The sequence below is a fragment of the Spinacia oleracea genome, chromosome 5, assembly GCF_020520425.1.
Source record: "Spinacia oleracea cultivar Varoflay chromosome 5, BTI_SOV_V1, whole genome shotgun sequence".
In the NCBI taxonomy this organism is placed as follows: domain Eukaryota; kingdom Viridiplantae; phylum Streptophyta; class Magnoliopsida; order Caryophyllales; family Amaranthaceae; genus Spinacia; species Spinacia oleracea.
Window position 1 is genome coordinate 95,225,248 of NC_079491.1, and position 60,948 is coordinate 95,286,195.

At 37.5% G+C, this 60,948-nt stretch overlaps 1 protein-coding gene and 1 long non-coding RNA gene across 4 annotated transcripts; both read left to right on the forward strand.

The window, feature by feature from the left end:
- The first annotated feature begins 44,379 nt into the window (after positions 1-44,379).
- Positions 44,380-44,826, forward strand: LOC110791887 (uncharacterized). Its single transcript, XM_021996658.2, has one exon. The coding sequence runs from the start codon at positions 44,380-44,382 to the stop codon at positions 44,824-44,826; it is 447 nt and encodes a 148-aa protein (XP_021852350.2).
- Positions 44,827-49,216: 4,390 nt separating this feature from the next.
- Positions 49,217-53,109, forward strand: LOC110791653 (uncharacterized). Of its 3 annotated transcripts, none has more exons than XR_008921076.1 (7): positions 49,217-49,486; positions 49,897-50,108; positions 51,128-51,214; positions 51,942-52,037; positions 52,200-52,524; positions 52,633-52,706; positions 52,792-53,099. It is a non-coding gene; the product is annotated as an uncharacterized lncRNA (long non-coding RNA). The 3 variants fall into 3 exon arrangements; XR_008921077.1 differs by having other exon boundaries at positions 49,897-50,052; XR_008921075.1 differs by having other exon boundaries at positions 49,897-51,214; positions 52,792-53,109.
- The last annotated feature ends 7,839 nt before the right edge of the window (positions 53,110-60,948 follow it).

The following is a 60,948-nucleotide window of genomic DNA, read 5'->3' on the forward strand; positions in this document are numbered from 1 at the left end:
GACCAGGCCCAGCGCAAAAGCTAGGCCCAGCCGAAGCTTGGGCGCGCGCGCGGGGCTGCGACGAGTGGGCTGGCGCTGTGCGTGGGCCGCAAGGCCTGCGTGCGGTGGTAGCGTATTACTCGAAGTGTGTTACTCGAATCCTAAAGCGTATAGAATTCGTTTAATGATTAAATTCCTAATCCTAAAAGATAAATTAATTAAATAAGAGTTCCACTAGGATTCTAATATAATTAATTCGTGTCCTAGTAGGATTCCAATTCTCTTTCCATACCCCTATAAATATGTAGCCTGGGTTCACAATTTATAACGAGTTTTCAAGTATTCAAAGTGAGTTTTTGAGAGAAAAATTCAGTCACATACCTTGCCTAAAAGTGCCGAAATTATTAGTACCTTAAGGGCGATTCTAGTTGGTCAATCTTAAGGCGGATCCGGACGTGCTGTGGACTATCTACGGAGGGACGACACTTGGAGTCCTAAAGACTTGCTCTTGTTCGGTTCGGGCGCAGCTAGGGAAGGCACGCAACAAAGAGTATGCTTCTAGACTATGCTATATGATTATGTGTAAATAATATGTATTCCTGGCTTAATGGTTGTTTCCGCATGATTTATTAATTGTCATATGTATCATAACCTAACAGTGGTATCAGAGCCTCTTATTATTTTCATAATCTAAATTGCATGAACATGGTTAAATATTACAAATTTGCAAGAATTAAAAGGGGTGATTAATTTTCGCAATCGTTAATTAATTGCAAATTGCGTTTATTTAATTATACGTACGCAGTTTTTCGGCAGTTTCTTCGTTACTCATCCAAATCGAGTGATTTTTGTGTCAATTCCCCATGTAAAAGGCATTCTAAAATTTTGACAAAAATAGTTATTTTTCGGCCGAACCCAGAATTCTCAAATTCGAAGCCTAACTATGACTTTTCGGAGGTTTTAGTTTTTCGAATGCAAAATTTCGTAAATTTAAGATGTTAAATTAAATATTTGCGATTCTTGTTGATAAATCTTGAATTTTTGATTGACCTACTGTATATGTTTAACAAGTTTGAATGCCTAGCCTTGTTAATTATGCAATCTAATTTGTAATTATGATTAATTTGTTGAAAATTGGAATAATTTAGAATTAATTTGATTTTCATAATTAGTTATAATTTAATTAGATACCTATGATTAAAAACCACCATAAAAATTGTAAATTTATGTTAAATTTTAAATTTTTATGACCTAGGCTTGAATCCATGATAATCGGAAATCAATTGAATAATAAATTTTCGATTTTTCGCCCTAAAATTATGAAATTAATATTATTTATTAATTTGTCATTAATTTTAAATATAAATTTTTTAATTTTATGCGATTCGTTCATATAACTTGCACGCACAAAGCAATGGACGCTACGTGTTACCCTTAAGAGGTGTTGTATAGTGCGGGCATGCGACGACGAGCAAGGGAGCTCGTCGCCCATGCGGCACGAATGCAATGAGCAAGGCCATGGTGCACGAGCACAAGGCAGCAGCCCTGCCTTGTGTCATGGGCTATGAGCAATGGACGAATGGGCGAGGGCGAATGCAAGGCACAGTAGTCGCGTGTGGGCAGCAAGCGAGCTGCGCCACAGCGCGCACTGCCTCGCGCAAGCGCGCGGAGCCTCGCGCGCATCGAGCGCAAGCTCGCGTGCCACGAGTGCTACGCCCAGCGTCGCGCGCAGCGAGCGCTGGCTCGCGCAAAGCGAGCGCTGGCAAGCGCGCGCAGCGAGCGCTGGCGAGCGAACGCAGCGAGCGATGGCTCGCGTGCATCGAGCGCTGGCAAGCGCGCGCAGCGAGCGCTGGCGAGCGAACGCAGCGAGCGATGGCTCGCGTGCATCGAGCGCTGGCGCGCGCGCAGCGAGCACCAGCTCACGCGATGGCTTGCGAAGGGTAGAAGCAGCAGCTATGCGACGCAGCGCATGGGCTGCGCGCACATGGCCAGCGATGGTTGTGTGCGTGTGGCCCATGGGCGTGTGATGCGTGAGGTGTTTGCGTTGCGATTAGATCGTTTTGAAATTTTAATTTGAAATTTTAGTTTACGTAATTTTAATTAGTTTTAAAATTAATAATTTAAATTATTTTCTTGGATTTTAATTTTGAATATTGTAATTATAATAAATTTTATTTATTCTAATTATTTTACTAAAATTAAAATCATGAATTAATTTAAATACGACTGAAATTAAATTAAACTTTTTGGATTCAATTATAAATTTATATGAGCTTTAAATTTTAATTAAATTTGTATGTTTCCGGTTAGACTAGAAATACATTTTAATGTTTAAAATTAGTAAAGCATATGAATTTATTGGTTTAAGTGGGACCCCTTTTTAGTCATAAACTCTTGATTAGGTCTACAAATCCTTAAGGTTAAAACAACTTGATTAGAATTAATAAGGACTGAATAATTTGTAGATTATTGGTGCCCTTGATTAATTGCTGCAAATGTTTATATGATGCATAATGTGTTTTACTAACCAGCTATGTGGGCCATTCATGATAATGAATGGGTGAATGGTATATATTGTATATGTACTGTTTTGCAGGTTATGGAGTGACTAGTATGGCCCAAATAGAATAGAAAATATGGTCTGCGTACCATTAATTTGAATGTAATTGGTCTAAAGTACCAAAGTTGTTTTTCAATTCAAATATGGTCTGCGTACCATCAAATAGTTGTAATTAGTTTTAATTATAGCTTATCCTATTTGAAGAAAATGGTGCCTCCCACGGAGATTTTCAAGACGGACTTTGAAGTTAAAGCTTCAAGATGAAGTCGGGCCATACTAGATCACATTTATCTTATGCATGTTTTAAGTTATTTATTGCTTTTAAATATGTCTTAAAATGCATGAGATCAAAAGCTTGATTATGTTGCATGATTAAGGATTTTAGTTCACTTAAAATCTAACCAACATAGTAAGAGCCTTAAGTTCCAAACTTAAAAATTGAGTTATAAGGTGCCATGCCAAAATATACACTTTCTTGGATATCCTTTACATCAATCTAGTAATAGTTTTCGCTTAGCGAGGTGTTACTTATTGGTCCTAAAGGGGCAAGGTACACAAATAATTGTGAGTACATGTTAGTTTTGGTGAAACTCAACGATATAAGTAGGGAGTCCTTTTATGTCGTGGCAAAATCGATAGGTTTACCTAATAAGTTCTTAGACGTACCTATCAACCAAGAATAGTTTCTAGACTATTAGCAAAAGGCTTTTGCTTACCTAAGATGTTTTAGGATTAAGTCGACAAACTGTGCTTAGTTCTTCAATGATTTTAGGATCTTGGAATCATTTTATTCACACCTGCCGGAACAATAAACTCGAATAAAATGCTAATGACTTGTTTAAATTGCATGATTGCTTTCATTTTCAAGTTATTATTCATGATAAATGTTTAGACTTTGCATGCTTCAATGTATGTTTTAATTATTGTTTATAATTAAATATCTTGCACTGCAATAAATCCTTTTAGAAAGGTAACAGTAAATTTCCTCGATTGGTAGTGAATCCAAGAACGATTCACGGAAATGAGAGAAAGTGAGCAATTTAAAATGTACGTTTCTTATAGCGACTTTTATGGTTGTTTTCGAATATCAAAGTCGAATGGCAAACCAATTGGTGCTTGTGAATTCAAAATACACTGTAGTTTTGAGATCATAAAGCATTGAGTTTAATACGCTCAGCTTTACCAATGGTTAACAACCTAATATCTTTCTCCATTTAATTCTCGAATGAGTCTAGTCCCTAGACATTCGAATAGATCGATGCTTAGAGAACTTTAGAAGCTTCTGGTAAGATCATCTAGTTGAAACTTAATATTCAACATAAATTAAATGGTAAGAACCTTGTTGGGGTGACATTAGACATGTCTAATAAATTATAAAAGTCAACACTAAAGAATTCAATTCTTAAGACTATAAGAAAGGGTACAAGAAATAGGAAAACGAGGAACAAATGAAAGGAATTTACGATTCCGTTTCTACCTATAAGTTTATGTTTAAAGAGAAGTGACCTAGCAATCAAACTTCCTTGGTATCATATACCGATTGAGGTTCTTACTTCGGTAATAACTCAAACAATGGAAGCTAGGATACACTAATGACCTACAAGTTGGAAATGAAGCATGGCAATGCTACATTAGTTGTAGGGTCATCTAGTTTGTTTTAAGTCCTTTCAAAGGCTGGAACTTAATGGCTATTTTGTTCCATAATCAACATACCTAAATTTCTGTTTTCAAACACAGAAAGACTCACATTCAAGAAAAACAAAAACAATGTTTGTTTGTTTATTTGAATGAAATGGTCAATTACAGGTTGAGTCAATATGCTTGATTAAAACAAACAACTCTCTAAAGAACTTTACTAGGTTCAAATCAACCCCTTGATTTGAGTTCCACTAATCTTTGGCATTGTTGCTTAGACCATATCAACAAATTAACATTCAAATTAAAAGCTCTATTTTGATGGACTTTTGAAAGTTCATTGATTTCTAGATCAATTTAAGACGACTAGTCTTACTTGTTGAAAGTAACAAAAGATATGAACTATTGTTAGAACGCCTAGACAATAGAGTTCAAAGCTAAAGAAAGGTTTTATGACTTTATTATTTCACACAGATTTGAGTGAATATAGGTTTATTTACTCAATGTGATATAAGTTTGAATCTGTTTGGCTAGTTCAAAGATTCAGAAGTATAAATCCCACTTGGTAAGAAATCATAAAGATCTAGGTTAGATCATGTTGATGATTACTTAAATCAAGAATGATCATCAATGATTGTGTAGTAAAATTCACAATCTAGCTCCATAAGATATGGCATATCTAAGTTGGAATGATCGAAGTCGATTAGTACTTGATTCGATCAATGATGGATCATAAAGACTTTTCCTTTAATTTCTAAAGCAAAATGCTCAACTACGACCAAACTAAACTAAATTCGTCAAAGCTATAGAAAGAAATTTCAGAATATCTTTTCGATAATATATATCTAGAGAGTTGCTAAACTCAGTGGGAGCTTAGTGTTTGTTATTCAACAAACTAAGGCCCAAGTATAGATATATGTTTCATTGTGATTTATTCAAATAAGACACAAGGGTATTATTTCTACCACGAACTTTTGAGAACATAATGTTTGTTTGCTCGAAATGATGTCCTTTTGGAGATTCGTTTCCAAAATGACAAGTGGGAGAAAATAGACCTCGAAAGTCTTCGAGGCAAACAACAAACATAAACGGACATTCCGGAGGCTTTTCGAAGTGCTTCAGAAAAACCGAACTTATTCTTTAAGGACTTTAGAAGTGGCTTTAAAGAATAGACATCTCTTAGAAGACTTTACAAGTGCTTCAAAGAGAATAGAATATTTAAAGGACTCTCAAAGTGCCTGTTGATATTCTATTGTTTGATGTTCTATACCCAAGTAGGCATAGAGTTCAAGTCAATGGAACTATGAGATTCTTCTATTAGATAGTAAAGAAACATATAGTTCTGGTCAATAAAACTATGAGATTCTTCTATTAGATAGTGAAGAAACCTACAACTTGCAGTCAAACTATTATCATGTAGATTAATGAGTTTGTGACTTGTAAGAAAGCTATGACGAAACCCAGATTCCCTAAAATGGTTAGAGGCCATATATAGACTCAAATGTTTTAAATGGTTAGAGGCCATAAAACATACTCAATGTTTTGATGACAAAATTGAAATTTTGTTGATTTGCAAGAATAGTTTCACACCTATTGGTTGCAAAAGTTTGTTTTAAGGATAAAAACCATCAAACATGAAATTGTGTTCACACACAAAGCTAGATTAGTTGCTAAAGGTTACAAGCAAATTCACGATGTGGATTGTGTTGAAACCTCATGCAAAATCGTAATGCTTAAGTCTATAATTCAAGCAATGATTGCATATTGGTACATATGGCAATTGGATGACAAAACATCTTCCTCAGTCAAATGTTGGAAGAAACTATGTACATGGTATGTCATAGGATTTGTGGATCCAAATAAATGCTTGAAAAGAAAAGCTGGTTTATAAAATCTAAGTACAGATTTAAAGCAAGCAATTGGGAATTAGAAATGTATTTTAGTGAAGCTAATAAGTATTTTAGTTTCATAAAATGTACATGATTCTTATAGATATATAAGAAGTTTAGTGGGAGTACATAAAACTTAATTGGTCCTATGTGTATCACACACATATCTCTCTATTGTGAAATAACATTCAAATGCTAATGACTTAGATTTGAAATTATTCATCAATGATGGACCAAGGCGAAACTTAGTACATATTGGGTATTAAGATCTATTTACAAAGATCTTATGATATTGTTTTGGATTAAGTAATGGCATTTACTAAATCAAACACGAAAGTCTCCATTGGAGATATTCGACCCATGTGAATAAATCTAAGTAAAGGATGTTTGAACTATGTATAAGCATTTACTAAGTTAAACATCAAAGAGTCTAAATGAGATTCATAACCTATATTATATGTCAAAGAATTTAGCCGAATTTAGTATCTACTGAAACTAGATAAGCTAAAGTTACATGAATAGAATTCAATTGGGAATTATTCTGCAAAAGAATTTATCATGTATGATATAATATGAGGATCGCCAAAAACGTATCGTATGACTTTAGGCATGACGAACATATACCAATCTCTATTGATCTAAGTGAAGATCAACTAGATTGAGATCAAGAATACTTATGGTACTTGAAAAGGTACATAGGAATAGTTCTTGATTCAAGGAAATAAAGATATGCTAAATATTGATGCTACACGCATAAACACTGGCAAAGGATCAAGCAAGACCCTTTGGAGTTAACCATTGATAAGGACGAGCTATAGAGCATCGTGTTTTGAAATGGCAACATGGATTGGAGACCATGAGTTGTTGCGTGGGAAATTAAAATATTAATTTCTATGTTCTAAGATACAGCTGGAAAGTCTTCCACATGTCTGTGAACTGCTTGGATAAGTAAATCCAAACAAAGCATCACTAGCAACCTAAACAGTTGAAGTAAAAGTACTTATTGCCTAAGAAGCAATAAAACAGAGTTGTTTATATTAATGAGTTCTTCATTGAACTTGGGTGGATCACATGTCTGCTAACTTGATGGCTCTTCATTGCAAAATGCGTAGAACCACTATCGAAGTAAGAAAGACTAGATCACATAATAAACAAACTCAAAAGATCTTATCATCCTATCTCGAATATCATTCGATGAAAAGGATATTAAGATTGGCAAAGCATGATAACTAAAGCTATGCAACAAGTGAGAAGCAACACTCACATTGTAGCACTGGAAATCAAGCATAGCTTTGAATTCCATGAACTGTTTTAAAGATGGGTTTGAGGCCCATGGTTGTAAAACAATGGGGTTAATATTTTTATCATATATGAAATGTATTTTCATATTCCATTTAATCTTGGTTTAGTATTAAATGATGAGTCCCTTCAATTTGACAATATATTCAAGATAGACTGTCAGGACCAGTCCTGTGACTAAGAAATGTCTATCAAGTGAACTTGAATGTCAAAGGTTGAAAATGGTCCCTAGTCGGAGTTTTCTATGAAATTGGACGCATAGAAAACGGTAGACGACTAGAATGCAAGATGACTTGTAGTTCTGTTTCTTGAACTATGTGGACATGGCAATGTCATAATCATTTGCATAGATACTTACTTTGGGAAGACTAGTATCGGACAAGACCTATGAAACTTTACTGTAAGAGATGAAAATCTGTCATAAGTAAATTTCATTAAAATTATTAGACACTAAATCCTCAATACCTGAGTGATTTGAGATTACTTGTTTGAGAACTGGTTGCTTTTACGTTGACCAACCGTCGCACCGTAAAAGGAGGCTATAAAGGCAACGCTCAGGTAATCACCTATCAAACGAAGTCTAATCTCAAGATCGCAAGATTGGGATTGTCCTCCCATAAATCGGGATGAGATGCTTAAAAGTTGTACAAGGCCACTCGGAGAGCTAGAAACTGTGAAATGCATGGCCGTGCTCGGATGAATCATAGGCTATGATTATCTGTTTATTTGATCAGTTGAACTCTGAAACCGAGGAACACCTCTGGACATAATAAGGATGACAACTCTTACCTTATGTTCAAGAGCAAGCATCGAGCGACAAAGGAATTAGGAAATGCACACTTGTCCCTAAGGACAAGTGGGAGACTGAAGGAAATAATGCCCTTGGTCCAAGTATGCATTCAATGTTAAGTCTAATAAATGCGGTTCAGTATTAATTAACAAGTTAATAATTCAGTGAGATCAAGTGAGCTGAATGCCTAGCTAGACCGCTTCAGTTCAAGTGGAATTAATGATATTAATCCACAGCTTACTCTTGACTGAACCCGTAGGGTCACACAAATAGTACGTAAACGGATCAAGTATTTAATGGCATTAAATACTCCATCTATGGATATTCGGAATCGACGGATCTTGGTTTCAGTGGGAGCTGAGATCGTCACAGGCAAGAAATGAATACTCCGGAAACGATGATATTGCCGGAAACGGAAATATGGACCCCGTATCGGAAATATAAATATTATCCAAGTCGTAGATGTTGCCGGAAACGGAAACATGGTACGTATCGGAAAATATTATCGGAAATAGAAATATTGCCGGAATCGGAAATATTGCCGGAAACGAAAATATTTTCTGAATCGGAAATATTATCGTAATCGGAAAATAATTCCGGAAACAGAAATATTAAATATTTGTTCGAAACGGAAATTAATTCCGGAATCGGAAATATTAAATATTGTTCGTATCGGAAATGAATTCCGGAATCGAGAATTTAATCGGAAGCGCATCGTACGAATTAGCATCGGACGAGGCCTGCCAGACGAAGGCCCAGCACGAAGCCGGGCCATCGCCCAGCAAGCCAAGCGCAACAACCACATGCCAAGCATACGACCAGGCCCAGCGCAAAAGCTAGGCCCAGCCGAAGCTTGGGCGCGCGCGCGGGGCTGCGACGAGTGGGCTGGCGCTGTGCGTGGGCCGCAAGGCCTGCGTGCGGTGGTAGCGTATTACTCGAAGTGTGTTACTCGAATCCTAAAGCGTATAGAATTCGTTTAATGATTAAATTCCTAATCCTAAAAGATAAATTAATTAAATAAGAGTTCCACTAGGATTCTAATTTAATTAATTCGTGTCCTAGTAGGATTCCAATTCTCTTTCCATACCCCTATAAATATGTGGCCTGGGTTCACAATTTATAACGAGTTTTCAAGTATTCAAAGTGAGTTTTTGAGAGAAAAATTCAGTCACATACCTTGCCTAAAAGTGCCGAAATTATTAGTACCTTAAGGGCGATTCTAGTTGGTCAATCTTAAGGCGGATCCGGACGTGCTGTGGACTATCTACGGAGGGACGACACTTGGAGTCCTAAAGACTTGTTCTTGTTCGGTTCGGGCGCAGCTAGGGAAGGCACGCAACAAAGAGTATGCTTCTAGACTATGCTATATGATTATGTGTAAATAATATGTATTCCTGGCTTAATGGTTGTTTCCGCATGATTTATGAATTGTCATATGTATCATAACCTAACAATTTCAGGTATGGGCCATATAGTTCTTAAAATCAAATAAAATGAACCCCTTAAACAAATGAAAACAGAACACGAAACAAACGTGATGATGTTGTTAAAGTTGCAATCTTGTTCGAGGTTTTTCAGCAAGTGCAATGGAGGATATTCGGCATCTACAAATTTGCAAATAAAGAGAAGGCTAGAGTTGCATAGAGAATGTTCTGTGTAGAATTATACCTGCCAAATCGTCTCAGGTTCGTCCACCATCTCCTACGTTTCTCGTTGCTTTTTTTTTTATCTTCTTTTTTTTGCTTTAATCTAATAATTTTATTTTTTATTAAATTCTTCATCCTTCTCATTGTCCTCGCAAGTCACAGTGGCAGAGAAGACCATTAGCGATTCTTCATTCCAGGTTCAATTTTGCGCCTGTGTGTTGTAATTTCCGAGGTACCCCATAAACGACTATTACATGTTCTGTTCTCCATCGAATTTCCTTTTTTTTTCAATTGTCTTTGATATTTTCAGTTTGATTGCTATTTGATTATGTAGAAACCTATGAATTGCAAACATTATTATGTTAATTTTTATTAAACCCTCTAGTTGATTTGGGAATGACATGGTATTGTCTTATGAATGTTTAGCATTTAAATTTATTGATAAAATCAGTTTTTAAGGAATTAGTTTGTTTATGCATAAACCAATCCAAAAAGAAATCAAATTGCTATAACAACAATCTGATTGCCAATTTTGCTTGAAAGAATAAGTTATGTTGTGTTGTTGCTGCAAGGGGGTATTAGGTCCTGATGTTGCAGGGTGTGTCCTTGATGTTGTAGTATTCTGTTCTACATGATTGGGCAAAGGACGGGTCTGTAGGTTCGGTTGCAGTAGGTTCATTGTGTATTTATTTTTGTTGTTGTGTGTTGCTGCTGGTCTTTGTGTTTTTGTTTTTGTGTGCTGTGAGTTCCATTCAGTTAGGAAATGGTGGTGCAGTTGCTACCTTTCTCTTTATTTAACATTTCGGGGCTGGGTGGGGTGCCCTGCTGATCAACTGGATATGGTATGGACTATTATTATCCATTTGTTACTCAAGGATTGGCTATTGCTAGTTTTAGAAAATCTCATTCTTTAATCAGGAAGTTATCTTCAGCTATTTCCTTCATTCTTTCGGATATGTGTCCTTAATTGAGAACGATTCTTACCCTAATGTGTCTCATATACTCTATGTCCCACCCTCTTGAATTACCCTAATTGCTGATTGAGGAACATTTTCTGAATAACACAGAATACCAGGTAAAGATGCAGCTACTAGTCATAAATATTTTGTATTAACAATAACTTGCAGTGAACTATACCCCGACTTGGACTAGCAACTTTTTTAGGTAGTGACCTTGTCTAAATAGCTTTTTTTTAAAACCATTTTGGTCTTCAGTTTGATTTCCATTGGCTTTGGCCCGACTGTTTTAGGTCAGAATTTATGTGAACTAGCAATAACATTCTTCTCTACAAAGTGAATATGCAGATAATATGTTTCAATGACATTAGGAGCTAGGAGCTCAGATATTTATTGATTGCTATAATAAGCAGGCTTATAATGAGAAAGTGGTAAATTTGTTCCTATTTGTCTAGATAGGGCTTAAGATTTAGGACTGTGGAATTAGTTTGGGAAGGTATTAAGGTATCGATCGTCTGAATTTCTATCTAAGTTTCAAATCTTAACCTAGATGTGAATAATTAATCTCAATTACGAACATGATAAAATTGATATTGGGCGTTAGAAAATGAATGACAGGTTTGTGAAACAAATCGTAACCTAGCTATGAATTAGTATTCTCAATTATGAACATGGTTAACTCATGGCAAAGCAGTATATATGTTTGAACTTGAAAGTTTGGCTTAATATACCATTACCTTAAATCACTCTGAAGAAGCGTAACTTTCAGTTGGGTGATATTATAGACTGTGAACTGAAGGCAGAGGATGGGGGTGAGTGGGGAGGTGATGAAACATTCAAACAGACACGTTTCTATTGTAGTTGCATAGAAAAAGTTCAGTGTATGCCCTGGAGGCCTTGATTTGGCAACTTAGAGCATTAGGTTTATGTGGTTGATACCAGAAATATGTGAGTTAACTAATTATAGCAGAATAGCAAAGAGCAGCAGAATAGCACATAAATAAACCGAACAACAAACAGAACAAAAAAACCAACAACAGTAAGGCGTATAGCAATAGTATAGAACAGAGCAAGAACTAAAACTCAACATCATCACCGAACAACCAACTGATCCAAACTAAATAAATAAGCCGAAATAACCCATTCAAATCAACAAATAAACGCATGAATAAAATCAACCAAATTCCACAATCAACCAAATTTCCCAATTAACCAAATTCCCTAATTAAGAACCCTAATTTCGAACTCAAAACAACACAAAAAAGATTCCATTATAATCGGTTTAAATCATAAACAGCAAAATTATGAAATTTAAAACCAAATTGGAAGAGATACATACAAACTAACGTGGTTCTTCTCGCCAATTCAGAACTGGATTTCTCCACTTTCTATATCTCCAATCTAGAGCCGCAATATGTTGCTTCAAGGAACGATGATGGAAGATGACAACCGACGAGGAGAAGGAGGGCTAAAGAAGAACGCAGAGGGAGGGCTAAAGAGAAAAAGGAACGCAGAGCCCTAATCAAACTCGTGAAAAGCAGTGAGGAGGGAAACCAAAAACAAAACGCGCCCTGCTGAAATTTTTTTAATGAAACATTTCTTATTTTATTTTATTTTTAATTTTTAACATGTTTTAGATGTTTGTAAAAAAAACCGTTGCAATATCTCATTAAAATATTAAAAGACTAAAAACTGTTGCAATAAAATAGTCATAAAATATAAGTGTTGCAATAGTTTTTCTATAGCAACGTTTTTCTAAAATCAAAATCTACTAAAATTAATAATTATTTAACTGTTGCAATAGCTATGATATAGCAACGCCACGAAAACTGTTATCTAAAAAGGCGTTGCTATAGCCCTATTTTGTAGTAGTGATGCCAAAATAACACTTACTTGGATAAACCTTTACATCAATCTTAGTAATAGTTTTCCGCCTAAGCGAGGTGTTACTTATTGATCCTAAAGGGGTAAGGTACACAAATAATTGTGAGTACATGTTAGTTTTGGTGAAACTCAACGATATAAGTAAGGAGTCCTTCTATGCCGTGGCAAATTAGATAGGTTTACCTAATAAGTTCTTAGACGTACCTATCAACCAAGAGTAGTTTCTAGACTATTAGCAAAGGCATTGCTTACCTAAAATATTTTAGAATTGAGTCTAAATACATAATGTGCTTAATTCTTCAATGATTTAAGGATCTTGGAATCATTTTATTCACACCTGCCGGAACACATAACTTGAATAAAATGCTTAATAAATGATAAATTATGCATGTTTGCTAGAATTTAAAGTTTATTAAGAGAAACTGTGAATGGTTATTTATTTGTTTATTCTTTTTCAATTGTAGTTTTTACTATGGCAAACAACAATTCATTCAACATCCGATCAATTCTCGAAAAGGATAAGTTGAACGGGAAAAACTTCCTTGACTGGCAAAGGAACTTGCAAATAGTTCTTATGCAGGAAGAAAAGGAGTATGTCCTGGAAGAGGCGATGCCCAAAGCCGCTGGCGACGGGGTCACTCAGGCAGCCCTCAATCGTTGGATTGATGCCAACAAGGATGTGAAATGTCTAATGCTTGCAGCCATGAGTGCAAATCTACAGAAAACGTTCATCAACTCAGATGCTTTCACGATCATCAGTGAGTTAAAGAACATGTTCCAAGATCTGGCTCGAGTCGAAAGATTCGAGACTCATAGGCAAATTCTTGAGACTAAGCTTAAGAAAGGCGAGCCCGTAAGTCCACATGTTCTCAAAATGATTGGACTCATTGAGAATATGAGTCGGTTGGATCAACAATTCTCTCAGGAAATCGCTGTAGACACCATCCTCCATTCTCTTCATAACGGGTATGATCAGTTCAAGCTGAACTACAGTATGAATAGTCTGGACAAAACGCTCACTGAGCTTCACGGTATGCTGAAGACCATTGAAAAGACGCTCAAAAGTGATAAGCAAGATGTGCTAGTGCGTGGGGGCAAGTTCAAGAAATCTGGCAAGAAGAGGACTGCTAAGAAAGGTGGCAAGAAGGCCAGCCCGACTAAGCAACCTGGCAGCACCAAGTCTGAAAAGAAGAAGGCGAGCCAACCCACTTCTGAATCTGAATGCTTCTACTGCAAGAAGAAGGGGCATTGGAAGAGACATTGCTTGAAGCTTAAGGAAGATCAGAAGATCGGAATAGTCGTTCCATCTTCAGGTATTTTCGTTATAGACTGTATACTTGCTAATTCAACTTCTTGGGTGTTAGATACAGGTTGTGGTTCACACTTATGTTCCAATTCGCAGGGACTAAGAAGAAGTAGACCTACGAGTGGGAAATGGAGCACGGATTGCTGCATTAGCTGTAGGAACTTATTATTTGTCGTTGCCCTCTAGGCTAGTTTTGGAACTGGAAGATTGTTTCCATGTTCCAAGTCTTACTAAAACCATCATTTCTGTTTCTTGCTTAGATGCTAAGGGATTTTCCTTTTTAATAAAAGACAATAGTTGTTCGTTTTATTTTAAAGAGATGTTTATGGATCTGCTAGATTAGTCAATGGACTTTATTTATTAGATCACGACAAACAAATATATAACATAAATATCAAAAAGGCCAGAAAGAATGATTCAGATCTCACCTATCTGTGGCATTGTCGATTAGGCCATATTAACTTGAAACGCATAGAAAGACTTCAAAAAGATGGAATTCTAGAACCATTTGAGTTAGAGGATTATGGTAAGTGTGAATCATGTTTACTTGGCAAATTGAGAAATCAACCTTTCTCTAAAGTTGGAGAAAGAGCAACTGAACTATTGGGTTTAATCCATACAGATGTATGTGGACCAATGAGTAATAATGCTAGAGGTGGTTTCAGCTACTTTATCACTTTCACTGATGACTTCAGTAGATAAGGTTATGTCTACCTAATGAAGCATAAGTCTGAATCCTTTGACAAATTCAAGGAATTGTAGAGTAAAGTAGAGAATCAATTAGGCAAGAAGATTAAGGCACTGCGGTCTGACAGAGGCGGTGAATATCTGAGCTATGAATTTGATGACCATTTGAAAGAATGTGGAATTCTATCAGAATTGACTCCTCCTGGAACACCTCAATGGAACAGTGTGTCGGAACGGAGGAATAGAACCTTGCTAGACATGGTTAGATCAATGATGGGTCAGGCCGAACTTCCAATAGAATTTTGGGGACTGGCACTAAATACAGCTGCACTCACTATAAATAGAGCTTCGTCTAAAGTTGTTGAAAAGACTCCATATGAGTTATGGTTTGGAAAGCCTCCAAAAGTGTCTTTTCTTAAGATTTGGGGATGTGAAGTATATGGTAAACGATTAATTTCAGACAAACTTCATCCAAAATCTAACAAATGTATCCTTGTGGGCTATCCAAAGGAAACAAAGGGGTATTATTTCTACAATACATCTGAGAACAAGGTGTTTGTTGCTCGAGATGGTATCTTTTTGTGTTGTGGGATCTTTTACGGTGCTGACGTGGCACGCGTTCCTCGGAGGTATCAAGTATGACCTGGCACGAACTCCTGGCAACCTGCAAAACAAGAATATTCCCGTAGGAATATTCCCTCCGATGCTTAAGTAAGTATAAGCTAGAGAGATAAGTAATTTTTAGAGAGAAGGCAGAGCAAAGATAATTTTAGGTTGGTAGGAATGAATTGATTGCCTTTTACCTAGGGATCTGCACTATTTATAGTGCTAGGGTTTCTTGGGAATTGATCCTGCATGATTGGAAGTTATGCAAGATCAGGACACGTGTCCTGCTAAGTTTTGGAGGCTTGGTTTAGACCAAGTGGGCCTCTTAAGCGTTTGGGCCTTTCTCTTTGGGAAATAGCAGAATGGGCTCCTTCCTGAGCAAGCGGGTCCCATGACCCACTGATGGGTCTTGGCCCTGCGTGTGCATGTGGGTTTGAGATTTGCCTTCTGATGGGCTTTTGGGCCTTCTTTCTGGGCTTTAATGGTACAGCCAGGTGGCGTTCTTTTAGGCCACATCATTTGCCCCTCAAGGAGGATGCCCCTTGCCCCTGTGGGGTAGGCTGCTTGATCGGAGGGAGTGCCACGTGTGAGGGCTTTTCAGAGCTTAGGTTTTCCTTTAAAACCTTCAGAACTTCTTTCATTTTTCTTTTGTTACCTCAGAGCAATTTTCTTAGAGAGAGAAAGCGAATTTCATTTTGCCAAAGATCTGCTTGTGTTTGCGTTTGAGTGTTCTTGGATTCTTTGTTCAGTGTTCTTGAGGAATTAGAAGATTTGTCAAGACTTTCTCATCAGTTTGATCATTCTCTGGTAAGTTCTCTATCAAAACTCTTGTTTTCTGCATGCTTATGGGCCCCCTCTTTTTTATCGTTTATAGTGTTCTGTGGAGGCGTCCTGGGGGTTATGACGCCCATCTCTTTCTTTCTTTCTTTTGCTAAAGTCAGACGTCCTGTTCCTTATGCAGGACGACATGGCTCGAATTAGACAAACAGCCAACGTGCGTGCATGGGCTGCACCGCGAGAGGGGGACGATAGGGTTCCTTTTTCGAACCCGTCCCAAGGAAGTATGAGTGGAGTCCGTTCCTCTCATAATGCAGGAGACGGGGCCATAAGAATGGCACATTCTTCTTGAAGAAGGAAGAATGTGGCTTGTCGTCCCCGTGTTCCACGCGAGGATTTTGAAGATGACTCCTCTAGCTCTTCATACAAGGAGTTTGGAAAAAACCTTCCTCCTATGGTCCGGGGTAAGGAGGATGTCAATTTGTTTCCTTCTGACATCTTTCCCAGCATGAAATGGCTGAGTTACCTGAGGGAGCAGGGACGTGACTTTGAGCGTTTTCTGCTTCTGCCCCCAGGTTTGAGTCTTAGGAGCCCTCGACCCCATGATTTCGTGAACCAACTCTCTCAGGGAGAGGTAGCTGTCTATACTGCTGCCTTTAGATTGGGTCTTAGATTTCCTTTGCATCCCTTTGTGATGGACGTCTTGGAGGGGTATGATATTGGCCTTGCTCAATTGACGTTTTTGGATTTATTGCCAAATGCCCTTTGAGCGGCATCACCCCTTCCTTTCCTGCTTTCCTTCGTCTTGTAGTTATTGCCCCTTCCTCTCGTTCTCCCCAGGAATGGTTTACCCTTTACAGCCGTCGGGGATATAAGACGGTGGTGGGTAAGACTTCTAGTTGGGTTTGGTGGAGGAAGAAGTGGTCTATTGTTCGAATGGAAGACCTCTCTCTTTCAAGACATCTAACTAGGTGGAACCGTCGGCCCCGCTATTTATCTAAAGATGACGCCTTCCCTCGCCTTTCGTCAAGGGAATGGGGACTAGTAAAGCCCCTGTTCCAGGCCGAGATGTATCGGTTGTCGTCTAAGAGCCATGCCTGGGTGCCTAATGCTTGGCTTCCCCATGTAGGCCAGTTCACCAATATAGTCTTTCTTTAGGCCGTTGGTCTTTGTTCCTATTTGAGTAGAGCTAGTTTTCCATAGATTTTCACTCAACATCGTCGCTCTCAATTTTTTTTTAACTAACCCTTGGCTTTGTAGATTCTGCCATGGATCGCCTATCCTCCGAAGACAAGGGCGTAGTGGACGTACCCGCCTGGCTGTCCGAGGTATACACTGAGGACATTCTCAAGGCCGTGGAGGCCAAGAAAAAGGACTCCTCCAAGAAGTCCGGCGAGGGTGCCTCTGGTGACGTCGCCAAGGTAATTTTTATTTATTATTTTTTCTTTGCCTCTGTATTCTTTTCTGATTACGATTTGGTCGTTCACTTCCTACATTTTTTAGGAGCCCACTTCGTCAACTACGAAGAAGCGTCCTGCATCTTCGACGGAGGCTCCTAAGCCAAAACGGCCCTTCTTTAAGAAGATGGGTATGGCCGATGCTGCAGCAAAGTCGTCGGTACCAAAACCGTCTACTCCCCTAGATGGGGGAGAGGTTCTTCTTAACCAGGCGTCCATTCCTCCATCTGAGCAAAAGGAGGTCCCTCCCCAGGTGGACACCGAAGGGGACTTTGCTGCCGGAGCGGCTGTTGACGAAGTAGCAGCTGAACAGGCTGAGGCTGCTGACGCCACCACCTCGTCCAAGGAGGACAAGGGTAAAGGCAAGGAAGCTGAAGCTCCTTCTACTGATAATGCCTCCATGCCTCCTGCAGCTTCGCCAATTGGTTAGTGTTTCTATACTTTAAATCTGTTGTGTCAAGTCGGTATTTGCATGATGTTTGATAACTTGACGTTTGGTTCAGTTGAGATGTTCAAGCGGATGCGGCGGGCCGAGGTTGCAAGCATCCCCCCTTCTGACGGTTTTAGCTCAGAGGTGAAGGATAAGATCCTTGCGGACGTGTATGCGGCCATTCCTGAGGAGTATGTGAGGTCACTCCCCGGGATCGACTTGGGGTTTTTTGGGTCCATTCAATCCCTCGTCCTTGATGTGAGACACTTACTCCTGGATCTCTGTATTTATTATTATATTATACTTTTTTTAACTTTATTTTGTCTTCGGCATCTTTTCATCCGCTGTGCCGAGAGTAGGAACTACCGCTTTGATATGCATAATGAGATGCTCAAGCACAAGGACCAGATTGAGAACCATGAGCAGTATGCTGAGAAGACAGCCAGATTGATCAACTTGGACGCGGACAAGAAGATTAAGTCCGAAACGGAAGCTCTGAGGAAGGCTGAGGAGGACGCCGAGAAATTTAAAGAGAAATTGCTGGAGCATGAGGAGAGGCTGGCCGTGCTGAGAAAGGAGTACTCCTCCGTCTCGGAGCGGGTGACTAATTTCTCTTCCAAGGTGAACGTCCTTGAGGGTCAGCTCAAGGCCATGCAGGGAAAGATTGAGGCCGTGCGCAAGGAGGCTGCGAGCTCTTTCAAGTTGGGCAAGGAGTCCATTTTGGAGAGTGCCCAAAAGGCGTGGGATCAGTCTATGGGCGGGAAAGACTTTTCCTGGTTCAAACGTCGTATCTCCTACCAGATGGTCGTTTCGACGGCTAGACGCCTAGGCTTAGATCCCCCTGAGTTCGTTAGTGACGGGGAGGAGGACATGGAGGAGGACGAGGTGAACTCCCTGAAGGCCAAGACGTCCAGGATGGGAGTTCTATTGCCCCTCATCCTTGAGCAACTTTTCTCGTGGTTGGTTTGAATGACGCCGTGAGCGTTTGTAATAACTTTGGTGCCTTTTGGCATTTATTTGATTTGGTTTGTTTTCGCCTTGAGCGCTATGTATAAACATTTTGTGCCTTTGTGCACTTTATTTTATTTTAATTCCGTTTCAGTTCGTTACTGATTTCTTGGGAATTCTTTTTGGGTCCATTTGTTGGAAGGGAACCTCAGTGTTTTAGGTGATCAGCCTAATTTGAGGCGCTAATCTAGGCCACTTCTCAGGCCGTCAAACGATTATTCTTTTTAGACGCCAACCAAGGAGGAGGTCTTATGTCTGAATGTTTGCTCTTGTTGAGTCTTCTTTCTCTCTTTTTTGGGCGCTTTCCGAAGAGAAGGCGTCATGTTGGACGTCTGAACCCTTTGTGTTTATTAGCACTGGGTATTGTTTATTTAGTAGATATTGACGCCACTATTTATGGATTGTTTTCTGGTGAAGTTCTTCACCCCTTAACTGAGACTTGTGTTCGTCAGATAAGAAAATATTCATTTACTAAATTGCACGCTAAATTCACCGCGTCTTAGGCGGTCATTTACAGGCCGTTTTGTGGGCTCTGAGTACAATAGTTAACCTAATGATATTCTAATTTTAGCCACTTTCTTCAATCTTGACCGCTTCTATTTGGACGGGTTTAGTTTCTTTGGCGACTTGAGGTTCATCTTCATGCTTTCGTTTACCTCTGACTTCGGTAGAATCTTGCTTCCATGCTGACGGGTTGAGGGTCGTCAGATAACAGTCCCTAGCCTGTTGTTGATCTCCATGTATGGTGCCTATCACTCCATCATTGCAGACAAACTTCAAAAGCATCAGATGGGTGACGACTACAACTTTAATCTTGTTTAAGGTGGGTCGTCCCAAGATGACATTGTATGCAGTCAAGTCTTTAACAATTAGGAAGTCCACCTCCATCTTTTGTCCATTTTTCCTATCCCCAATTCGAACCGGCAGATTGATGACGCCCACAGGGTGAATGATGCTCCCTCTGAAACCAATGATGGGATAGTGAATTCTTTCGATGGTTTTGGGGTCAGTGCTAGGCGATTGAGGCATTCTAGACTCATTATGTCGGACGAGCTTCCCGTGTCTATTAGTATGCATTTAACCTTCATGTTAGATATCTTGAATTCGACCACAAGGGGATCATCATGCGGAGTGGCTATCCGTCCACCATCTAACTCGCATATCTTTATCCTTGGGAATGGATCAATGGGTGCTTTTGCTGACAGCAGCACTTGTCCTAGGCGGCGAGCATAATCTTTCTGTCCTCTCATGGTGGGTCCTCCAGCGGCCGGTCCTCCAGATATGACGGCTTCAAATCCTCCGTCGTTGTGCTGTCCCTTGGTAGGTGAGGCAGGTGACTTGTTCTTTTTGTATTGGTTTTTTCCAAAGCCATGAGCATTCTTCTGTAAGTAGTTCTTGAGGTGTCCTTTGGAGGCTAGGCCATCTAAAGCCCTTTTCAAGCTTCTACAATTCTTAGTTTCATGTCCTATGTCCTCATGGAACTGGCAATATAATTTGGGATCTCGACTCTCAGCAGGAGATTTCATGGGGAAAGGTCGATCAAGGTCATACCTTGTCCCAACGTCTTTTAGTATGGTGAGGAGATCTGTGTTATACTCAAAATATTCCCTTTCCTGTGGTCGTTCTCTCTTGTTCCCAGGAGAGTTGGTATCATGCTCTTTTGAGAGGGCCCATGTGCCATTAACTCGTGGGGCTTTTCGGTCCACTTTATCCTTCTTTCCGGAGGAGTCTGCTGTTTCTCCAATGCTTCCTTCCTTTGACGCGCTGCATATTTCTGTTGCATGGATAAATGCTTCATCCTCGTCCAGGACTTCGGCCATAGTCCTTACACTCTTCTTAACCAGATCAAACTTGAAGGATCCCTTCTTCAATCCCCTGATAAAATTATCAAAGGAGACGCCATCGGGCAAGTCTGGGATCTGTCCGGCCTCTAGGTTGAAACGCTTCACGTAGCTTCTTAGGGACTCGTCTTTCCCCTGTTGTTGTTTTCCTTTCTTCCTTGTGTGCCATGAACCTTGTAAAGAACAAAGTTTGTAGTTCGTTGAAAGAGGCAATTGATCCTGGGGGTAGCCGTTCAAACCATTTAGACGCTACTCCTTTGAGCGTGGCTGGGAAGTATTTGCACCAAGTGGCTTCCATTGGTTCCTTGAACATACATGTGATGGCGGTATGCGACAAGGTGCATATCAGGATCGGTGGTCCCGTCATAAGCTTCAATTGTAGGAGTTTTGACCTTGGGTTCCTTCGGGGCGTTCATGATCTCGTCAGAGAAAGGGGTACTCATGTGCCTTAGCGTCAGATTGTTAAACCCTTGCAGATATGATAAGTTGGTTCACGGCGGTTGGATAGCAGGCGGGGGCGCATGCTTACTTTGTTGGACGTCATCTGGGTCTGTCCACGTGTAGTGGGGTAAAATGGCGGATCTTCCATCACAGGAGTGGACCCGGTGTCTGATAGTTCAGATTCAGCTTCATAATGTTCTTGACGCCTTGAGGCAGGCCGTAAGACGGCTGGTGGGCTTCCCCTAGACGATGGTCGTGTGACCGGGTCCCTTCGAGGTAAGAAAGTGGGGGGGTCACGGCCGTTTCTCGAGTGCTCAGGCACAGGGCTGACTCCCCTGCTTGCTTGTGGACGAGAACCTTCTCCAGCCCTCCATACGTTGGATCTGAGTGGCATTCTGCTTATCCGATTGACGCCTAGGCTGAGGGGTCTCTGTCGAGCCGTCCTCTCAGCGCTGTAGATTAGCATATTTTTCTGAATTTCATCTTGCAATGTAGTGCTCATCTGTTGTCGAAAGGTCTGATTCATTTGTTGTTGGAATCCTGCTAAGATCTCGCGTAGGGAGCCTACCGAGACTGGTAAATCTAGATTCTCATCTAGCACGGCGTCTCGGACGCTGGGACTCAGATGGCCGCCTGGCGGAGACGCCTCGGTCATTGGTTCTTCTTCTACAACCACCTCAACTTCCTGCACCCGTCGCGGTGTGTTTCCTGCATTTGCGATTCGATTGGCTTCTTCTATGTGCCCTTGGCTTCTTTCGAGGGGCCGTCTCTCTTCTCCTTCACCAGTGTACTCTCTGTCAGAGTGTAGTTCGGCCATGACACTGTACCTCCCCACAGACGGGGCCAAATGTTGTGGGAACTTTTACGGTACTGACGTGGCACGCGTTCCTCGGAGGTATCAAGTATGACCTGGCACGAACTCCTGGCAACCTGCAAAACAAGAATATTCCCGTAGGAATATTCCCTCCGATGCTTAAGTAAGTATAAGCTAGAGAGATAAGTAATTTTTAGAGAGAAGGCGGAGCAAAGATAGTTTTAGGTTGGTAGGAATGAATTGATTGCCTTTTACCTAGGGATCTGCACTATTTATAGTTCTAGGGTTTCTTGGGAATTGATCTTGCATGATTGGATGTTATGCAAGATCAGGACACGTGTCCTGCTAAGTTTTGGAGGCTTGGTTTAGACCAAGTGGGCCTCTTAAGCGTTTGGGCCTTTCTCTTTGGGAAATAGCAGAATGGGCTCCTTCCTGAGCAAGCGGGTCCCATGACCCACTGATGGGTCTTGGCCTGCGTGTGCATGTGGGTTTGAGATTTGCTTGCTGATGGGCTTTTGGGCCTTCTTTCTGGGCTTTAATGGTACAGCCAGGTGGCGTTCTTTTAGGCCACATCATTTTGGAAAGAGATCACATTTCCAAAATGACAAGTGGGAGAAAAGTAGACCTCGAAGAAATTCGAGTCGAACAACAAACTCTAGAGAATGCTCAAGATGACATTCAGAATGAAACTCAGAGATCATTAGAAGTATCTTGTGAGAATCAAGGACCATCTAGAAATGTAACCATGCGTAGATCGCAAAGATATAGATCTCAACCGGAAAGGTACTTAGGTATTTTGACGAACGAGAGCTATGAAGTTCTATTACTTGAAAGTGATGAATCTGCGACTTACAAACAAGCTATGACGAGCCCTAGCTCCAAGCAATGGCAAGAAGCCATGAAATCTGAATTAGACTCCATGTCTGAAAACAAAGTTTGGGATTTGGTCGATTTGCCAGATGGCTACCAAGCCATAGGAAGCAAATGGATTTTCAAACTGAAAAAGGACAAGGATGGGAAACTTGAAGTTTTCAAAGCTAGATTGGTTGCAAAAGGTTACAGGCAAGTCCACGGTGTGGATTACGATGAAACCTTTTCACCAATTGCAATGCTAAAGTCTTTTCCGATAATGTTAGCAATCGCTGCATTTTACGATTATGAAATATGGCAGATGGATGTCAAAACCGCTTTCTTAAACGGCATTTTAACATAAACTGTGTTTATGACACAACCTGGGGGTTTTGAGGATCCAAAGAATGCTAAAAAGGTATGCAAGTTAAAGAAATCAATCTACGGATTGAAGCAAGCATCAAGGAGCTGGAATATACGTTTTGATGAAGCAGTCAGTGACTTTGGTTTCATCAAGAACGCAGACGAATCTTGTGTATACAAGAAGGTCAGTGGGAGCAAAATTTCTTTTCTAGTATTATATGTCAACGACATATTACTTATCGGAAATGACATTCCTATGTTGAACTCTGTCAAGATTTGGCTTGGGAAATGTTTTTCGATGAAGGATCTAGGAGAAGCACAGTACATACTTGGCATCAAGATTTATAGAGATAGATCTAAGAAGATGATTGGACTTAGTCAAAGAACTTATATCAAAAAGGTGCTTGAAAGGTTCAATATGGAAGACTCCAAGCGAGGCTACCTACCCATGTCTCAAGGAATGACTCTAAGCAATACTCAGTGCCCAAAAACACTTGATGAGCGTAGACGAATGAATGGGATTCCATATGCATCATTGATTGGTTTAATAATGTATTCTATGATATGTACACGCCAGGATGTTGCGTATGCACTCAGTGCTACCAGCAGATACCAGTCAGACCCAGGAGAGGCACATTGGACTGCTGCCAAGAACATTCTGAAGTACCTGAAAAGGCACAAAGATGATTTCCTAGTCTATGGTGGAGATGATGAATTAATTGTTAAAGGCTATACGGATGCAAGTATCCAAACCGACAAAGATGATTTCAGATCACAGTCTGGGTTTGTCTTCTGCCTCAACGGAGGTGCAGTATGCTGGAAAAGTGCTAAGCAAAGCACCATTGCGGATTCTACAACTGAAGCGGAGTACATTGCTGCACATGAAGCAGCAAAGGAAGCTATATGGCTAAGGAAATTCATAGGTGAACTTGGTGTAGTCCCCTCCATTAAAGGACCAATAACTCTATATTGTGATAATAATGGAGCTATTGCACAGGCAAAGGAGCCTAGACACCACCAGAGAGTCAAGCATGTACTTCGTAGATTTCACCTTCTACGAGAGTTCGTTGGAAGAAAAGAAGTCGAGATAAGCAAGATTGGAACTGATGACAACATCTCAGATCCATTAACTAAACCTCTGCCGCAGGCGAAGCACAACTCACACACTGCAGCTATGGGAATCTAGCATGTTGGAGAATGGCTTCGATGTCCTTATTTAATGTTTTAAAGTTTTAGAGTTTAATACTTTGTAAAACATTATTGGTTAACCATTCACATTAATGAATAGAAATTCATTTTTCCATTTAATTTGTGGTTTATTAAATGATGAGTCCCTTCAATTTGACGAAACATTCAAGATAGACTGTCAGGACCAGTCCTGTGACGAAGAAATGTCTATCAAGTAAACTTGAATGTCAAAAGTTGAAAATGGTCCCTGGTCGGAGTTTTCTATAAAGATGGACGCATAGAAAACGTTAGACGACTAGAATGCAAGATAACTAGTAGTTCTGGTTCTTGAACTATGTGGACATGGCAATGTCGCAATCATTTGCATAGATACTAACTTTGGGAAGACTAGTATCGGACAGACCTATGAAACTTTACTGTAAGAGATGAAAATCTGTCATAAGTAAATTTCATTAAAATTATTAGACACTAATCCTCAATACCTGAGTGATTTGAGATTACTTGTTTGAGAACTGCTTACTTTGACGTTGTCAACCGTCGCACCATAAAAGGAGGCTATAAAGGCAATGCTCGGGTAATCACCTATCAAACGAAGTCTAATCTCAAGATCGCAAGATTGGGATTGTCCTCCCATAAATCAGGATGAGATGCTGAAAGTTGTACAAGGCCACTCGGAGAGCTAGAAACTGTAAAATGCATGGCCGTGCTCAGATGAATCATAGGATATGATTATCTATTTATTTGATCAGTTGAACTCTGAAACCGAGAAACACCTCTGTACATAATAAGGATGACAACTCTTACCTTATGTTCAAGAGCAAGCATCGAGTGACAAAGGAATTAGGAAATGCACACTTGTCCTTAAGGACAAGTGGGAGACTGAAGGAAATAATGCCCTTGGTCCAAGTATGCATTTAATGATAAGTCCAATAAATGCGGTTCAATATTAATTATACAAGTTAATAATTCAGTGAGATCAAGTGAACTGTATGCCTAGCTAGAGGCCGCTTCAGTTCAAGTGGATTAATGATATTAATCCACAACTTACTCTTGACTGAACCCGTAGGGTCACACAAATAGTACGTAAACTGATCAAGTATTTAATGGCATTAAATACTCCATCTCTGGATATTCGGAATCGACGGATCTTGGTTTCAGTGGGAGATGAGATCGTCAAAGGCAAATAATGAATACTCCGGAAACGATGATATTGCTGGAAACGGAAATATGGATCGTATCGGAAATATAAATATTATCCAAGTCGTAGATGTTGCCGGAAACGGAAACATGGTACGTATCGGAAAATATTATCGGAAATGGAAACATTGCCGGAATCTGAAATATTGCCGGAAACGGAAATAGTCGGAATCGAAAATATTATCGGAGTCGGAAAATAATTCCGGAAACGGAAATATTAAATATTCGTTCGAAACGGAAATTAATTCCGGAATCGGAAATGTTAAATATTGTTCGTATCGGAAATGAATTCCGGAATCCGGAAATTAATCGGAAGCGCGTCGTACGAATTAGCATCGGTCGAGCTTGCTAGACGAAGGCCCAACGCGAAGCCAGGCCCACGTCCAGCAAGCCTAGCGCGCCTCACAAACAGCCCAAGGCCACGCCAGGCCCAGGGCAAGGCCAGGCCCAGCGCACGCCTAGGCTGCGAGCACAATGGCAGCTTCGTGGGCTTTGTGTATGCGCGGGCATGGCCTGCGCGCATGCGGGTCATGCTCGTGTGTGTTTGTGCTTACGTACGAAACCTAAAACATGTAGGATTCGTTTAAAGATTAATTTCCTATATCTACTAGAAAAATTAATTAATAGAGGTTTAATTAAATTCAGATTAATTAATTCGTTTCCTAGTAGGATTCCAATACCTTTTCCATACCCTATAAATAAATGATCAATGCTCACAATTAATAACGAGTTTTCCAAGTATTCAAGAGAGTTTTAGGCATAAAATTCAGTCACTTATTTGCTTCATAATAACCGATAATACATAGTACCTTTGGGGCAATTCTAGTTAATTAAACCTAAGGCGGATCCGGACGTGCTGTGGACTTTCTACGGAGGGACGACACTTGGAGGCCTAAAGACTTGTTCTTGTTCGGTTCGGGCACAGCAAGGGAGGGCACGCTACAAAGAGTATGCATCCTAAATTATGCTAATTGTTATGTGGCAATTAATTTGGATTCCTGGCTTTAATGGTTTTTCCGCATGATTTATATTCAGTTATATGTATCATAACCTAACATGGGTGAAGGCGGAAGACGTACCCCTTAACAAGAGGACGAAGTCTATGGCGGTGTCAATGGCGTCGAGCATGGGAAGGTTTGTTGAGTTCGACGAGTCAGACCCGATAGGCTGGAGTAAATACATGCGAATCAGGGTGGACTTGAAGCTTGATAAACCATTGCGTAGAGGTATGCGAATTGGGTTGGGGAATGGAAGTAAATGGGTGAAGTTTAAATATGAGAAGTTGATGGATTCCTGTTGCTTGGGGGCTACTTGGATGTGGCTTTCAGCAGTGCCTAGTGTATGATGGCATGACTCCGGTAGAAGAGCTCCCTTATGGCAAGGGCTTAAGGGGTCTCCCACAAAAAAGAGGAGAGTTATGGACACAAAGAGAAAAGAGGAGAATGAAGTGTGCCAAACGTTTAAGGGCAGCCTGCGAGAGTCAAAGGTTAAGACAAAGCTTAGTTATGTAAAGGGGGGCAGGGATTAGAGGTTAGTTGTGGAGAGATAGTTAGTAGGAGGACAATGATGGTAAATGAAAACCCCATTGTGGGTGAAATGTCGGAGCCAGGTGGTGTAATCCAAGGAGCCGAATTAGACAAAGGGGGGAGAACATGGAACGTTTTTTGAAGAGGGGAAGGATTCACCTACTCGTACGAAAACGTCTATTATCAATAGGGACAAGGGGCCACTCTATGACACTATTGTGCTTGATACTCATGACAACACAAATCTCACTACTATTTCTGCTATGATTGGTGGTGAAACGAGAATGTTACTAAATCTAATGCTTCATCGGCAGAGATTGGTAAAGACTAGTCCTGGCGGTCACAATGAATATTTTAAGCTACAACTGTCGGGGGCTTGGCAATCACCGAGTAGTTGGTAGGCTAAACAAGTTGCTAAGGAAGGAGGGTTTGGAGTTGGTCTTTTTGATGGAGACAAAGAGGAGTGTTGTTGAGATGGTGAGTGTGAACACAAAACTTCAATTTCCCAATACGTACTTTGTTGACTCTGTAGGTCATGCTGGGGGACTAGGGTTATTGTGGTCGGATATTGTAGAAGTTATAATAATGTCTGCGTCTGTTCATTACATTGATTGTTCAGTGAAGGGTTTGTTTGGTGATGATGAGTGGCGTTTTACGGGGTTTTATGTTTCTTAGAGATTTGAAGGGAAGGGCTAATCTCCCGTGGTTGGTTCTCGGGGACTTTAACAAGATTTTGTTTGATTGTAAGAAGAAAGGTGGACCTGCTAGGTTGCAACGGGAGATGAATGACTTCGGAGAAGCCCTCAATGACTTGGGGTATGGGGGTGAACCATGGTGGAACAAACAAGTTGTGCGAGACGATGTGATGGGGCGACTGGATAGGGGTGTGGCAAATTTGTAGTGGATAGATTTGTTCCCATATTTGACAGTTCATCACCTTAATAGGGATAAATCTGATCATGTCCCGTTGAAGGTGGGTGTTGCACCCAGGAGCCATAGCACTAGGAAGAAGAAGAAGAAGAAAATGTTTTGTTTTGAGGTTGTGTGGTTGACCTCCTCGGAGTGTGCAAATCTGGTAAGAGATGCTTGGGTTGATGGGAGTTCTACAGGTAGTACAGGGGGTGTGCTTGATAAAATAAAAAATGTAGTGTGGCCCTTGGAAAATGGAACAGGAAGGAGTTTGGCAATATTAACTTCAAAGTTAAAGAAGCGCGTCGTCGATTAGAAGTTCTAGACATGAGTTGTCCTATTGAAGAGATGGTGAGGGACAGGAAAAGTGCATGTAATGAGCTAGATGATTTGTTACTCAAGTAGGAAACTACGTGGAGGCAACGGTCTAGAGTAGCCAGTTTGAGTGAAGGGGACCATAACACTAAACTTTTCCATATGAACGCCACTAGTAGGAGGAGAAGGAACTTTATTAGGGGTGTAAGTAAGGAAGATGATGAGTGGGTGAGTGAGCACAAGGCTATTTTGGAGGCGGAAGTAGACTACTTCCAACATCTATTTACCTCTATAAGCCCACACCAAATAAATGTTGCACTTTTCGGGCTTGAAGCCAGAGTTTTTGAAGCTATGAATATGGAGTTAATACGTCCCTTTGACCCGGGTGAGGTACAAGCTGCCATTTTTCAAATGAACCCAAGCAAGGGTCCAGGGCCAGACGGAATGAATGAAATTTTTTATCAGAAACACTAGCATATTATAGGGAAAGACATATTTGAATATGTTATCTCCGTAGTAAATAGTGTTCGGGAAATAGCTGAGATTGATTCCACTCACATTGTATTAATACCCAAAGTTAAAAACCCGACCTCTATGACATAATATAGGCCGATCAGTTTGTGCAATGTGATTTATAAAATCATCTCTACGACGTTGGCGAATATACTCAAGGGGATCCTGCCTGATACTATCACGTTGAGTTAGAGAGCTTTCACCCCGGGAAGATTGATTGCAGATAATAACATTGTTGCGTACGAAACTTTTCATTATATGAACATCAGTTGTGCAGGAAGGAATAGTTTTATGGCGGTAAAGCTAGATATGAGCAAGGCATGCGAAAGGGTGGAATGGGTTTTTCTTGAGAAGGTGATGCGTAAGATGATATTTGTGGATAAATGGATTTAAATGGTGATGAAAGGTGTTACGTTGGTATCTCATGATGTGGTGATAAATGGGGAACCCTCGGATTTCTTCTCACCGGGTAGGGGCCTCAGACAAGGCGACCCTATGTCATCGTATCATTTTATAATATGTGTGGAGGTGTTCTCTAATATAATTTAAATGGAGGTGAACAGGAGATCATTGCAGGATGTACGAGTGTGTAGGCGAGCCCCAAAAATCTGTCATTTACTCTTTGCAGACGATAGTATTATCTTCTGTAGGGCAGATGCAAGGGATGTTTGTGATATAAAGAGAGTACTCCAACTGTACGGGGGGGGGGGGGGGGTCGGGGCAGGAGATAAAATTTAGTAAGTTTGATGTATCCTTGAGTTCAAATGTGCCGCGAGAAAAGAAGGTGGAATTGGCTAGTTTGTCAGGTATAAACTTGGTTGAGCTTCATGGGAAATGTCTTGGCATGCCCACATGGGTTAGAAAATCAAAATCCCAAGCCTTTGCTTCTTTGAAGGAACGGGTATGGAAAAGGATCAAAGGGTGGAAACAAAAACTCTAATCGTTTGCGGGTAGAGAAGTCCTCTTAAAGGTTGTAGGCCAAGCGGTGCCTACCTATTTGATGATCTTGTTTAAATTACCCATAGGTTTTTGCCTCGACATTCAAAGGATGATGGTACGGTTTCGATGGGGATGTAAGGAAGATGAACGTAAGGTGTAGTAGGTCTCGTGGGACAAAATGTGCGGTCCAAACTTGCAAGGTTAGATGGGCTTTAGACGAGTGATGGACTTTAATGATTCTATGCTTGCAAAACAAGGATGGAGGCTAATGCAAAATCCTGACCTCTTGGCAGCACAACTCTCGAAGGCTCGCTATTTTTCAAACACGAGCTTCATGAATGCTAGAGTGGGGTATAGACCGAGCTATGTTTGGAGAAGCATTTAGAGCATTAGATGGGTTCTAGAGAAGGGATGTAAATGGATTGTGGGTAACGGGAAGTCAATTAACATTTGGAGCGACCCATGGCTTGATCGACTGTCATACTGCCGTGTAATTTCCACACGCAAGCCTGACTTCAGAATTGAGGTATTAGCAGACTTACTAGACCATGGAGGAAGATGGAATAAGGAGTTACTCCGTACAAAATTTATTCAGTTCAAAGCTGAAGAAGTAATGAGTATTCCTGCACCGTCTAAGGATATTGATGATATTTTGTATGGGGCTTCTCAAAATCTGGTGAGTATTCGGTAAAAATAGGTTACCAATTTATTAATTTCTATAAGAACTTGCTGATTAGGGGTCCAAGTTCTTCACGAGAATCTGTTTTGTAGAAGCAATTATGGAAGATTAATGTCCATCCTAAAAAAAGATTGTTTCTGTGGAGGTTATGCGGCAAGGCCTTTCCTACAAGCAAGGGCTTCCACCACCGTATTGAGAGTATGTCCCCTATGTGTACTCGTTGTGGGCTGGAGGAAGAAGATGAGATTCATGCAATGTGGAGGTGTCACTTTTCCTCTAGAGTGTGGGAGGCAATAATAGTTGACAATCTAGAGGGGTGCCCAACTTTGGGAGTGTTTCCGATTGGTTTGGCTAGTGTGTGAACACTCTCAGTAGAAGTGAGATGGAGCTTGTGGCTCTGGTGGCGTGGTCGTTGTGGAAAGAGAGAAACAATGTGCTCCATGGTTGCTTGCCCTGTCACCCAACCAAGGTAGAAGCTGATGCTATGTCTATGCTCAATCATTCAGAAAGGCTAAGGAGGTGTGCAGTGTGTAGGGAAATACAATTAAATACATATTAACGCAGTGGAATAATCCCCAAAGCCAGGAAGCATGTATAAATTACAGATCAAGCAAACTTACGTTTGTAGCGTGTTTTCCCTAGATTCAGCGTATCACGAACACGAACAAGAACTCCAAATGTCGTTCCTCTACTTGGTTCACCGATACGTTCAGATCCGTCTTGAGATCAATAGCTTAGACATCATTCAAGATATTTTTGCTTTTAGGGTAGAACAATTCTAATGGAGGCACGGAGAGTTTAGGGTTTCTCTTGCCTTAGGTTAGAGTCTGATTTTTGCATTAGGTTAGGAAAAACATGTAGATTAGGTTATTATAATAACCTAAATAGTAAGCCAAGCCAACCGGCCAAGCACAAGGCTCAACCGGCCAGCAAGGCCCATGAGCACGCTGACACGCATAAGCGCACAACACTGTAGCGCATGGGCTTGGGCCGACATTGCTGTTGCTGCTGTGGCTTCCTTGCGCGCGCGCATAGCCGAGGCAGCAAGGCCATGGGCCCTTGCTCCTTGTGCTTTGCTCATGGGCTTGCCTTCGTGTTTGCTTCATTTAATTATCATCCGATAATTTATTTATCGTTTCGTACTTGACGATCCATTATCGTACAATACGATTATTCGTTTTGCCTAGCTTACGAATATAGGCAATCACGATATACGATTTCACGATCTAATGTTAAATCGTATAATTATGTTTTCCGAACTAGTTTCCTGAAAAGCTATTAAATGAATTTCCAATTCATTTAATTCGATGATCTGTTACATGCCAATGGTGTGACCTTATAGGTTCAGTCAATAGTAAGTTGTGAGCCTAATATAGATTAAAACTCACTGTCGGAAGCATTTCTCCAGCTAGCTGTTCCGATCACTTGATCTTACTGAATTAATTGTTTGTAATTAATCTGAACCTTGGTATTAGACTAATGCACCTTGGGTGAAGGACATATTTCCTTCAGTCTCACACTTGTCATTCAGACAAGTATGCATTCCGATTCCTTTGTTCTTTGTGTTACTTACTGTACATAAGGTAAGATCCAAGTCATCCTTATTAGGTCCAAAAGTGTTTCTCGAATTACTGAATTCAACTGTTAAACTTTTACAGAAGGTTAAGCCTTAACCATTCTGAGCGTGGCCATGCATTTTCACAGTATCTAACTCTTCGAGAGGCCTTGTACAACAACAACACCATATTCTATCAAAGATAGGAGGACAATCCCTTCTTGTAACTTACGAAAAACTTACTCTGATTCATAGTACGCCTAATAACTGCTTTTATCTACAACAACAAAATAAGATTTTAATTAGCGGCGCTGCTAAAAGAATGACATCGCTTTTAAAAAGCGTTGTCATTATTACCTCATTTAGTTTAAATTAATTAATAGCGTGTAACTAAAAAGCGCTGTTGTTTAAGTGCATTTTTTAATTTTTGTCGGGCACTTTTTAATTTTAATTTTTAATTATTAAATACCTGTAATAAAATATAAAAACATTTTAGAGCCTACAAGAGTAATCAAATTGAATATATATATATATATATATATATATATATATATATATATATATATATATATATATATATATATATATATATATATATATATATATATATATATATATATATATATATATATATATATATATATATATATATATAAGATCCAACTTCATTTCTATCATATCAAATAAACCTCTCCATGTCTCGTGCATAACTTAAAATCATATATGCCTAAATACATAGTAGAATAAAAACACACTAGAAAACATAAAGAAGTATCCTTGTCATATAGTACTTCTTTTAATTTCAAACCAATAAAATAAAATTAAAACGTTCTAGAGAAATTCTAGTCGAAAAACATAATTAATACATCACGATATTCACACGAGAAGAACATGACGCGTCCATTGAGCTCTGACTTCATCAATTTGTCCTTGATCATAATTCGGAACATTGTAATCATGAAAGTACTACAAAATGAGAAAATTAACATAATTAGTTACAATGCATATAATAATGTCTAGGCTTAATTGAACAAAGAAAGATACATACATCTTCAAATATTCGAGTTTGCTTATGGTCGATGATCTCTTTCATGAATCTCATGACATAATATCCAAAATCCATGACATTATTTTGCCAAGGACACTATACAAGAAAAACAAGATCAATTATTTATGGATACTTATAAACAAATAAAAACCGTAATAAACAAAACCATAATTATAATAAAAATTTCATGTAATAAAAATTGTAATAAACATAATCATAATTTGTATCTGCGACTCAAATCACATAAAATTCAAAGATCATGCCAACGAGTAAAAGCATTATCACCCAAAGCAAGCAATAAAAAATAATAGCAAATGAAGGAAACTTAAAACTCCTTGTTCTACATAAGCATAGGCAAAAAAACAAGAGAGACTACCTGGCATATCAAGGTAGTCTCTTATTTAGTTCTCCGCCACCTACAGACCTACTTGTATATCTCAGATAGTTCCAACATCTATGAACTGCCCACAAGAAATTTCAGTTCAAACAGTGAGCTTGAGAACTATTTGAAAATTTGTTGCTATATTACCCCATCCCAAAAAAGGCCTTCTTCTTTTGCCGATCATTGCTAAAAAAACCCAAATTTTCTGTTTTCTACTCTTAAATGTTACTTAAAACTTCTTGACTTATGGGAGCAGTTCCAATTTAGATATACGAAGTATTAGTCATAAAAATAGAGGCGACTTCTTTGATCCATAAACTTAAGGATCGACTTTACTAAACATGAACATCATAAAATAGAAGAATCTTGATGGATTTATTAGGTCCTTACTTTCCCTACATGAAGTTCAATGCAACTAGTTTCGAATCCATTAAAAAAGCAGAGTTATGTATAAATGACTTCCTGAGGTTACAGGCCTACAACTAATCTATTATTGATCACTAGGACCCTACAATATGTGATTCTGCTTAATAGAGCTTGCTTTCAGCCCTCTTTTCCATTGTAGAGATGGGAAATGAGAAGGTTTACATACCTGTGAATAGCAATCTATTGCAGTCTTAAAATCATTATCACGCATGATCGCGGTTTTCTTCTCTGGTATAATGGGAGTCTCTGGCACATCATGAGCAGCTCCTCTTCACACCAGTCCAGGTATGTTGGGTCAATACAATACTTGGAAGCCCGGACAATGGGATGAGCCACAACCACCCCTCAAATACCAGCTGGTGGATAGCGGCAATAAGAAACACCTCTTTAGCCAACTCCAGGGTGTGAATCATGGGGAACATGAAAGTAAAATCCCTTCCATCCTATTATTGTCTCATTACATAATCATCAGCAGACACGTAATCATTAAAACCAACTGACAAGTGATAGAGCAACATGCTTTGCCAATCATGAGGTACCATAAGAGATATAATAAGATTTGAGCTAAGAAGTAAACTGGAGTAAACAAAGCCTCTAATAGCGAGATATAAATGAAAGGTTACGGTAGTAAACTTACTTGGATCGGGCTGTTGAAAGTTGGAGACTGCTTGATCATAACAAGGCAAAATGCAATTAATCCAGCAGCTAAGACTATTTACCTATGACATTACCCTTCCACTTTGGATCAGCGAAATCCATGTCTACAAAGACAACGAAAAAAAATAACATATAATCAGATCAGAACAACCTAAATATTATATACTTCATCACCCCAATCTGCATACCTTTTAGACTAGCATCATGTAAATCATGACATTATGTACATGCGAGAAAAGCACCACAAAATCATTATACTCTAAAAAACACAACTGATTCAGCTTACAAAACAGGTTAAACGAGATCCAACATTCCTCGGTAAATGCAAGAAAAAACAGAAATCAGCTTTCTGTTACGTTTACATACTACCCTTCTCTTTTCTTTCAATACAACTACTAACATAACTAATTTCTAGAGGCCGGTTAGCTTAGTTCGTTAAAGTCTCGGGAGGTGGTACCTTGATCGATTATTGGTGTTCTTCATGGCTCCTTATACACCAAAACAAAAAACTAACATAAACAAAATTTGAACAAAATAAAATGGATGATGAAAGAAAAACAACCTGCAACTGGCAAAGATCTACCGCTTCTCGATTGATTTCGCACTCTGGTTAACCCGAGCATTTGAGGAACCACAACTTCAACCAATAATATACAAAAACAACAATCAACACAGTTTAATCATCTGCAAAATTCACATTATCAATCATCACATGACAAATTATTAGCATCCAAGTTTAAGTGTCCTTCTAAGACCCTGCTTAAAGTCGTGACATACGCTTTTAGAATGAGGATCATTGCACACTTACTTGGAAATCATCTATCAGACCAAGGAAATTTTCTTACTTGGATTTTAAATAGACAATGGGATCATTCTAGTCAAATTTTCTTAACTTTCTATTGAATCTTTTAGGCAAAACACCAGCCAATACACAATCAAGTGAAGAGCAGGAATCTCATGTCAGGTCATAACAATGTAACATAGCTAACTTGGTTGAAGCTGGTGTAAACTGAATGCAAATTGAATCATTAAAACCTGTGACTGACAACCTGAAATAAACGACTAACTCAATGCTCTTTGTGAACTACTCTGTAAATCATAAATTTCCCTGCCTTGCTTGGTTCTGTCATTATGTGTTGATTCACAGCTTCACTGGTAATAAGTCATGCCCTTGTTTTGCTAAATTGTAACCACTCAACAATAAACGAAGCAATTGCAACAACAATAACAACGATTTAAGTCCTGATTCCTAAAACAATATTTCTAAATTTAAAGAATCATAAAGTTTCTAACATTCACATAATCAGAAAGATCTAATGACCCCAACATCCAATATCACTAGGTGATAAACAATCATATCAAATTGCTAATAAAACTAGCAAATTTACAATTAAAAATCCTGAAAAACGCAATTGAATTGCTAATTTAGAACACACTCACAATTGATAATTCAACCACACACAGCCGGGAAATATGTCCACCAGAAATACGTTGCCGCCCAGAAACATTCGCCGGAGAAGAATTGAAAGTACGAAAAACTGTGGATTTGGATTGAAGTGAACTCTGTAATTTTGGATTAGGGAAATTTCGGTTTGAGTCAAGTTGGATCGGATTGAATTTGATTGGGAACTCGATCTTCACTGTGGAAGTCGTGGTAGGACAAAGGAAGGAAGATGGAGAACGTGGGAAAGAAATTTTGGCGGTGCCTGATCGTCAGGGGTTTTGATTCTTTAATTTGGCTTTGGCCTTCTTTTCTTTCTATTATTTTATAAATTACTATACCTATTAATCATAGCGTTTAAAGAAAAGCGTTGTATTATATTAAGTAGAAATTAAGATTGCTTTTTTTAATAGCAATATAAAATAAAGTGTTGTTATTTCATATAAATAATAGCTCTTTTTGATAAGTGCTATTAATTAGGCACTGTTAATTAATGTTTTTGTTGTAGAGTCTCCTTTTACAGTGCGACGTTTAGCGAGCATTAAAGCGAACTAATTCTCAAACAAGCAGCCATAAATACTCAGGTTCTGAGGAATAGGTTCCAATCACCATCAATGAGAACTACTTATGACATGACTTTAATATTTTAAAGTGTTCTCATGGTCAATCCGATACAAGATCCAATAAGTATCTATGCAAATGATTTCTGACATCCAGTCCATCTAGTTCAAGAAACAAAACTATAAGTCAACTTGCAATCTAATCTTCATTAGTCATTGGTCGTCCAACCTTTCAATGACATGGACTAGGGATCCTTTTGTGATTCAATATTCAAGTTCACTTATGGGTGTTTCTTTGTCAAAGAATCCATCTTGGCATCCCATTTGAATGGTTTGAATCACTTGGACTTCATCATTTAATACTAAACCAAGATTAAATGAAATATGAAATATAATTTCATAAATGATAAATTTTTAAACCAAATGCTTATCAATCTGTGGGTCTCTAACCCAAAATCAAGCATTTAATGTTTTACAGATATAGGCCTTTCACCCAATACTTAAAACATTCATGGAAATCAAACTTGATTTAATTTCTGCATAGGAGTGTTGTATCTCATTCAATGCAGAGGTTTAGTTTATCATACTTTGCTATTCTTAGCATCTTTTCTATCGAAAGCCTTTCGATGTAAGATGAAAAGATCTTTGAATATGTTTATAGAATGATCTAGTCTTTCATTGCTGTTTAGAATGATAATCACATTTAAAATAATCATTATATGGACTTAATCATATGGGTTGAGAGTCTCTTTGGAGTCTCTCAATTGTGTTTGATTTAGTAATTACTTTTACAGAATTCAAATAACGCTTTAGATCCTATCCAATAGATCTTTAACCTAGTATGTTCTAAGTTTCGCCATGGTTCTAATATTGACAAATACTTTCAAATCTAACCATTTAGAATTTGAATGTCATTTTCAATAGAGAGATATGTATCTCATATATAGAACCAATAAACATGACTTAGCTCCCACTAAAATCCTCATCTACAAGATGATCCATATTTTCATAAAGCTATGATTGCTCAATAGCCTTGTTGAAAAATATGGTCCAATTCCCACTTGCATGCTTTAATCTACGAATAGATTTCTTAAGCCTGCTCTTTTATCTAGCATTCAAAACTTTTACATTGTTTGACGTACACAATTCCTTTCTACAAGTCCAATTGAGAAAGGTGTTTCGTTTTCCAATTGCCATATTGCCATATGCAATGGTTGCTAGATTTATCCAAAATAGTTCAAGCATTCCGACTTGGTGAGAAAGATATCAACAGTATCACCGCCGTGAAGTTGTTTATAATCTTTAACCACCAATCTAGCTTTTCTTTTGTATGTGCATACAAAATCATCTTTGTATGTTTTGAAAACATGTTTGCGACCAATGGCAGTGAACCCTTTATGCAAATCAATGTTGTATGTTTAGAAAACATGTTTGCAACTAATGGGAGTGAACCATTTATGCAAACCAACCAAATCATGGATTTGATTCTTTAAGATGAAGATACTTCGGATAAAATGGCCTCAAACCATTTTATATGGCCTCGAACCTTAATAATGTTTCTGATGGCCTTAAACCATACTTGGGAATTTTAATTCGTCGTAGCCAACCTGTAAGTCGTATATTTTTGAAGAGCTTCCAAAGTCTTCATAGTTTTCATTCCTCAAGATATCTATGTATCTATCTTGGTTGAATTCTATTCCTTTGACGATTTACCTAGGTATTGAACATCAAACTTTACTGTTCATAAAGACATTTCTGAAGTCCTTTGAGTATTAGGATTCTCTTGAAGCACTTCTAAAGTCTTCCTGAAGCTCTTCCAAAGGCTTCTAAGTACGGAGCTTTTCCAAAGACTCCTAAGTATCCTACATTTATTTGTTGCTTGACTCGAAGTTCTTTTGAGGTCACTCCGAGGTCATTTTTCTCCCAGTTGCCTTTTTGGAAATATGATGGTTTCCTAAAAGACAATATCTAGAGCAACAACCATATGTTCTCAGATTTGTGGTAGAATCAATACCTTTTGTTTCTATGAGTCTCTCATAAAGAAACATATATCTATTCTTGAGTTTGTTTAATGTAAATACTAACTCCCACTGGGTTTGACAACCCTAGATATATATGTACTTAGAAGATGTGCTGAACCGAAGTTCAATCCTTATGACATCTTATCCTCAGCTTTGAAAACTTTGTTTAGTGTGATAGTCACTTGAGAGTATCATTTAGAAACTATATAGGAAAATAGTTGTGATTATCGTTAATCGAATAGATTCCGATTTCTCCATTTGGACATACCATATTCTTCTGGAGCTTCGATTCTCATAATGCCATATAAACAATCTAGATAATCTTTCTTGGCTCATGCAAACATCACCTTGACCCAGCCTAGATGTTCCAAGATTCTTGCCAAGTTGATTTTATACCCTTTTGTGAATCGCATTGAAGCATTTCACATCTTTTACCTTGAGTAAATATAGCCATATTTTCTCAAATTCTTGTGAAATAGGTAAGTCATAAAATCCATCTTTGGTTTATGAACGTAATTGTCTAGAACCTTCTAACAATAATGGTCCATGTATATTTCATGTTCAACAAGTAAGACCCACGTGTCTTAAATTAATCAACTTTCAAAAATCCATGCCATGGAATCTTAGAAGAATGTTGTCTTGTTGATATGGTCGTATGACATTGCCAAAGATATGTGGAACATAAATCAAAATATTTGATTTGAACCTTTTGAAGTTTGAGTGTGAAGAGATTTGTTTTCTTATTAATCAATCATATGACTCAACCCTTAAATGACCATTTCATTCAAATAAACACTCAACGAATGTTTTTGTTTACTTTGAATGTGAGTCTTTCTGTTGTCCAAACAAAAATTGTTTATGATGATTAACTAGTTAGTGTCCCGGGGGATGCCCCGGAGTATTGCATATAGTTTGATTTTTTTTATTCATTTCCAATTTACTTATAAATTTCTTTATATATGCAATTTGAGAATAATATGAATTTCATGCGGTTTAAGAATAAAATTGGTTATCCAACTATTGTTGAACTAAATTTTTGAGTAATTTTTCATTTGTATAAAACTTCACTTTTTGTAATACTTTAATTACAACTTATAAAAAAATTAAATTACAATTGTATATTAAGTTACAAAATATATTTTAGAGAAAAAAAACACATTTGATTGGCTAAAAGCCAGTGCAACATAATTTTTATCCTATTCTTTTCTTTATTAATGTCATGGTTTTATGTTTGATCTAAATAAATTTCTAGAATAAATATATGTTTTGATTAGTAAAAGAATAGAAATTAAGAAAAAAAATTGTTATCATTAATTGTTACTCAAATACAAAAATTTGGGCATTAAATTTTTTATATGACTTTTCTCCTTTTTATTTGTTTTAGAGTCACAAGTTGTATTGTTGGAGTGATGGATAAAACTTAGGATTAGTATATAAGAGGTCACGGGTTCAAGGATGAGTAGCAACATTTTTTATGTGAGGACACAATAAACAATCATGTGTGCATGTGACGTGGCGCTACAATGCCATGTCACTTGCCAAGTCATTGTGACCCGTGGAGAAATATCATGGATTACCTTGGAGATTTGATAATATATATAGATGGAACATAATGCCATTAATTTCTAGCCTTTAGAAGGACTTTAAAACTAACATGATGACCCTACAGCTAATGTAGCACGACTTTGCTTCATTTCCCACTTGTAGTCAATAACCAGACTTAATTCCCGGAGTTTGAGTTCTTAACAAGAGTTAGAGCCTCAAGAGGTAATCTAATACCATAGGAGTTTATTTGCTAAGTCGTTTCTCTTTAACACAAACTTTTAGGTAGAAATTGAATCTTGAATTCATTTCTTTTGTTCTCGTTTCCAATCCTTTCTAGCACGTTTTATTATAGTCCAAAAGATTTTACTCTTTGCTTGATCTTCTTACTTTGTTACGCCTACAAAGTCCCTTTCTTTTATTCACTTTGAATGACCACATCCAATGAGTCTAGTTCATTTATTGAATCAAAAGAAAATTGGTTGTTACCCTTTGGTTATACATGAGCCTTTAACTCAATACTTCATTATTCCAAAACTACCCAGTATTCTGAATACATGAGGTCCAATTGGTCTACCATTCAAATTTTAGTTTGAAAACAACCATGAAGATCACTATAAGAAAATATAATTCAAGATACTCTCTCATTCTTCTTTTCTTTGAGAATCTCTCTCAAAATTAGTTAATCGATCGAGGAAATATCGCAGTTCTATTATCCGAACACAATAAAGTTGAAGATTTACGATTCTACAAAATAAACTAGCAAAGAAAATATTTATCATACGTTAATAACTTGAATAAAAACATTCACGCAATGATTAAAGCTATTAAACATTTCATTCATACAAAAATAAAACATGGTCCATAGTGAATGAAACGTTTCCAAGACCCTAAAAGTCATAAATCCTTAAGCAGCTTTGGCATGTCTTAAGTCTTTTAAGATTCTAGGTAAGCAAAACCAATTGCTAGTAATCTCCAAATTACTCTTGGTAAATAAATTAATACCATAATTTATCCCATTGCCACAACATATGCCATTGTTGTTTGAGTTACAACCACAATCAACGTGTTCCTTTGGGATACCTTATCATCTAATTCAACTAAAATAGCACCTCACTTTGGCGGAAACCTACTATCTTAGGTCCTTAGATTTTTGTAAGTGCTTTATTTGGAATGCAATTATAAACTCAATATTACTTTGGACCTAGTTGTTTCTATGTCGGTTGATTACTTAGTGAACTAAATCATAATAAAACATACAAACAACGCATTCATGCATAATATACATATACCAATATATAAAAGCATCAAAAATTTGGTGAACTAGTATGGCCCAAAAACTTGGTCTTGAAGCATCCAATCTTTCCTTCACCTTGTTAGCTTGGCATCGTCTTGAGCTTCATTCAAAAGCTAACTTAAAGTTCTAAATTTCCTAGAAATACTTGAAATAATTAAATAATTACATCAAAATTTCAATGGTACGCAGACCATATTCAAAACTTTACATTCAAAGATAAAACGGTACGCAGACCGTATTTAACTATCCTAGATTGGCCATACTAGTCACCTTGAATACCTGTAATACATAAAATATATTCTATGCATTCATCCATTCGTATCCTAAAACGAATGGCCCAAATAAATATGCAAGTATTTACATGAATTATTTAAAAATCACGTTCACATAAAACGCGTCCTAAAAGATTAATCGATTCCGAATTATTAATCCTTACAATTATTCTAATCAAAATTTAATTTAATTTAAATAATGGTGCCCTATGAAAATAATTAAAATTAGTTATTTCATTTAATTTCATTAAATGACTCCCACTGAAACAAATATTTTAATTTGGATAAATTAATTTTAAATATTTAATTAAACTCACGGCCCCACCCAAGTTAAATAAAATAAATAAATAAAAGTCCACTGTTAGCCATTTCATGCAAAAATTAAATTTAAAGCCCAAACGAAGCAAAATAGCCAATTCGTGCAACACGCGCTAGGCTTGCGCCCAGCCCAACATCGCCTAGTGCATTGCGTGCCATACGAGGCTTCGAGGAGCATCGCCCCTGCCACGTAAAGCACAGGGCACAGTGCACATCACCGCAGCCATGATGCTGCCGCTTGCTGCTTTGCTCGTCACTGCTCGCAAGCCAAGGCCAACTTTGATGCCTTGCTTGCTCGCTGCTTCGTCGCTGAGCCAAGGCACAGTTGCTGCCTTGCTTGCTGCTTCGGCCAGAGCGCGCTGGCACGCCCAGCTCGCTTGTTGGCTGCCTCGCGTTGCTGCGCCAAGCTACGGGGGGAGGGGGGGGCAGCGCGCATGGGCTACGCCCAGCCACACGCACCGCACACTCATGTTCTGCGCCTTTGGCTTATGCCATACGAGCCAATTAATCAAAAAAATAATTTTTAATTTCACTGAATTTTATTTGCATGAGTTATTTTTCTTGAAATTAACAAAATTAATCGTTTTATTTTCAAAAAATTACAAAGTTGGTAATTTAATTAATTTTCCAACAATCCAATTTTGAGAAATTTATTAAAAGCTAACAACATTCAAATTTAACGAACGATCTATATCAACCAAAATTTGAACATATTTGATAATCCAATCCAAAATTTTAAATCGTTCTAAACATTTAAATTTCAGATTTTTATCAATTTGGTTTAAGTGATGATTAAAATTAACGAATCTAATCAAAATTTTAATCCAATAATTTAAAAAAAAGCTTCCACTTATCATGAAATTATATTCCCTTTCCCAATTAAACAAATTTCCAGATCTAAATTATTTTTAAAATCAATTTACGATTTAAAATCACCAATTTAGGAAAAAATAAATTTTGGGTTTATACTTAACATTTATGGCCGAAAGTTTTACCATAATTTTAAAATATACCCAATAACAGTAGGGAAAATTTTCAATTAATTATGAGTAGTTTAGGTAGAACAATTAATTGAAAAACTTTTCAAAATTGTTAATTTAATTCATTAATTAACAAAAACGCCCAAAAACTCAAACTTCGGGGACTGTTTTTGCAATTCTGTTCTCATGAGTTGATCTTAAAACTCTGTTTTCAATCAGATTAGGGTCAGAAAGATCGAATTTCCGACAATTTTTGAATTCAGAACATATTCTACGATCTATCCAATAATCCAGAAATATTTCGTAAATTCATGAAACAATTCAGAAAAAATCGACAACACCAAACACATATTAACATGCCAAAAAGTAATTAAAATACATGTTGCTCATGATACCACTGTAGGGGAATACAGTTAAATACATATTAACGCAGCGGAATAATCCCCAAAGCTAGGAAGCATGTATAAAGTACAGATCAAGCAAACTTACGTTTATAGCGTGTTTTCCCTAGATTCAGCATATCACGAACACGAACAAGAACTCCAAATGCCGTTCCTCTACTTGGTTCACCGACACGTTCAAATCCGTCTTGAGATCAATAGCTTAGACATCATTCAAGATATTTTTGCTTTTATGGAAGAACAATTCTAATGGAGGCACAAAGAGTTTAGGGTTTCTCTTGCCTTAGGTTAGAATATGATTTTTGCATTAGGTTAGGAAAAACAAGTAGATTAGGTTATTATAATAACCTATCTACTAATCCAAGCCAACCGACCAAGCACAAGGCTCAAACAGCCAGCGAGGCCCATGAGCACGCTGACATGCATAAGCGCACAACACTGCAGCGCATGGGCTTGGGCCGACGTTGATACTGCTGTTGTGGCTTCCTTGCGCGCGCGCACAACCAAGGCAGCAAGGCCATGGGCCCTTGCTCCTTGTGCTTTTCTTGTGGGCTTGCCTTTGTGTTTGCTTCATTTAATTATCATCCGATAATTTATTTATCGTTTCGTACTTGACGATCCATTGTCGTACGATACGATTATTCGTTTGGCCTAGCTTACGAATATACGCAATCACGATATACGATTTCACGATCCAATGTTAAATCGTATAATTATGTTTTCCGAACTAATTTCCCGAAAAGCTATTAAATGAATTTCCGATTCATTTAATCCGATGAACTGTTACATGCCAATGGTGTGACCTTATAGGTTCAGTCAAGAGTAAGCTGTGAGCCTAATATAGATTAGAACTCACAAATCGGAAGCATTGCTCCAGCTAGCTGTTCCGATCACTTGATCTTACTGAATTAATTGTTCGTAATTAATCTGAACCTTGGTATTAGACTAATGCACCTTGGGTGAAGGACATATTTCCTTCATAGTGGGGTTGCAAGGATGGGGGAGAGAAGTAGGAGACAGAGGGAGAACACATCTTGGTGCCCACCTACTGAAGGCACTGTAAAAATCAATGTTGATGCTGCTATTTATGGAGATGATGGGGCTAGTCTAGGGGTGGTAATAAGGAATCATACGGGTGGGGTGATCAGAGTAGGAGTGCGCCTAGTTCGAAGTAAATGGAATGTGGTTATAGCAGAAGCTAAGGCCATGGTTTTTGGCCTGCAATTGGCATCACAGTGCAATTCATCGTCGATTATAAATGAGAGTGATTGCTTAGAGGTAATAAAAAAGATGAAGGAGCGTGACTTGGGTTGTTCACAGTTAGGGATGATTCTTAGAGAAGTTGATAAGCTTGCTAGTTTATTTAACAATGGTTTGTTTTCTCATGTATTTAGAGAGACTAATGAAGCAGCCCATACCATGGCCCGTATTCAACCTTTATAGTACTCGACTAGCGTGTGGGTAGGGGTATGTGTTAGGTTATGATACATAAAAAGCATATATATTTCATGCGGAAAAACCATAAAACCAGGAATCCAAATTAATTGCCACATAACAATTAGCATAATTTAGGATGCATACATTTGTAGCGTGCCCTCCCTAGCTGCTCCAGAACCGAACAAGAACAAGTTTAGGACTCCAAGTGCAGTCCCTCCGTAGATAGTCCACAGCACGTTTGGATCCGCCTTAGATTTAATTGACTAGAATTCAACCTAAGGTTTTAAGTTTATTCGAACATAATTGTGACAAATTATTATCTTAGTTTTAACCTTAAAACTATATGAATACTTGAATTGGAGTGATTATAAATTCTGAATGCCATCACCTATTTATAGGTTGGAATAATGGAATTAGAAGTCTACTAGGTTTCAATTAATCTAATCCTATTAGAATTAGACATTAATTAAAACTAATAAGTTATTGTTTAATTAAACAACTAACTCTAGTAACTTTAGGTAAATTAATCTTTATCTAATCCTAATCGCTTAAGGATTCGATGCATGCACGAAATCAACGCACACACGCATGCACAGCCCACAAGGGGCGTTGGGCGCGCGCGCGGAGCAGGCTCGGCCCACAGCGCTGCTCGCAGCCCAATGCTTGGGCGCGCCAGTTGCCTTGCGCGCTAGGCTTGGCCTTGCATGCTGCTTGGCTGGGCCTGCGTGCCTTGGCTTGCTGCTGCGTTGCCTTGCGCGCATGGGCTTGCTAGGCGCAGGCCTGGCTTCGTGCTGGGCCTTGCGTCTAGCAAGCTCGTCTGATGTTTATTCGTACGACGCGCTTCCGATTAATTTTCCGATTCCGGAATTCATTTCCGATTTGAACAATATTTAATATTTCCGATTCCGGAATTAATTTCCGTTTCGAACAAATATTTAATATTTCCAATTCCGGAATTATTTTCCGATTACGGAAATATTTCCATTTCCAATTATATTTTCCGATACGTACCATGTTTCCGTTTCCGGCAACATCTACGACTTGGGTAATATTTATATTTCCGATACGACCCATATTTCCGTTTCCGGAGTATTCATAATTTGCCTTTTGACGATTTCAGCTCCCACTGGAACCGAGATCCGTCGATTCCGAATATCCATAAATGGAGTATTTAATTCCTTTAAATACTTGATCCGTTCATGTACTATTTGTGTAACCCTACGGGTTCAGTCAAGAGTGAGCTGTGGATTAATATTATTAATTCCACTTGAACTGAAGCGGCCTCTAGCTAGGCATACAGTTCACTTGATCTCACTGAATTATTAACTTGTATAATTAATTAATATTGAACCGCATTTATTAGACTTATCATTGAATGCATACTTGGACCAAGGGCATTATTTCCTTCAGTCTCCCACTTGTCTTTAGGGACAAGTGTGCATTGCCTAATTCCTTTGTCGCTTGATGCTTGCTCATGAACATAAGGTAAGAGTTGTCATCCTTATTATGTCCAGAGGTGTTTCTCGGTTTCAGAGTTTAACTGATCAAATAAACAGATAATCATAGCCTATGATTCATCTGAGCACGGCCATGCATTTTACAGTTTCTAGCTCTCCGAGTGGCCTTGTACAACTTTCAGCTACTCATCCCGATTTATGGGAGGACAATCCCAATCTTGCGATCTTGAGATCAGACTTCGTTTGATAGGTGATAACCCGAGCGTTGCCGTTATGGCCTCCTTTTACGGTGCGACGGTGACAACGTCAAAGTAACCAGTTCTCAAACAAGTAATCTTAAATCACTCAGGTATTGAGGATTAGTGTCTAATAATTTTAATGAAATTTACTTTGACAGATTTTCATCTCTTACAGTAAAGTTTCATAGGTCTGTCTGATACTAGTCTTCCCAAAGTAAGTATCTATGCAAATGATTGCGACATTGCCATGTCCACATAGTTCAAGAAATAGAACTACTAGTCATCTTGCAATCCAGTCGTCTAGCATTTTCTATGCGTCCATCTTTATAGAAAACTTCGACCAGGGACCTTTGTCAACTTTTGACATTCAAGTTCACTTGATAGACATTTCTTAGTCACAGGACTGGTCCTGACAGTCTATCTTGAATACATCGTCAAATTGAAGGGACTCATCATTTAATACTAAACCAAGATTAAATGGAATATGAAAAACATTTCATATATGATAAATCTTCAACCCTAATGTTTTACAACCATGGGCCTCAAACCCATCTTTAAAACAGTGCATGGAATTTCAAAGCTATGCTTGATTTCCAGTGCTACAATGTGAGTGTTGCTTCTCACTTGTTGCATAGGTTTAGTTATCATGCTTTGCCAATCTTAATATCCCTTTCATCGAATGTCTTTCGAGATAGGATGATAAGATCTTTTGAGTTTGTTTATTATGTGATCTAGTCTTTCTTGCTACAATAGTGGTTCTACGCATTTTGCAATGAAAGACCATTAAGCCAGCAGACATGTGATCCACCCAAGTTCAGAGAAGAACTCTTTAACGTAAACAACCCTATTTTATTGCTTCTTAGGCAATAAGTACTTTTACTTAGTGATGCTTTGTTTGGATTTACTTATCCAAGCAGTTCACAGATATGTGGAAGACTTTTCCAACTATATCTTAGAACATAGAAATTAATGTTTAATTTCCCACGCAACAACCCATGGTCTCTAATCCATGTTGCCATTTCAAAACACGATGCTCTATAGCTCGTCCTTGCCAATGGTTAAATCCAAAGGGATCTTGCTTGATCCTTTTCCAGTGTTTATGCTTGTAGCATCAATATTTAGCATATTTTTATTTCCTTGAATCAAGAACTACTCCTATGTACCTTTCCAAGTACCATAAGTTTTTTCTTGATCTCAATCTAGTTGATCTTTACTTAGATCAATAAATATTGGTATATGTTCGTCATGCCTAAAGCCATACGATACATTTTTGGCGATCCTTATATTATATCATACATGATAAATTCTTTTGCAGAATAATTCCCAATTGAATTCTATTTATGTAACTTTAGCTCACCTAGTTTCAGTAGATACTAAATCCAGCTAAATTCTTTGACATATAATATAGGTGAAGAATCTCATTAGATTCTTTGATGTTTAACATAGTAAATGCTTATACATAGTTCAAACATTCTTTACTTAGATTTATTCACATGGGTCGAATATCTCCAATGGAGTCTTTCGTGTTTGATTTAGTAAATGCCATTACTTAATCCAAAACAATATTCTAAGATCTTTGTAAGTAGATCTTAGTACCCAGTATGCACTAGTTTCTCCTTGGTCCATCATTGATGAATAATTTCAAATCTAAGTCATTAGCATTTGATTGTTATTTCACAATAGAGAGATATGTGTGTGATACACATAGGGCTAATTGAGTTTTACGTACTCCCACTAAACTTCTTATATATCCATAGAATCATGTACATTTTATGAAACTAAAATACTTATTAGCTTCACTAAAAGACAATTTCAATTCCCAATTGCTTGCTTAAATATGTACTTAGATTTCATAAGCTAGCTTTCCTTTTCAAGCATTTATTTGGATCCACAAATCCTATGACATACTATGTACATAGTTTCTTCCAACATTTGATTGAGGAAGATGTATTGTCATCCAATTTCCATATGTACCAATATGCAATCATTGCTTGATTTATAGACTTGAGCATTACGATTTTGCATGAGGTTTCAACACAATCCACACTGTGAACTTGCTTGTAACCTTTAGCAACTAATCTAGCTTTGTGTGTGAACACAATTACATGTTTGATGGTTTTTATCCTTAAAACAAACTTGCAACCAATAGGTGTGAACATATTCTTGCAAATCAACAAAATGTCAATTTTTTCATCAAAACATTGAGTATGTTTTATGGCCTCTAACCATTTAAAACATTGAGTCTATATATGGCCTCTAACCATTTTAGGGAATCTAGGTTTCGTCATAGCTTTCTTACAAGTCACAAGCTCATTAATCTACATAATAATAGTTTGAATGCAAGTTGTAGGTTTCTTCACTATCTAATGAAGAATCGCATATATTCAGTGACCTGAACTCCATGTTTCTTCACTATCTAATAGAAGAATCTCATAGTTTCAGTGACTTGAACTATATGCCTACTTGGGTATCACTACTAGAATTTGCAGTTTTAACGACAAACTATTAACGACGAAATGAAAATTTTGTCGTTAATAGTCTATTTTCACTACATTATTACGACAAGCCCAATTGTTGGTAGTAATTGATTAAAACTAAGGATACTTGATCTAGTAAAACCGTCGTTACTGTGAACAAGTAAATAATTAATAAGGAAAAAAAAACAAAGTCGTCGTTAATTGCATTTAGTCACAGCGCAACAGCGGGATTATTTTTGTAAAGCCCGGACAAATTAAGTTTTCACAACTTTCTCAGAACCAATATCGTGATTCATCCGCTTAAACCCTAGATATTCTTCCTCAATTTCTTTAATATTCCATCTCCTTCCTAAACTCTAATCGATCACAAATCTCACGATTCACACAAGAACAAAAGGCGAGACAGAAGAGGAACGAAATCAGAGGATTGAAGCTTCTATTGTTGGAGTTTGCTACGAAATCTACGACATTGAAGGTTTAATCATCCGAACTGGTATGTTTTTTACATTAGTTTTGGGCGTTTTTTATGGCTTGTTGATGTTTCGAACTGGTATGCTCCGAATTCGTATGTTCCTATGTTGATTGATTTTTGTATAATTTTGTGTTTATTAATACCAAAATAATCAGATATTGGGTATAGTTTATGGTTTTGTTTGGATTATTTAATTTTAATTAATTTATTTTGTTCTCATAATCTTGTTTGCGGGAGAAATTTGGGTTTCTTGCGGCAGAATTAAGTATGGGTTTTGTTATTATAAGTTCTGAAAGTTTGGTTTGTGTATTTGATTTGTGGGTTTCGGAGCATAAACAGGCAGTAACTTTGAGTCCACATATTTTTTTCTTAGATAGAAAACATGAATACTGAGTGTTGCTGTTCTTTGTGGTTTTTTGTTTTTGTTTCAGCTATCTAATTGAGCTATTGGCAAAGGAAGGATATCTTGTTGTGTTGGTTCCTTATAATGTGACATTCAATCATGAAGATGCAGCTAGGCAAGTTTATGAGAGATTTAATGCCTGCTTGGATATCCTTCTCACCTGTGGACTTTCTGATGCAAAAATGTATTGTATTCCTATTTGGCAATAATCTCAATATCTTATGTCATTTGTTCAATAAGGTATTAAGGTTTCTAAAATTTACTAGATATCAGCTGACTTTGACTAAGTTTTTCCTATACAAACTACTGATTGTATCAACTAGTAAAATCAACAATTAATGATAAACTAAGCCTAGGAATACAATACATTTTTTAGTGTTGTCAATACATTTTTTGCTGATTTTCTTTTCTCTGCTAGTAGCAACAGACAGTTCTGTTCTGATGATGTTCTGTTGTTCAGATGTTGTTCTGTTCTGTTGCACTGGCCGGAGTGTTGTTCTACTACTAAAAATGGGCCTTTTAACGACCATAGTATAACGACGAAGCGCAAGTAATTGTCGTTAAATTGGAAAATGAAACCCAAATCGCCGCGCGTCTTTCTAATTAATTTTAAAGACAAAAGTAGAGCTGCTATTCCCATATCATGCTCGTCGTTAATGCTCAAATGAAGAAAACGATTTTATAAATTTAACCCTATACTCCTGTATTATATATTTATAAGGCGGATTGAACCTCTTCCGTTGGTGTCTTTAACCTCTCGAATTTGAGTTTGGATGAAGGTTTACAAAAGAAATACAAACATCACAAGGTGAAAAAAATAATCTGAATAAGGTAATTTTTTTCTCTATTTTTTTTTTAAAAAAAAAAAAATTTAGGGAAAGATTTGCAATTTCTAGGGTTCTAATTGATAATTTTAATTAATTACGAAAAGCGATTTTGGTTTTCTTTAATTTAGTTCTACATCAACAGGGTTTTCCTTGATCGGTTTTTAATGAAGTTGGAGTAATTGCAATCGAAACCCTTAGAATTGGCTGATTTTGGCGATTTCTTCCTGCTTCTGAAATTTATCTTTCTCTTGTATTATTCAAGCTTCCCAAAGCTTCCCAAAATTTATCTTTATCTTTCTCTTTCTCTTGGCAAACGTTTCCTGCCTTTCCTGTCCTATTATTCTTCTGCTTTGATTTATCTGTTTGCATAACTCAAGTTTCTGTATGATTGAATGCTTTTGTTTCCCTTTTTCGTATACTTTTTCACAAAAGGTTGTTGGTGAGATCAGAAGAGGTGTTTTTGAAGAAACTGGTTTGACATGTAGTGCTGGTGTGGCTCCTAATCGATTACTGGCTAAGGTGCTTATATATTTTCATTTACTTCGTATTGCATTTAAATCTGGTGAATATAAGGTCCATGTTAGGATATATGTGTAATATCTTTTCTATAATATACGTCATAATTTCAAGAATCTGACGACATCTTTATGTTTTTTTCCCATCATTTGACCTGGCTATCCATTGATGGTGTCTTAGCTGCAAGATTATCCCATATTCCCATGAGAGTGAGACTGAATAACTGATAAAATCTCATCGATGATAACTCTTGGCATACATATGAAATTAATTCAACTTTGGCGTGATAAGCATTTCTTCAAGGCCATAGTATTAGGCAATTGATAGTGTAATAGATTTTTCAGAAGATTAGAAGCAGAGAAGGGCTTTGAAATAGAAAACAACTTTATCAAATCGTGGACAGACAATAAAACTTGTATGGGTAGGGTTTGCAGTAGGATAAATCCTTGTTTGGGACTAGGATAAATCTCTTGTCTGATAAAAATGCAACTAATGCAATGCTCTAGTGGGGCATAGGTCTATGAGAGAAATCAAATTTGTCATTGTGTGAACAATGCTTATTTTTCCTCTTGACATTCTTATCCATGATACTCCTTCCATCCTTATTTGATAGCCATTGATGTGTTTAAAGATACAGGAATTTATTGCCCATCAGGAAATAACCTGATTCTAGTAGATAGCACACTTACAAACTTTAAATTCTTGGTATTATATTGATTGTATGAATTAGGTTTGGTCAGATATAAACAAGCCAAATGGACAATTTATTTTGCCAAATGATCGATTGGCTGTGATGACATTCATATCCTCCCTCCCGATAAGAAAGGTACCTCTGTTATGAGTCTTGTCTTTGTTCTTTGCTTTTGTATAGAAGGCTAAGAAGGGGTTCCTCAAGTTTGGTAGTAATTGAGAAATGTAAAACCAATTAAATAGTCTGGTGTATGCTAACTTGTGTTCATCAATTAATTTCTTTATGATTTATGAACAGATTGGAGGCATTGGCAAGGTTACCGAGCATATCCTAAGGAATACTTTTGAAATAAATACATGCAAGGATTTGCTTGAGAAAGGCAGTTTTCTCTGTGCCTTGTTTTCTCCTTCATCTGCAGATCACTGATTACCTTGTGGTTTTTCTTATCTTTGAATCTTTAAAGTCGTATCATTAATTCTCTTATGAATGATTTCGCTGTGTGGTAGCCAAGATTTTCCAGAGGTCTCTTCTGCATTCTTCTTGTGCCATTGTATAATACAAGAGTGTGCTTCTTGAGCTTACTAGTGTCCAGGCTCGAAGGAGAGGGAAGCGAGCTATAGAGGTCAGTAAATTTTACATTATATGAAGTTTTCTTTAGCACTTACTGAGAATCAAAGTTGCTAATTGTGTGAGTTGTTAATTTACTAATTTTTATACTGTATATAATCAGTTGGAAAAAAGGTGGAAGATGTCCTGGCTGATCAAGATAAGAATGGACAGAATACTCTGCTGAACTTTGTGGAGGTATCATTTCTCCTTGATATTCTAACTGTTCATTTTCGAATTTCTGATTAACTTTGTTCTAAAACGTGCTTTGTGGATCATGTAGGAACCCATATATCTAATTTAAGAGAAGCCAAGGCATTTGCTCTTTTATCTTAGCAGGGGATTGCCAAAGGAATTCGTAGAGTGACTGTTGTTACGTCTGAGGTTGCGTTGAATGCAATTAATTTGGCATGCTCCCTCGAGCAACAATTGATTGATGCATCAAACATAGATGCAAGCGTGCTGGAGAATGTTAGTTTGGGATATTGTTCTTTTTTTTCTTCAACACTAGCAATTTTAGAGATTACAGCTTGTAGATGACTGACTTATTAGTTTGGTTGTTTTGACTCACATTGAATTTGTTTATTATAAATTTTTTGTGATTGATTACGTTTAATTAATATAAATTTAGTGTATTATTCTATATACTTTTTATGGTTTTGAATGAATTGTAGGTTATATATATTTTTCATATTTACGACAAACTATATTTATTTTATAGTCACATTAACGTTGAAATATTTTGTCGTTGGACGATAATTAAAATTATTGTGTCCATTTGATTCTCTTTTTACGTCAAGTTTGTTGGTCGCGATTTTGCTGTTTGTTCGACGTCATTGAACACATAATAACGACGAACAACCTTTTTGTCGTTAATAAATAACGACGAACAATAAATTTGTCGTGTAAAATTCACGACGAACGTTGACGTTACTACTAATAACGTCGGAAGCTATTACGACAAAACTCACGACGAACTTTGTTCCTCGTTAAAGGTTTTAACGACGACTTTTGAGACTTATAACGACGAAAAAGTTTGTCGTTATAAACCCTTTTTCTAGTAGTGTATAGAACATCAAACAATAGAATATCAATAGCCACTTGAAAGTTCTTTGAATATTCTTTTCTCCTTGAAGCACTTGTAAAGTCTTCTAAGAGATGTCTATTCTTAAAAGCCACTTCTAAAGTCCTTAAAGAATACGTGTTCGGATTTTCTAAAGAACTTCGAAAAGCCTCCGGAATGTCCGTTTATGTTTGTTGTTCGCCTCGAAGACCTTCGAGGTCTATTTTCTCCCACTTGTCATTTTGGAAACGAATCTCCAAAAGGACATTATTTCTAGCAAACAAACATTATGTTCTCAAAATTTTGTGGTAGAAACAATACCTTTCTGTCTCATTTGAATAAATCACAATGAAACATATATCTATATTTGGGCTTTAGTTTGTCGAATAACAAACACTAAGCTCCCACTGAGTTTAGCAACTCTTTAGATATATATTATAGAAAAGATATTCTGAAATTACTTTTTAATAGCTTTGACGAATTTGGTTTAGTTTGGTGGTAGTTGAGCATTTTGTTTAGAAATTATAGGAAAATTCTTTATGATTCATCATTGATCGAATCAAGTACCAATTGACTTCGATCATTCCAATTTAGATATACCATATCTTATGGAGCTCGATCGTGAAATTACAACACACAATCATTGATGATCATTCTTGACTTAAGTAATATAATCATCAACATGATCTAACCTAGATCTTTATGATTTCTTGCCAAGTGGACGTTTTTATACTTTTCTATGAATCTTTGAACTAGCCAAACAGATTCAAACTTATATCACATTGAGTAAATAAACCAATATTCACTCAAATCTAGGTGAAATAATAAAGTCATAAAATCTTTCTTTAGCTTTGAACTCTATTGTCTAGGTGTTCTAACAATAGTTCATATAGTTTGTTACTTTCAACAAGTAAGACTAGCTTGTCTTGAATGATCTAGAAATCAATCAACTTTCAAAAGACCATCAAAACAGAGCTTTAGAATGTTAACTTGTTGATATGGTCTAAGCAACAATGCTAAAGGGTTAGTGGAACTCAAATCAAGGGATTGATTTGAACCTAGTAAAGTTCTTGTTAAAGAGTTGTTTGTTTTAATCAAGCATATTGACTCAACCCTTAAATGACCATTTCATTCAAATAAACAAACAAACATTGTTTTTGTTTTTCTTGAATGTGAGTCTTCTGTGTTTGAAAACAGAAATTTAGGTATGCTGATTATGGAACAAAATAGCCATTAAGTTCCAGCCTTGAAAGGACTTAAAAAAAACTAGAATACCCTACAACTAATGTATCATTGCCATGCTTCATTTCACACTTGTAGGGCATTAGTGTAACCTAGCTTCCATTGTTTGAGTTATTACCGAAGTAAGAACCTCAAGCGGTATATGATACCAAGGAAGTTTTATTGCTAGGTCACTTTTCTTTAAACATAAACTTATAGGTAGAAACGGAATTGTAGGTTCCTTCCACTTGTTCCTTGTTTTTCCTATTTCTTGTACCCTTTCTTATAGTCTTAAGAATTGAATTATTTAGTGTTGACTTTTATACTTTGTTAGACATGTTTAATGTTACTCCAACAAGGTTCTTACCATTTAATTTATGTTGAATATTTTGTTTCAACTAGATGATCTTACCAGAAGCTTCTAAAGTTCTCTAAGCATCGACCTATTCGAATGTCTAGTGACTAGACTCATTCGAGAATTAAATGGACAAAGATATTAGGTTGTTAACCATTGGTAAAGCTGAGCGTTTAAACTCAATGCTTTATGATCTCAAAACTACATTGTATTTTGAATTCACAAGCACCAATCGGTTTGCCATTCGACTTAGATACTCGAAAACAACCATAAAAGTCGCTAAAAGAAACGTACATTTTAAATTGCTCATTTTCTCTCATTTCTGTGAATCGTTCTTGGATTCACTATCAATCGAGGAAATTTACTGTTACCTTTCTAAAAGGATTTACTGCAGTGCAAGATATTTAATTATAAACAATAATTAAAACATACATTGAAGCATGCAAAGTCTGAACATTTATCATGAGTAATATAATAACTTGAAAATTAAAGCAATCATGCAATTTAAACAAGTTATTGGCATTTTATTCGAATTTATTGTTCCGGTAGGTGTGAATAAAATGATTCCAAGATCCTTAAATCATTGAAGAATTAAGCACAATATGTATTTAGACTCAATTCTAAAATATTTTAGGTAAGCAAATCTTTTGCTAATAGTCTAGAAACTACTCTTGGTTGATAGGCACGTCTAAGAACATTATTAGGAAAACCTATCCCATTTGCCACGACATAAAAGGACTCCTTACTTATATCGTTGAGTTTCACCAAAACTAACATGTACTCACAATTATTTGTGTACCTTACCCCTTTAGGATCAATAAGTAACACCTCGCTATGGCGGAAAACTATTACTAAGATTGATGTAAAGGTTATCCAAGTAAGTGTTATTTTGGCATGGCATCTTTTAACTCAATTTTTAAAGTTTGGAACTTAAGGCTCTTACTATGTTGGTTAGATTTTAAGTGAACTAAAATCCTTAATCATGCAACATAATCAAGCCATAATCTCATGCATAATTAAGACATATTTAAAACAATAAATAACTTAAAACATGCATAAGATATATAAATGTGATCTAGTATGGCCCGACTTCGTCTTGAAACTTCAACTTCAAACTCCGTCTTGAAAATGGATTGGAAACTTCGTCTTGAATTTCACCATGGGAGGCGCCATGTTCTTCAAATAGGATAAGCTATAATTTTAAACTAATTACAATTATTTGATGGTACGCAGACCATATTTAAAGCAATAAAATTTGGTACTTTAGACCAATATTACATTCAAATTAATGGTACGCAGACCATATTTACTATCCTATTTGGGTCATACTAGTCACTTTCCATAACCTACAAAACAGTACATTTACAATATACCATTCACCCATTCATTTATCAATGAATGGCCCACATAGCTGGTTAGTAGAACATATTATGCATCACATAAATATTTGCAGCAATTAATCAAGGCTTCCAATAATCTACCAATTATTCAATCCTTATTAATTCTAATCGAGTTGTTTTAACCTTAAAGGAATGTAGACCTAATCAAGAGTTTATGACTAAAACGATCCCACTTAAACCAAGAAATTTACATGCTTTACTAATTTTAAACATAAAATTGCATTTCCTAGTCTAACCGGAAACATACAAATTTAATTAAAATTTAAAGCTCATATAAATTATTATTTGAATCCTTTAATTTATTTTCAATTTATTAATTTAATTAATTTAAATTTAATCAAAATTTTAATTTTAGTAAAATAATTAGTATAAATAAAATTTATAATAATTAAATTATTTAAAATTAAATTCCGAGAAAAAATTAAATTACGAATTTTAAAATTAATTAAAATCGTTTTTCCAACTGAAAATCAAAATTAAATTCAAAGCGTATCAATCGGGTCAAGACGAGGCCATGGGCTTGCGCCTAAGCCCCGTCGAGTCCACGAGGCAGTATCGCCCCTCACGAGTGATCACACAGCAAGGCACGAGAGCAGCCACGCGCAAACGCAGCAAGCCAAGCAAGCCATGCTTGCGCGCAGCAGCTTGCTCGTTGTGTCATAACGCAGCAGCTGGCTTGGCGAGGCAGCGCTCGCTGTGGGCGAGGCAGTGCTCGCTGCAGCGAGGCATCCCTCACTGCCCGCGCATAGCCTGCCTTGCTCGCTTGTGCCTTGCCTCTTGCCCATCCGCCCATGCCTCATCGCAGCACTCGACGCAAGGCAGGGCTACTGCCTTGTGCTCGCGTGCCACTCGCTTGCTCGCCGCATACGTACCGCATGGGCGACGAGCTCCCTTGCTCGTCGTCGCATGCCCGCATTATACAACACCCCTTAAGGTAACACTTAGCGTCCATTGCTTTGTGTGTGCAATATTCATGAGCGGATTACATAAAAATCAAAACTTTTAAATTTAAATTTATAGACGAATTAATAACTATATTAATTTCATGAATTTAGGGCGAAAAATCGAAAATTTATTATTCAAACTAATTTCCGATCAAGTTTATTTTCATGGATTCAAATCTAGGTCATAAAATTTAAAAATTTACCAAATTTAACAAATTTTATGGTGGTTTTTAATCATGGATACCTAATTAAATTTTCAATTAATTATGAAAAATAAATCAAATTCTAAATTATTCGAATTTCAACAAATTAATTACAATTACAAATTAGGTTGTATAATTAACAGACTTAGGCATTAAATTTGTTAAACATATACAGCAGGTCAATCATAGATTCAAGATTTACAAACAAGAATCGCAAATATTTAATTTAACATCTTAAAAATTACAAATTTTGCGTTCGAAAAACTAAAACCTCCGAAAAGTTATAGTTAGGCTTCGAATTTGGGAATTCTGGATCCGGCATCAAATCATTGATTTTAGTCAAAATTTTAAAACGCCGTTTACATGCGAAATTCATTATAAAATTATACGATTCCGACCATTATAGACTAAACTGCCAAAAATTCTGCGAACATATAATTAAGTAATCGCACGAATTTGCAATTAGTTATAAAAACCGAAATTAATCACCCCTTTAATTCATTGCAAATTTATAAAAATTAACCATGTTAACTATAATTTATTATGGAATTAATTAGAGGCTCGTGATACCACTGTTAGGTTATGATACATATAAAGCATATATATTTCATGCGGAAAAACCATAAAGACAGGAATCCAAATTAATTGCCACATAACAATTAGCATAATTTAGGATGCATACATTTGTAGCATGCCCTCCCAAGCTGCTCCCGAACCGAACAAGAACAAGTTTAGGACTCCAAGTGTAGTCCCTCCGTAGATATTCCACAACACGTTCGGATCCGCCTTAGATTTAATTAACTAGAATTCAACCTAAGGTTTTAAGTTTATTCGAATATAATTGTGACAAATTATTATCATAGTTTTAACCTTAAAACTATATGAATACTTGAATTGGAGTGTTTATAAATTGTGAATGCCATCACCTATTTATAGGGTTGGAATAATGGAATTAGAAGTCTACTAGGTTTCAATTAATCTAATCTTATTAGAATTAGACATTAATTAAAACTAATAAGTTATTGTTTAATTAAACAACTAACTCTAGTAACTTTAGGTAAATTAATCTTTATCTAATCCTAATTGCTTAAGGATTCGATGCATGCAAAAACTCAACGCACACACGCACGCACAGCCCACAAAGGGCGTTGCGCGCGCGCGCGCGGGGAGCAGGCTCGGCCCACAGCGCTGCTCGCAGCCCAATGCTTGGGCGCGCCAGTTGCCTTGCACGCTGGGCCTGGCCTTGCGTGTTGCTTGGTTGGGCCTGCGTACCTTGGCTTGCTGTTGTGTTGCCTTGCGCGCATGGGCTTGCTAGGCACAGGCCTGGCTTCATGTTGGGCCTTGCGTCTAGCAAGCTCGTCCGATGATTATTTCGTACAACGCGCTTCCGATTAATTTTCCGATTCCGGAATTCATTTCCGATTCGAACAATATTTAATATTTCCGATTCCGGAATTAATTTCCATTTCGAACAAATATTTAATATTTCCGATTCCGGAAATATTTTCCGATTCCGATAATATTTCCGATTCCGACAATATTTCCGTTTCCGACAATATTTCCGATTCCGGCAATATTCCCATTTCCAATAATATTTTCCGATACGTACCATGTTTCCGTTTCCGGAAACATCTACCACTTGGATAATATTTATATTTCCAATACGATCCATATTTCCGTTTCCGGCAATATCATCGTTTCCGGAGTATTCATAATTTGTCTTTTGACGATTTCAGCTCCCACTGGAACCGAGATCCGTTAATTCCGAATATCCATAAATGGAGTATTTAATTCCTTTAAATACTTGATCCGTTCACGTACTATTTGTGTGACCCTACGGGTTCAGTCAAGAGTAAGCTGTGGATTAATATTATTAATTCCACTTGAACTGAAGCGGCCTCTAGCTAGGCATACAGTTCACTTGATCTCACTGAATTATTAACTTGTATAATTAATTAATATTGAACCGCATTTATTAGATTTAGCATTGAATGCATACTTGGACCAAGGGCATTATTTCTTTCAGTATGTCCGGTTGTAATTCATTAGATTGTAGCCTCGTATTTCTGTTTATCGTTATATAGCAACAGCTAGACCTTGGATGGTTTTTTACTCAAAAAAAAAAGATTTAGTTAAAGTGAATCCACATAGCAAGATCGACAATTTGGTCCAAAATTCCAGAATTTTCGCAAACTCTACAAAAGTGGTTCAAAGGAGCAAACTTCTGAATTTTTTGGCTTCGCATTCATCAAACTTATGTCAAGGCAAGCCCCTTCAATTCGTTTCCTGTTTTGGGTGTTGGTTATTTGAGAATTTTGTTGTAATTAGGATTAGGGTTTTCAAAAAATCATGAATTTTGCATGATCCGGGTTTAGTTGATTTTAGGGTGTGAATGGTAGTACATTGTATGTGGTTGTGTATTGTTGTTCTTCTTATGCTTAAGTTCATCAATTTGTGCCCATTTTTTTGTTCATTGTTTGTATAGGATGGGTGCAATTTCGTTGTTATGCCATTACAATGATCATAGTTTTGATGTGAGGATTTTTGATGTTGATGAAAGTAACTTCTTGGTTTTGATTGATGTTATGTTTGATGATTCTCTTAAGTAAGATGTTCTGATTCCCGAGTTGTTTAGATTGTTTTACGTACATTTTACCACGAAGAGGAGAGTAGAATTGCTTAATGATATATGTTGGTTTGATGGGCACATGGGGTTTATTTGCCCGTAAGGATACTATGAAAATATGGATAGAGAAGGCAAATAAAGTAAATACATCTATGCAATTTAGGTGTGTTGTTAAGAAAATGAAGGATATGATTAAAAAGGAAGCTGCAAACCTAAGGAGGAAAACTGAGAAGTTTGGGAGGGAGACGGAAGAAGAAAGAAGAAGATTAGAAAGAGAAGCTGAGATTCAAAGGGAATTAGAGGAGCAATTGAGAAACACAATTGTCGTTGTGGCTCCTGTTTTTTGTGTTGATGATCTAAGTGTGGAGTACGTAAGGGTATATACTTCACAAGTTGCGGATGTCTTCTCCCTGGGAGGTTCCCAACCACCAACTACTCAAACACAAGAGCCCTCACCACAACATCCCTCACCAAATCAGCCACAACCCTCACCTCAGCAGCCAAAACCCGAGCAGCGTGCACTGCCACAACAACCACAGCCTGAGTAGCCACAACAAACACTTACACAACCAGATCAGCCACAACAACCACCACAACAGCTGCAACAACCATCCACAACAACAACCAC

Coding starts and splice junctions, on each gene's coding strand:
- LOC110791887 (XM_021996658.2), top strand. CDS start 44,380: ATGGGGGAGAGAAGTAGGAGACAGAGGGAGAACACATCTTGGTGCCCA.